The following is a 72,089-nucleotide window of genomic DNA, read 5'->3' as shown; positions in this document are numbered from 1 at the left end:
CCACCATGTCAACCTTTTGCCACCATGTCTCCCTGTCCTAACGACTCTTATCTTTCTGGAACCAAAAGCCCAAATAAATCCTTTCTTCTATAAGTTGCTTTGGTCATTGACTTAGTCAATGTTCTATTGCTGTGAGGAGACACCATGACCATGGCAACTCTTATAAAGAAAACATTTAATTGCAGTTCAGAGGTTCAGTCCATTGTCATCATTGCAAGGAGCATGGCGGTATGTAGGCACACGTGGTGCTGGAGAGGTAGCTAAGGGTTCTACATCTTGCAGGTAGCAGCAAGTGAATTGAGTGTCACACTGAGTGGAGCTTGAGCAAAAGAGACCTCAAAGCCCACTCTCACAGTGACACACTTCCTCCAATAAAGTCACACATACTCCAACAAGGTCACACCTCCCATTAGTGCCACTCCCTTTGGGGGGCATTTTCTTTCAAACCACCACAGTCATGATGTTTTATCTCAGCAATAAAAAATTAACTAGCACAATGGGTTTCAGTCTGTGGCTACTTGGCCCTGTTGCTTTGGGCCAAGGGTGACATGGCGTATCATAGAGGGAGCATGTGCAGTGGAGGATCGTTCATCCTGTGGGCTGGGAAGTATTAAGGTTTGAATCAGAAATCTTTTCCTCAAGTGTGTCTGGGCACTTGATTCCCTAGTAGCTGGCAATATTTTCAGAGGCTGTGGCGTCTTGAGGAGAACCTGGTTGGCAGAATCATGCCACTAACGGGGGAAGGGAGGCTCCCTTTGAAGATCATATTTACCTCCTATTCTGACTGTTTTCTGCTTCCTGGCCCACTACATTGGAGCATTCGTCCCCACATGTCACATTGCTCTGGACAGAGGAGCTCTGGTCTGCCTTCCCTGCTGTGAGGGACTATAACCATCTGAAACTGTGAGCCCAAACAAACCTTTCTCCCTTTAGTTGCTTTGGTCAGTGTTTTGCCACAGTGTGAAAAGTAACAAATACAGGAAGCAGTCCTAACATTTCCTTCAAGAGAAGTCTCCATCAATTATATTTCCTCCCACTAGGTCCCACCTCTCAATAGTCACACAGGCAGGGGACCAGTTCTTCAGTATGTGTGCCTTTGTGGACATTTCAAGTCAAACTATAGTGCCCAGGGAAGGGACACAGTCTCCTGCTTGGGAAGAGGGATGGTACACCAGAGATGGAAGGGGATAAGGGGCCTTAATGGGATGCATTTGGGGGTCACATAACCTCATAGGACTAGATGGCACTCAGGCTCAGGCATGATCTGAGTGGCCTTGGAGCTGTTCTGGTATGGGGTTGTCTTTGGGGGCTCACACATCAGTTTTCCTGTCCCAAGGTTTCCAATAGATTCTCACAGAAACACTGTAACAATTCCCAGAGGCTTGAGAAGTGTTGATCTAAATGAAAAAATGTGCCAATGTTATTAATACTCATTAACAGACTTAATTATGCAGTGTGTCATATACTGTCAATAACACGGCACCTGCTGCTTTAGAAAGGAACATTTTTACTGTCCCCTTCACTCCCTTAGCATTCGAGTGTGGGGTGACTGTGGTGTCTTAGCATAGAGATCCGTGACTGAGCCCCGTCCAGGCTGCTTGTCTCAGCCACACAGCCCCTCCCTGGGTCTCTGCCGCTACTGCACTGTCCTGTCAGTGGCTGTCCTGCTGGTGGGTGTTGAGAGCTATGGATACAAACTGTCCTGGTTCTGGGAGCACAGGCCTCTTAGCTGCCCTTCCTATGGGTCACTGGTTTTCACTGTGACCACACATTCAATGCTTCCAGGGAACTTGGTAAATATGCTGCCAGCTGGGTCCTGCCTGCTGAGGTTCTGGCTTCCTGAGTTTGGATGTAGTAACACTTTGACAAACTCCCTGGTCATGCCAAAGCACAGCCACAGTAAAGAAGGCTTGTGGCCTTGGACTTCCTGGGGATGGAGGGAGGATGCCTTACTGGTATATAGTAGGTGCTTAACACAAGATGAACAAAAGTGAGGCTGGCGTGCCTCCCAAGGCTCCCAGCTTCTGGGAAGGCAATGGAGTAGGGCAGCCTTTTATTTGCTGTGGCTACAATATCAACTAGGAAGAAGGGTGTTCCCTCTATTTTTTGTTGTTTGTTTTTCTCTCTCGTCTTCTAGAGGAATGCAGAAGCAGTTGCCTTAGAACCTTGAAAGGAAATACTTTACCCTCAGGAAGAAAGAGGCCTTTACCTGGATGGCTTAGCTGAGGAGTCAGGGATGGAGTGGGAAGGGGGAGGTTTCTGGTGTTGGGGGCCTGAGGGGCTCGGGTATCACCACAAAGATGAGCCCTTACTCAGTACATTTTAACAACAAGCACCATTCCAAAGCTTCATACTATTTTCTGGATTGTCCCTCCTTAGAGCTTAGTGAGGACGACCACTGTTAATTTTCAAAGGTGAGAAAACAGAGATGCTGAATAGTCAGGTGGGTGACCTCAAAGTGACAAGGACTAGGAGGAATGATTCTCAGTGTTTAGCGGAAGCAGGAAGTGGTAGGACGTGAACCTTATTCCTGAGTCCCGGCTGGCATGAGGACACCATGGAAGGGACACCATCATCTTGGTTCCCTGTGTTACATACCTGGGGCCTGGGTTCTGCTTTGTTGTGGGCCCTTCAGTACAGTCTCTGGAGAACTGAGGACACACTCTCCTTCCCTACAAATTCTAGCTGCCTCCACCTGGAACCCACCCAGCATCTGAGGGACCATCCTAGAGGACTCAGCTGGTGTGTGATCTGACATGTCTTTGACTGTAACAAATAGGGTGACATTGTGTATGAGGAAGGTTTGAGGGATATGGGATTCTGGGTGACACTGTGTGTGAGGAATGTTGAGAGGCATGGGATTTTGGTTGACGTCTTGCTTCTGGGCCCTTCTTTCTACTAAGTTCAAGGCCCCTCTGTGTGATGTTCCCCTGCCCAGCCTCCACCCATTCATCCCAGCGGCTGCATCTTTCTCACCAGCTCCCCTGGCCTGGCCCCAGCATATCTCTTGCCCCAGCCTGTCTGCATTGGGTTTGTTTGGGGAGATTAAGAAGAAGTGAAGGTGGCTTAACTCAGGCGGGCACTGGCTCGTCCTGTCTTACCCAAGCTCCTGAGTGTAGGCTTGTCTGAAGGCATTCCAGAAAGCCTGGTGAAGGGCCGTCCCCATACCACTAAAAGTCCCCTCAAACTTCTTGGCAGGTGTGTACCAGGAAGACCGCTGAATTTGATTATTTATATTGGTGTTCGGGGTTGCTTAATAGCAGCTAAGATGTGCTGAGAGTAAGGAGTGCATTAAGACAGCAGCGGGTGGCCAGGGAGCAGGGAGTGCTTTTGGGGAAAGAATGGAGCCCCCTCTTCACATTATCTTGTTTTAGTATGTGAGTGGAACCTGGGTTTCAGATGCCTCACTGAACTATACATCCCCAGCTCCTTTTGCTCTTTCCTTCTTGAGACAGGGACTTACTAAGCTGTCCAAGCAGTCCTTGAACTCACTCTATAGCCAGGCAGGCCTTGAACTTGTGAGCTTCTTGTCTCAGTCTCCCAAGTAATAGAGTAACATATTATAGGCTTGTATTGCTGAGTCTGGTTGGATCTTCCTCACCTGGTGTGCATGTGTGTGCATATATCTGTGCATATGTGCGTGCGTGTGTGTGTGTGTGTGTGTGTGTGTGTGTGTGTGTGTGTGTGTGTGTGTGTGTGCTGGTGCACATGTGAAAGCTAGAGGACAACCTTGGATATTATTCCTCAGGTGCTCTGACACCATTATTTTCTCTTCCCTCCCTCGCTTCCTCCCTCCCTTTCTCCCCTCCCCTATCTCCTCCCTGGCCCACTACCTACTGGGTAGGCTAGGCCGGCTGGCCATCAAGCCCCAGACACCTCTGCCTGTCTCTGCTTCCCCAGCACTGAGATTACAAGCCTGTGCCACCACCACACTTGGCTTTACTTACTGGGGCTGTGGGGGGTTGAACTCAGGTCCTCATGTGTGCATGACAAGCGCTTTATAAATTGAGCCATAGGCCCAGTCCCCTACTTCATCATGATTGGCAGTCAGGTCTCCATGAAGCAGGCTACAAACAGCAAACCAAATAATGCTGGCAAGCCTGTCCCGCCTGTAGAAAGTCACGGGGAAGGAATATTCATACCAACAGCATGCACTTGGTACCAAGAGTGGTTCCATTTCTCATGCCTTTCCTCATCTGCTCTCATTGCCACATTGTGCAGGTAGAAAGAAGGACCAGAGAGGGCACAATGTGTTTGAGACACAGCAGGGAGTCAGCACTGTAGGTCTTAGGCCTGCAGCCATTGGAAATATAGCCTCTTACAGTTCTGCACACAGACGATGAGAAGGCAGAACAAACTGTTTCAGCTGCTCTCAGCCTGCCTGCACCAGAGAGTCATCATCGAGCTCTGAAGACAGTACAGGGGCCTGGAGCCACCCTGGAGAGGCTGAGTAATTGAATTGTACTGCAGCCCAGGCATCAGCTGCTCTTACAGCTCCCCAGGTAGATCTCATGTGCAGCTGGGGATGGCTGGTAGGCAGCTGAGCACAAGTCCCTGGGTGACCCTGGCTGAGGTGAGTCCAGGAGACTGAGGAACTGAGGACCTATGGTGAGGAGTCTGGGGATGAAGGACTGCAAAGAGCCCAGTGTCTTGAAGCTTTCATCACAAGTGACTCTGTGTTAGGTGTTAAGGACTTTAAATACCATGTATCCCTAAATAAATCACCAAGGGAGCAGGTCAACTGTAACTGAATCTAACTGACCACTGTCACCCTGTCCCTGAGCCAGGTTTACCCAGACCTGGCAGCCAGCCCAGATATAACTTTAAAACAGGCTTAGCTCTAAAACAGTGGAAACTATAGACAACACAAACAGTACACTCCGGTCATGTTTAGGCAAACAGCTCAGTGGCATCATGTGTCTATGACCTCCCTCTGTTGTGTGACTCTCAACTCCACCCATCCTCGGCACATTCCTATCTTGTAGAACTGAAACTCCATGTCAGTGACAGCCACTGTCCCTAGGTCCTGCCACATCTCCTCATCCTACGGATGGCCAGACCATTTTCCTTGTTACACTGGGGAACTCTTAAGGTTATGTGGGGTTCCAGACCTGGACCTAGCCAATGGAGAAACGTGGCACACATTGATTCCATGCCTGGCCATCCCCACCCTTCTCTGCATTATCTAGCTTGTTCTCTCCTCCTTCCACAGCAGCCTCAAAGGTGACATGTTCAAGGTGGCTATGTCAGCAGGTGACAGAAGCTTTCATCTTTGAGTTGGAAAGAGCCAGAAAGACCTTGTGTCCCATCTGTATCAAACCAGAACATGAGAAAACAAACTGAGAGATTGGGCTTATTTGTTATAGCAATTGAGTCTGTCCTACCCAGACTAATGCAGAGAGGTGAAGGAACATACCTGCCTGCCTTAGTTATGGTTTCTATTGGTGAGAACAGATACCATGTAAACATTTAATTGGGGTGGCTCATTTGCAGTTTCAGAGATTCAGTCCATTATCATGGTGAGGAGCATGGTGGTGTGCAGGTAGATATGGCGCTGGAGATGTAGCTGAGAGTCCTACATCTTGCAGGCAACAGGAAGCTGACTCTGTGTCACACTGAGTGGAGCTTGAGCAAAGGAGACCTCAAAGCCTATGCCCTCAGTGACACACTTCCTCCAACAAGGCCATACCTATTCCAACAAGGCTATACCTCCTAGTAGTACCTCTTCCTATGAGCATCATGGGGGCCAATTACATTCAGACTAGCACACTGCCATATGGCTAATTGCCACTGGAACCACAGTTAACCCTTGAGGATAGCAAATTTGGTGGTCTTTAGCATTAGACTCTCTTGTCATCACATTGTATTGCTTTCAAACTATTCATTTACTTAACTACATAATTAAAAAAAAAACAAAACTAGACATTTCTCGCTTCTGTGAAAGTAGTGTTTTAATGTCTCCCTCCCTCTGCCTGTAGTCATCCCTAAAAGAAAACTAACACAAACTTCTGCTCAGTCTTGTCCTTTCAGTTCACAGCAATCCCAGGAGCCTCTGGTATTCCAGACAGGTAGATGTTTCTGCCACTGTCCCTTTTCTGAAATCTTGTTCGCCTTGGTGCCTTTACCCCAACATCTTCTGCAGCAAATGTCCTCACACCATGCTTGCATTATCTATTAGAGAGGGCTGCCTCCACAGTTGTCACCTAGCAAAGCTGCTGTCCCCAGACCATGCTTGAAACATGTCATTTCTTCTCAGTGGCTCATCCTCTCCTCTCTCCCAGTGAATGAGTGCCTGTGCACTTTAAAAACATTTCAACTGTCTTTTTTCTATGTTCTCTTTCAATACAGCATACATCACAACACACAGAGCAAGCAGGCCTGGGTAACCTTTGGAGAACTTTGAACATGGCTCAGGAGAAAAATGGCCCAGAGAGAACATAAATCTGAGGACTTAGGAACAGAAAAGCAAAGTTGGACAGAAAGCAGCAATAATAGGAAGAAGGAAAAATGCCAGAAAACTTTCCACAGTGCACTTCTCAGCATACAGGGCTAGGTATTTTCACTCAAGTACCGAAGTCGAGGCAGCTCATAAAACACACGACACTCAATTCAATTAGAATCTTTAAACATTTTAAAAAATTACATGTATGTGTTTCATGTGGGTGGGGGTACATGCACACCGTGGTGTATATGTGGAGGTCAGAGGACAACTTGAAGTATCCTAGGGATTCAAGCCAGGTCCTCAGGCTCAGCTGCAAGTAACTTTGCCAAGTCATCTTACTGGCCCTCAATTTGAGCCTTTAAAATAATTTTTGCATAAAAACGTCTGGTGCAGTTGTGTTTCTTTATACCAACAAAGTCCATGGCCAGATGCTGCTCCCCCTTACCCTGCCCCATCTTAATGAAGTTTCAGCGATGGTTGGCTTATTGTGGCCTCTCCATCTCCCTACTGACCCCCAAAATGTTTAAGCTGCCCCATTGATTCCCCAGATGCTGGAGATAGGAATCCATCTGGGGAGCTGCTGAAGTCTGCTCATTTGCTTTCCATCCAGCTGGTTTTCTTCACTTCTTGACTTTTCTTATCCCATTTCCTTGGTTGCTCCATTTAGAGGTAAATGGTATTGGCAAGTTACAGCAGGAAATGAAAAAGACTTCTTGTTGTTTGCGAACTCAATCCCTTTCTGGGACTACTCTGTATCAGAGGAGGCTCCTGGCAGCTTGGGCTGTCCAAAAGGGCTCTGTGAAGTCAACTTTGGCTGCTTCAGCCTCAGCAGGCAGTGGTGGGAGGTATGAGGATAGAAAGACAGAAGCTGCCCGAGTGTTCCTTGCCCTTCTCTGTCGTCAGTACTCTCAAAACTGACTGCATCCACCTTGATCCTGAATATCCTGGCTTCTTAAACTGTGGGCGTTGACTCCATATTGGATGGCATAACTGACTGGGGGGGGGTGTCCACACAAAGAATGTGAGGTGTGTCTGGCAGCACCTGAACTTCATACCCTCGCTATAGCCTTGGTTCTGAACACATAACAAATGTGCTTCCTGTCAAGAGTCATCATAATCACTGAGACATCTCTACATGGATTGCAGACTGTTGTATTTATGAATTCCAGTGTTTCAACTGTACATACAGACATCTCTACTTTTATAGAAAGCAAATGGGTCAATTATAGAAAACAAAGACTTCAATGTTTTCCTACCACCAAGTCTCAGCAGGAAGCATCAGATTAGCATGTGTTTGGATTGTATTGTGCTAAAGTGCTTGATATTAAAAATTACACACACACACACACACACACACACACACACACACACACACACACACACACACCATTCATTGAGTTTTAGTTTGGGATTAGGACAGAATTTCCAACAGTTTCTGAAATAGCTCTGAACATCCTCTGTCATTCTGTGCTATGAATTGATTGAGGTAGAATCTGCAGCACCAATAATCATGTCAACGTATCCATCAATTCTGGAAAACACAGAGGATGCCCTGCAACCCGAACATCAAGTGTTCAGCCAAGATTTAGTTCTTCATGTAAAAATAAACAGGCACATCCATCTTGTTAGTTTGCAAATTTGGCTTTCTTTGTAATAATGGCTGAACTATGTGTATGTATGTGTATATATATTAAAGAATTATGTTAAAATAAAGTTCTTGGTGATTTATTATCAGCAAATGTTTTTTATTTATCTTCCACACTTATGTATGTGTAAAAAAGTTCTCAGCTGCAAACCTAGTGTGGTGGTGCATACCTTTAATCCCAGCATTCAGGAGGCAGATCTCTGAGTTTGAGGTCAGCCAGGTCTACAACACAAGCTTCAGGATAGCCAGGGCTACACAGAGAAACCCTGTCTTGAAAAACAGCATTATCCATTAGAGAGGGCTGCCTCCACAGCTGTCACCTAGCAAAGCTGCTGTCCCCAGACCATGCTTGAAACATGTCATTTCTTCTCAGCAGCTCATCCTCTCCTCTCTCCCAGTGAATGAGTGCCTGTGCACTTTAAATACATTTCAACTGTCTTTTTTTCTATGTTCTCTTTCAATACAGCATACATCACAACAATCTGCAAAGGTTCCTGAATAGGTAGAATTTAATGAGCACGGCTACAGCCCTAACTCTTTAGTAGCACAACTCCTACTCTGTTCTCCAGTCTTTCTCTAGGAGAGTCACCAGTCCTTCCTGGCCTCTCCAGACTTCCATCACCCCAGCAATACTTCCATGTATTACATTCTGTATTAGTTGGGCTCACTACTGCTGTGATGAAATACCATGACCAGAGCAACTTGGGGAGGAAAGGGTTTATTTAGCTTACATATTCTGAATCTCAGTCCACTGAGAGAAGCCAAGGCAGGAATGCAGACAGGGCAGGAAGCTAGATGCTGGAGATGATGTAGGGGCCATAGAGGAGTGTTACTTACTGACTTGCTTCACATGGCTTGTTCAACTCACCTTCTCGTAGCACCCAGGGCCACCTGTCCAGGGATGGCACCATCCACCATGGGCTGGGCCCTCCATCATTGATCACTAAATGAGAAAATGTCTTGGATCTCATGGAAGCATTTCCTCAACTGAGGCTCCTTCCTCTTTGTGTCGAGTTGACACACAAAACCAGCCAGTCCACTACCCACCATGATTCTGTTTCATTCATATTTAATTCAGTTCAGATGACTGAAAGCCACCAAACTCTCTCCATTATAGATACAGAAAATACAGAGACACTCTTGGCAAGAAGTTGGTCATCCGGTGGAGTCAATAGTCAGGAAAACTGAAGATTAAAGTGGTTCTACATAGAAGATTGACTTGAAGGGTATGGCGGATGACCATAAGGAGAGTACCTCTCAGTAGAACCTGTGTGCAGAATGGTCAGGAGAACTTTAGGGAGCAGTGTGCAAACACAAAGGTGTCAGAGAAAGGCTTTTGGACAATAAGGATGGTCCCATAGATACAGTGTGGGGAGAAAACGAGCAGTTACTGGATTCTCCAGAAAAGGACAATAAAAGGCTGCCCTCCAGTCAATCCAGGCTGCTCAATGGATAAAGACCTCAAGAGAGGATTTTTTGCTGGAGAAATATAATAAAAATGGAAAGATGACTGAATAATTACATTGGGAGAGAATATGAATGCCAGGTTACCTCATCCCCCTGCCACAAATAACTGAAGAGTTAGTTCTTTTGTCCCCCAGACCCATAAAAGTCCAGAAGGTAAAGTTTCCTGAACTGAGGAATAGAAGGACTTTCTAAAAGCTCAGAACCAAATAGTTGTGGAAATTAAACCCCATAAGCAATATTAAAGTGGTATATTCAGGGAACTGGTCCAGAAGAATACCTTTCCACCTGTCATCAATCTTCCCTTCCCTAGGAAGGGAAGCCAGTCCATTGTGACAACCCCAGGGGACAGTGGCACCACCTGGCATTCACTGCTTCTAGCCTATCTCTGAAATGCCTCATTGGAATTTGTACAGATAACACAGGGCAGTGGGTGGCCAAACTCAAAGTATAAACTTTTCTGTGAATATTTTCAATATCCCCTTCCCCAAACAGATGCATCATGGTGGACAATGGAATTGGTTGTACACACACACACACACACACACACACACACACACACACACACACACACACACACACACACACACACACACACACACACACAGTTTACTCCGTCTCAAGGAAATGGTTCCATATATTGATGGCACTATCATTTACATAAAAGGATAACAGGAGAGGCCTAGGATTGGCCTGTGGGCTGCATGCTGTATCTGGCAATAAGGCCCTCCACATCAGGGTGAATTTTCCCAAGGCTGAAGACATGCCTTCTCGGGCTTGTCGGAGAAAGGAGGATTGATAACTTAGGGTACTGCTGTTGCTGTGAATGAAGGTAAGTAAGGGATGACAAATGTGGTGTGAAGGGGACAGGCTTCTGGTCCAACTTAGCATGCAGAGGGCTGCAAAGAGGAGCTCAAGGCCTAGGATACGGGGTGGGGAGAGAGCAGCTGGCTTATGTGTTTGGCCATTTCCCATTGTCACACTCAACTGAGGACCCAGCTCCTTAGCCCTGGTTATGCCTGGCAGAAAGTGCTGGGCACACATTTAAGGGTCTGTTCCCAAAGGGAGCTGTTGTTACTCCAAAGCTTTAAACACCCATGGTGCAGTGATGATGGGGACTGTATTAGTCAGGGTTCTCTGGAGGATCAGAACTGATAAAATGAATCTGTCTGTCTGTCAGTCTATATCTCTGTCTCTCAGTCAATCATCTAATTATATGTACTATCATCTATCTAAAGGGCATTTATTAGATGACTTATAGGCAGTGGTTCAGCTAGTCCAACAGTAGCCGTCTAGCAATGCAAGGTCCAAGAATCCAGTAGTTGTTCAGTCCACAAGGCTGGATGTTTTAGCAAATGTTTGATACATGCCAGAATCCTGAAGAAGCAGGCTCTAGTGAAGGAATGGACTTGCTAACAAGAATAAGCAGGCAGAGAGAGCAAGCTTAATTTTTTTTCATGTCCTTTACACAGGCTGCCAGCAGAAGGTGTGGCCTAGAGTAAAGATGGGTCTTCCTATTTCAAAAGATCTGGATTAAAAGTTGGTCTTCCCACTTCAAATGATTTAATTAAGAAAAAGTCCCTCACAGGCATACCCAGCAGCTTGGGATTTAGTTAATTCCAGATGTAGTCAAGTTGACATCCCAGAATAGTTAACACAAGGGTTAAAATGCCTTGTGTATGTGTATTTAGGAAAAGCTGGTGGTTAACCTCTGTGACCCTTATAATCACTAGGCTTTCTCCAAATGGCATACCAACCCTAGAGAGAAGTTTCACACCACCTCTTAGCCTCTGGGTCACAACCCTCAGCAAAGCTTCAACATGTCTCTTCCTGATGTGTGTTCCACTCTTCCACCAGAAATAGTCCTTCTTGGGCACCACTCACTAACACTTTATAGGCTTTAGAGTCAGTACTAAACTATTGCAATGAGACCAGAAGATAAATATCTTTCTCAGAAAATGATATGTGCATGGGAGGATGGACCAGGCTGTGTGGGCATGGGAGGATGGGTCAGGCTGTGTGCATGGGAGGATGGGCAGGCTGCATGGGCAGCTCTCCTCAGCTGAGAGCTACTCAGAGACTAGGTCCATACTTGAATGAGTCTCCCGCTAACATTTTTGGGAAAGAATCAGGCAGTGAGCATTTGAAGTTTTGTGAGCCATATGGGCTTCAATAAGTCTACTCAGTTGTACATCTTTATCATTAAAACATCCAGAAACTATATATAAAGAAACAGACATAGCTATGAGCCAATAAAACCTTATTCCCAAATACAGGCAATGAGCTGGATTTGACCTGGGACCATGTTTGCTGACCTCTGGAAACTGTCCAATAGAAAGATTATATGAGCCACATACATAATTTTTTAAAGTTTTTATAAAGAAGTACAATAAGCAGCTGGAGAGATGGCTTAATGGTGAAGAGAATTGGTTACTCTTCTAGAGGAACTAGTCCAGTACCCAGAATTTATGTAGGGGCTCATAACTGCCTACAACTCCAGTTCACGGGGATCCAACACTTTCTTCAGGCCTCTGAAGGCACCAGGCACATGTGTGGTACACATACATACATGCAGGCAAAACACAAATAAAATAAGAATAAATTTTTAAAAACTGATCTTAGAACATTTTAAGGTATAATATAATTACTTTTAATATGTGTTTAATTCAATATATTTAAAATCTTATCATTTTTGACATATAGTCAACATTTGAAAGTTTTGCTTTGGAGACAGATTTTCTCTGTGCATCCCTGGCTGTCCTGCAATTTTCTCTGTAGACCAGGCTGGCCTCAAACTCAGAGATTCATCTGCCTGTGCCTCCCAAGTGCTAGGATTAAAGGCATGCACCACCACTGCCCAGCAAGCATTTGCAAGTGTTAATGAAATATTTTTTTCATTTTGATTGGGGCTATTGTCTAATTTCAGAACCACAAGTGAACCAGCAAAGATCACAAGTATAGATTGTTCTTGTTTTGTTTTTCTGTTTGTTTCAGCAGAAGGTTGGGCTCATAGTTGCTTTCCTTCCCACAGTCAACTCTTCCTTCCTTTTCTTATTATTGTTAATATTGTTAATTTTAATTCTTTTCTTTTTCTTTTTCTTTTCTTTTTTTTTTTTTTCAGGTAAGGTCTCTGTATGTCACCCATACTTGAGCTCACTATGTAGTCCCATGTTCCTGCCTCGGCCTCCCAAGTGCTGGGATTATATGTGTGTGCCATCAAGCCTGGATTTTGACAATCTGTTTTTCCACATAGAGGTAGGCTGTCTTAGTTAATTTTCTATTGTTATGAAGACACCATGACCAAGACAACTTAGGGAAGAAAGAGTTTATGGGGGCTTACAGTTTCAGAGGGTGAGTCCACAGCCATCATGGTGAGGAGTGTGGTAGCAGGCAGGTAGGCATGGCACTGAAGCAGTAGCTGAGAGCTTACATCTGATCCACAAGTACCTGGTGGTGGAGAGAGTTAACTGGAAATGGCATGGGATTTTGTAACCTCAAAGCCCACCCCCAAGTGACACACCTCCTCCAACAAGGCCATATCTCCTAATCCTCCCCAAACAGCCTACCAACTGGGGACCAAGTATTCAAGCATATGAGCCTATGGGGGCCATTCTCATTCAAACACAACAGCAGAGTGTTCTTTTTGGAGCCTACACCAATGATGTTACCTTCTTGCTGGTGAGCTTCCTGTCTCCTTAGGGTAACAGCAAATGTATGCATCGTGATGTGTAAGATACTGTGCAAAAAGGCCCAGCCACAGGGAAAGACAGGCTCATTCACACATTCCCATGGGGCACTCTGTTTTGTTTTATTTTTCTCAGACAGTATCTCATGTAGCACAGGCCAGCCTTGAATCCACTATGTAGCTGAGGTTAGCTTTTAACTCCTGATCTTCAGGCTTAGGCTGTGCTCTGAAAGTACTCAGGTTTCTCTCCTCCACTTTAAGAGTTTGTACAGATGTTCTATGTCAGACGTTGTTTATCTCCTATGTAAAAAAATGATAGAGAATTTGACTCATCTTCGAAGCACATTATTTCCATTTTTTTAAGCTCAGGGCAATTACTTGTTCTATTTCTGCTCTGAATGATTTCTCCAGTTTATTCTTGGTGAGCATTAGTCAGTGTAACGATATTTCAGTCCAAACTTTTGTTTGCTCTGAACCCGTAGCTGGGGTCTAATCTTGGAGAGGCCATCTGAAGTCTTCATTTGCGTCACCATTTGCTCTTTTGTCAACTAGAATCAGGCACAGGCACCAGTGTGTGTGAGCCGTCATGTGACTCTGTGAGGGGTTTTGCACCGATGGCCAACCTCTAGCTTGGAGACGAATGTTTACTAAGAATAAACCAGGAAGCATACATTTAGATTAAGAAGAGGAAAAGCTGTTGCTGAGGTGGGCAAGAAGGGTAAAATGGAACCATGACACTTTTCCACAGAGAGGCCCCAGTCCCTTTTGTGATGTTTAGCATTGGCCCAGGGTGTGGTAGCGTTCAAAGGCTACTGTTTCTACTGATCAACTTCTGAGGATGTGGGAAGAGAATTCTTTTCTGACTGTGTTTCTCTTAAGAGCTTCTCTTCTGGAACTGCAGACAATGCTAAGAACTAAGGCATGATGGAATCCATGTGGGGGGTACAAGGGGGAAAAACAGACACAGATTGGAGAGAGCAGGAGACAGTGACAGAAAGAACCTGAAAGGCAGAGAAAGAGTTAGACACACAGAAAGACAGGGATAGAGAGAGAGACAGAGAGGCAAAGGGGAAGAGACAGACAGGAATGTATATAAAAGACACACACACACACACACACACACACACACACACACACACACACACACACACACACACACACACCTGCCTCATGTATGCATCTTGGGTCCTGGAACCCTGACTGCAAGAGAACGAAGCTGGGGTCCTGTGGGCTGTGCACACTCAGAAGGAACAGCACCTACTACTGCAATCACCCAGAACCTCAGCATGTTTATTTCAGGTGAGGGGTCAGCTAGTCTTGTTAATAGGCCTCTAGAATCAAGCAATCTCAGACTATAAGAGTCTGGGAAGAGAATGCTGCAGTTGCTCGTTTTTTAGACGCACTGGTCATGGTAGTTTGGAAACATTCTTACTGGAAGAAGGCTATGTCAACTTTCTCCTACATATGGAGGGCCAAGTTCAGTCCCCTCGAGTCTACCTTGTTTTCTTGCTATGACAACTCACCAACCCAGAGCATTGGCTCAACTTTACCGTGTTATCTTGCTGCCCCTGGCTATGACCAGTCCTGTTCTTCTCCCTCCACTGAAGGCTTCTGTAGACACCATAGGAGAACCTGTGTCTCCTCCTTTGCATATCACATAGTCTTCTGTGTCCCATGGCTAGGGGTCCTTTCTCTTTCTTCAAAGCCCGTCACTGTCACTACCTCCTCTGTTGATATTGTACCATTCCTCCATAATCTGTGCTCCTCTGGCTCCTGTTTCCAAGGCACCAGTGACCCCCTGAGTACATTGTGATCCAGAATCTGAGTGATCCAGATTCATCTCTCCATCCCAGAAGCTTTTGTTTACTCTCATATGGAAAGTGCCACAGGCCACATAAGGTCACCCATTACCAGTCCTGGGGTTTTGGGTATGGACTGTGTAAATGTGTATTGTTGACATGGGCACAGCCATGACAAGGACTAACACCTTGGATCCATGGGAAATTAACAAAGCCTTCCTCTATGTGGGTCAGGGTCTGAATTGACATAGCCTTCTTCCAGTAAGAATGTTTCCAAACTACCATGACCAGTGCGTCTAAAAAACGAGCAACTGCAGCATTCTCTTCCCAGACTCTTATAGTCTGAGATTGCTTGATTCTAGAGGCCTATTAACAAGACTAGCTGACCCCTCACCTGAAATAAACATGCTGAGGTTCTGGGTGATTGCAGTAGTAGGTGCTGTTCCTTCTGAGTGTGCACAGCCCACAGGACCCCAGCTTCGTTCTCTTGCAGTCAGGGTTCCAGGACCCAAGATGCATACATGAGGCAGGTGGTGGGAATAAACCTTGTTGATACCTTGGTTTTAGACATCTAGCTTCCAGAGCTGAGAATACATTTCTGTGATCTTAAGTGACCACATTGTGGTCATTTGTGACATGTCTAGAAAGTTGGCAGACTGGTCGGGGAACCTTTTTGTCTGGCTTGAAAACTGGTGCTGAGACAAATCCCAGAGAGAGAAAAAATTCAGAACTTAATTTGAGTGGTGAGAGTATCATGAAATAAGTATCTATTTTTATCTGAAACTTATTTAATTTCTTACCAACTTAATCACTCAGAATCCAGCCAGGAAAACAAATCACTTCAAGTTTGTTTAGAGAGAGAATTTAATGATGCAATTGGTCATACCAGTGATCAGAGGCTGAGAAGTCAAAGATCACAGAGAGATAGTTCAGAAGTTAGCAGCAGCAGAAACCCATGATAGTCCCCAGGAGAGGTGGCATTACCGGAGCTCAGGGGTCAGGGCTCCCTCCAGGAGGCTGGGCTGTGGTGGGTGTGACTTGGTGGTGTGCTGGAATTCAGGGAACTGGGCCACAACCTGACGTGAGAGGAGAATAGAAATGCCAGTTCTCTTTGTCATCCTTGTCCTCCCAGTCCCTCTTACTGGCTAACCACACATCACAGTTCCTTGACAGGGCAGTTCAAGAGACTGATACAGAGCTAAACAAAACAATAGAACAACAACAAAACAGGTAAGGGATGGACCATGGACAAAGCCACCAGGACCTGGAGCCTTCACTAAGATATACTTCAGGAAAAGCTGTTGTAGAGGCAGGAGGTGTTCTGGCCATTGCCCAGACAACTTTCCCCACTAACCTCTTTCTATTTCCAATTCTGAGGCAAACAGGCCAATATGTCCATACCCAAAACCCCAGGACTGGTAATGGGTGACCTTATGTGGCCTGTGGCACTTTCCATATGAGAGTAAACAAAAGCTTCTGGGATGGAGAGATGAATCTGGATCACTCAGATTCTGGATCACAATATACTCAGGGGGTCACTGGTGCCTTGGAAACAGGAGCCAGAGGAGCACAGATTATGGAGGAATGGTACAATATCAACAGAGGAGGTAGTGACAGTGACGGGCTTTGAAGACAGAGAAAGGACCCCTAGCCATGGGACACAGAAGACTATGTGATATGCAAAGGAGGAGACACAGGTTCTCCTATGGTGTCTACAGAAGCCTTCAGTGGAGGGAGAAGAACAGGACTGGTCATAGCCAGGGGCAGCAAGATAACACGGTAAAGTTGAGCCAATGCTCTGGGTTGGTGAGTTGTCATAGCAAGAAAACAAGGGAATGCCTCTCCTACTTCAAACATGAGGGCCCAGCATCAGCCTGACTTTGTGTCCTCTTTTTCCCTTCTCATCCATTCCTATTTCATGTTGTGGGCTAGGGTCATGTCTCAGTGTCAGATGCTTGCCTAGCACACATGAGCCCTGGGTGTTTTGTTCTTCAGCATGGAACTGGGGAAGCAGCTGTAAGTAATGATGTTGCACCAATCTTGTGTGGAAGTTTGCTTTTCACTCACAGAGCAGCATAATCATGCTGCGCTCTGATAAATGCCCTTTTTAACCTGTAGGCACTCACTTTGCTTTCGTATTGCTTTGGCATCACTGGAGTGGCATTTGTTAGTGATAAGAAATGTCTTACCGGATTACTTGAGCGTCCTCACGAAAGGCAGCCAACTTGATTCGCATAAATGAAATGGGAAGGGAAAGGGCATTTCCTGTCATAATAATTCATGTTTGTGCAAGAGTTTCTTCAACCCAATTACTGGCAGAGCCCCATGGCTCCAACATCCCATTCCTGTCTTCTTCCTTTATTCTGGAGAAAGGGAAATCAAAAGAAGAAAGTTAATCAGAGGGAGCCAAACTCAACTTCCAGGGCTAGCGGTCTAACTACAGTGACAATCATGATAGAGTAATGAACTTAACTGTGGAACTTCTGTTGGGAGAGTGGCTTTGTGTGGCCTTTATTTGGATCACATGACTTTTTCATTTGGTTCTTAAATCCTATTAGAGAAGTCTGGCTAGCCAGATTTGAGGCTGACGCAGCCAAATCTTTGCAGGTCAAATTCGTTCAGGATGGTATAATTTGAGCCAAACTCTTGAATCAAGTATTTGAAGTGCTATTTTTTTTTGTTGTTTCAACAAACAACAGTTTGGCCCACTGTCATCTGGAGAACACCTCAACTCAATGATAATTTACTCAGGGCGTGCCATAGTTTACTATTTATCTCATTCATTATGAGCTAATGAGAACTATTGCCTGGGCCCCATACTCCCAGGCCAGGTACCCACTTGCTCTGCTCCTGAGCAATGTGTTGTGGGCAAAGAGACAAAGCAGTTTCTGGGTGGGAAAAGACTGTATGGCCTGGGCTTCTTCCTTCCTCCCTCCTTTCCACTCTTCCTTCTTTTTGTCCTTCATTGGGCAGATGTCACTAAAGCTCATCATGAGTGGGTGCTGGCCTCCTGTGGGAGTCACTGGAAAAGAAAAGGCTTCCCTGTCTTAGAGGCATTGTCTTCTCTGTAGATCCTGAAGCCTAGTTTGTGCAGATATCATGGAGGCCATCTGTCTGATGTTAGGTGAGAGCCACATAGGTCTGAGTCCACATCCTGGTCTGTTACTTCCTAGCTAGATCTCATTGGCTACATCTGCTCAGATGGGGACATTAGAACACACCCGAGAGAGTTGAGCTGAAGTCCAGTGGGATGGCACAACCTAGTTAGCTCAAGGGTCAGTCCTTGATAAGAACTCAATGACTACCTAAACCCTGCACTACAGTTGCTACCATGCTTTTATCTGTCTGCTATTAGCTGTTAGCTTAATGTTTGTGTGTTGTTGCTACTTACCCACATGTTGGGTACCTCCAGGATTAGTGTCTACTAAATGATGAGGCTAAGTGTGGTTTGAAATTCTTGGAAGTACAGATGGCAGCCTACAGTCCTCTAGAACTGTGACTACCCCAAGCCTGTATGACATTTTCCCCAGGATCCTTCTAGAACCTGACCTTCCTGCTTCCTCTGCACAGAAAGCCCTTTAGCAGTTGCATGTCCTAGCTTGTCACTTTTTTATTTTTGCCTTCCTTCAGTTACTCCCTGTGCCCTGCAAGCTCTCTCTGACTGCTCTGACATCACCCTGCCGATTTCCATAGTACAGTCAGGGTTGGCTGCCCTGGCCTTCTATCTGTCCTTGTACACACCAAGTCTTGTCTTCCCCAAGGCCTTTCTGACTTCTGTCCCCTCTGTTCAGAATGACTTCTCCAACCTTCTCTGCACGTACAAAGCTTCTTAAATGCCATCCATATCCTCATATTCTCTTTGGGACACTCCTCACCATGTGTATACCAGTCAGTCTCCAAAACTAGAGTGGGGTCTCCACGAACACCAACTACCACACCCCTTCTACAGCCCCAGGGTCTGGTACAGAGCCTGGTATAAGCTAGGTGTTCAGTCAATGCCTGTTGAATGAGTGAATCTCCACCACACCACAGTGGTTTCTCCAGCTTGGAGTTTGAAGAGGCATACTTTATATTTCCACATGGTTATCCCTTCTTAATTTAAAATTGTAGTGCTTGAACTCCAACCATTGAGCAACAGCACCAGAAAACTCATTGATATTGTCCCCCTCCCTCGGGGTCAATGGGCCATGCAGGTTCACCCAGCTTTAAGGAAGGGAGCAGGAATTAGACACTCCAAAGCCTCAGCCTGGTTCAGAACAGGGTTTCTCAGGACCCTGGAAGGTTTTTAAGTTCACCCTGTGAACTGAGAAGAAAGCTAAACTGGAAGCTAGTATCTTTCTACATCAGAAAGTCATTAAAATTCTAGAGTTCATACCCGTCTGTGAAGCCACCTGAGAGCCTGTATCCACTGTATTCTATTTATGTTTCCTCTGAGATATGAGGCATAGGGGAATTAGAATGATAGAAAGAAAAACCAGAAGTCACTGCAAAGAGCAGAGCTGCCACCAGCATTCCTAAAGCAGGTCAGTATACTGTGTGACCTAAGTAAGTTGTTGAATCTCTCTGAGCCCCAACTTCCTAATCACTAAGAAGGGAATGAAAACTAGTGAGATAGTCTATGAGAATAGGCATCCCAGGTTGTGCTAGGGAAGGTTCCAGTGTCTTCAGGGCTGCTGGTCCATGTGCTAAGATACCAGTTTCCCTCTCCTAAAAGTCTGCTTTAGACTATTAGCTGCTACAACAAAATCCCTGAAACCAGGTATGTAATAAAAAACAGCAATTGATCTAGAGTGTGGTTCCTGAGGAAGTTCAAGGGCTAATGGTAGCAGCCTGTGTGGGTAAAGTATGCGTGTGCTCTCATGCAGAATAGTGGAGGAATAGAGTTCATTAGGTACTTGGTTCAATTACTGGACAACTTTAAAGTTTGTAAACTTTGGGCATATGCATCTTTTTCAGCTAGAAATGTGTTAAATAGCAAGCACAAATAAAATGTGCTGAGGAAAATTTAGTGCTGTGAGTGTAAACTGTCATTAACTGAAAAACACCACAAAAGATGATGCCTTGGTATAAAATTCAACTCTGTGTTTCAAACACTAATATGAAAAACAAAACAGTTCAATATTTTTACATTAATCAGGAGATGAAAACATAAATATCTGCATTGATGGTGTCCCCTCAAAATTCACATGTCAAAGGTCTAACGCACCTTATTGGGCTATGACTGGGAGGGAAATAGAGCCACCATTGCTGTAACTCATTAACAGGATAGTGGACCACAGGAGAGAGGATTTCTAGTTCCCTGGGTTGGGTGCAAGGAATGCCTGGCCTTGAATCGACCTGTCAGGTCAATAAAAGACATGTTTACAATCTCATATGTATGCATGGTGAAGTTTCACATACTTAAAATTATGGGATTGCAGTCTGTACATGCACAGATTGTCCAAAGTTATATAACAACTGTGGCAGTTAATCTCAATTGTCAACTTAATGGATGAGATCTGGAATGTATGGGGTAAATGACTCCTTGCAAACCCACCCCTGGCTGATGAGGGGCCTTGGAATAAAGAACCAGAATTACGGAATTGTACAGAAGAACCCAAAGAAAACTATCAACTTACTAGAAATACGTACAACTGCAAGTTCAGAGTAAGTCTAACTTAATGATTCGCAGACTTAGGTAGCTCAGGACCACTTAGAGATAAGCCTGTTAGATCTGTACAATGTCTCCTTTCTTTCCCATTCCCTCACTTCCTCCTTCTTTCCACCCCTTCCTTCTTCCTTCTTTCTTAGACCAGATTTCCAAATGACCCCAGGGATCTAGAAAGCCCATGGTTCTTCCTGGTTTTTTTACTGTGTGGCCCTTCCTCTTTGGCATTTTTTTCAAAAGCCCACCATCCCGATGCTGTTTAGGAAAACTTCCTTGGTCACATTGGGGATTGCTGGGATGAGCATGAGTCATGACCTTGTCTTTTCATTTATTTGTCCAATAAATATTGGAGGAAGTGACACACCATGGGCTGTGCTGGGTGAGGGGGGAGGAACAGCCTCAATGCCATTCGAGCATCCTCTCACTCTCCAGTATGGGTTATCCTGGGCCTTCAGGACTGAGCAGAGAGCAAGACAGCAAGGACTCTGCTTCCAAGAAGGTCATGTTTTTATGAGAAAAAAAGCATGCAAACGAATGTGCAAACAAATATGCCAAGTATGGGAACCACTTAGGAACAAAAAACTGTGCTTGGATGGACAGGAACATTTCAGAAGGCAGCAGGGACAGGATAGACCTGTTTAAAACCAGGAGAATCTTCTGACAGATGATATGAATAAGGTGAGGGGTGGCCGACGGCTCAGTGAAGGGGAGAGACAGGCCATGAGTGCAGAACGGGAATCATTCAGGGCCGCAGTCCTTGACAACTAAATGGGCACAAGCTTTGTCATCTTCAGAGTCTTCACCCACCCACCCCTGAATCCTCAAAGTCCTCTTTAGCTGGAGACTATAGTGACATGCTGGGGACGAATGACAGGAAGGAAGCTTACCACATACACGCTCTCATTCCTCCTGTCTCCTGAGAGTCCTTCACCTGTCAGGGGAGGGGTGAGTCATTTCCTAAAACTGCTGGATCACAAACTAATTATCTCAGGGGCCACAGGGTTCCTGTCACCTGGTTCTGGAAAGCGTGTCAACTGGCAGGACAGAATGTGCTGTCCTGGAGAAGCCAGAAGCCATGCCAAGCATGTACCCACCCCAGCATGGCCCACTTGACTTGGGTATAGAAATGTTTGTGCCCAGAACTGAACACACCTGTGCTCAGCACTTCCCTGAAAAGGAAGGGTAGGGCTGAGACTTATGCAGGAGAACCAGGTCTGGTCTTGTACTTACTCTCCCAACAGGCACCTTACCCTGGTGCCAGGCAGCTTGTGGCTCTACATTTCCAACTTTCTTGTGCTCAGCTCTCAGTGGCCCTGGGAGCTGTCCTATGTCACACTCCTCCTGCAGGCAGGCCCTCCAGCTCTTCTTTCTGCTATTCCTCCTCCTCCAGAATCCCAGACATGACTAACAGCTATGAGATCACTTGAGTTGGGGATCCATCATGGGGACCCAAGACTCTGAGGCTTTCAGCTGATTTACCAAAAGGCCAGCCAAGGTTCAGGCTCCTTGGCTAAGACTCACCTGGGCATGGCCTCTATGACTGGGCTTTGCCTCCTTGACCCAGTGTAGTCTCCTTCACTGGGCATGGTGTCCTCTGCAGCTTCTTTAGTAGTACCCAGGTCTAGTCTCAGTTTATCAATGTTACATGGTGAAGACAGTAGATCAAGTTTGAGCCCCTGGCCTGTGACCAGCCAGGACTGGGTGCCTACATTTTCTGCAACTGCTTGGATATGGGTCTCCATTGCCCTTCTGCCTGGAGAACACTCTGTCACTGAGCTACACCCCAGGTCTTCCTTATTGGCCATCTTTATTAACCTGTGTTATCAATTCCTATGGAATGGCTAACAGAAATGACTACAAATAGTCTGTAAGAGTGAGCATCACTGAGTCCTATAGAGTGTGCTGTTCCCATGAAGAGTCTTGGCTAATGGTTCTGTCAGTTAGAAAGGCCTAGAGTTGCAGCTGTGTTCATTGAAGTCCTCTCTATATGTCCCCCTGACTCAACCCAGATGTCTCTTGCCCTTTGTAGCAGAAGCAGAGAATGGTACTTCAGATGGCCCCTCACGAAAGGACTAGCTGTGGGTTTAGCTGACAGTCTCCAGCTGCTTGCTTCATGGGCTCCTCCTCAGCTTGCAAGCTGAGGTTCTTATTCATCCAGGAAATCAGGCTGTGACTGAGCAAGGTGCTATGAGGCCCAGACATTTCCACCTGACCCATGTGGGACTCCCCCTGCAACAGCTCTGTCTCCAGCTCTGATGGGCTGGCAGAGACTTTGTCTTCATGCCTGCCCTGCCAGAGATGGCTCCTCTGTCCAGATTACTTCTGCCTTTCCGTCTGTATCTTCTACTCCCCAATGGGCCTTTCCCTCTCACTCCAGATCAGGCTGTGCCTCCAAGCAATGTCAAATAGTACCCACTACATGCGAGCATGCCAGACGTCCAAGAGAGCCTGTAGTAAGCACAAGGGCAGATGGAACTCCTGTGCCACTACACACTGCAGCAGGTGAAGACACAGGGTATTATGCTGTGGACTGGCAAGATTGCTCAGTGGCTAAAGATGCTTGCTGCAAAGCCAGATAACCTGAATTTGATCCCTGGAACCCACATGGTAGACTCCTGCAAGAAGCTGACCTCTGACTATCTTTCTCTATATCTCTCTGCCTGTATGACTCTCTCTCTCTCTCTCTCTTTCTCTCTCTCTCTCTATCTCTCACTCTCTCTCTCTCTAAAACAAACACACACACACACACACACACACACACACACACACACACAGTGGCACAAGTATCCCCACACATATACACAATACAAAACATTTGAAACACACACACACACACACACACACACACACACACACACACACACACACACACATAAATAGAAAAAAAGAAAGAAAAAGCAAGAGGACCCCACTGATCCACCATCATTATCATTATCATCATCATCATCATCATCATCAACAACATCATCATCATTATCAATTTTTGGCCATCTGAAGGCCATCAGATGCTTTTTCCAGTGGCCTGTCCATCCAAGAAAGGACACTGAGACTCTTTCTGGGAAACCCAGCTGTAATTACATTGTTCAAAATATTGTAGTAAAATCAATCAGAGTATGCTATTCTCATGGCACATTTTTGGATTTCCCAAATGAGCCTAAAACCAAGACATTATTGATGAATCCTATTATTTCTTTCAGAGGATAAAAAATAAAAATAAATAGTGCTGTCTGGGATGGGAGCCCTTGGGAGCTGCCGAGGCCTGCACCAGAGCCCCGAGAGCCTTAGAGGGCATCTGGGAAACTTTCCAGCTGGCCCTTTTCTGGTGCAGAGCCCTCAAGACTCAAGAATGATCTCCGAGGGTGACCATGTTTCTCCTTTCTGCTTTTTTTTAACCTTCAGCAACCCTCTTGCTTCCTGGTTTTTTGTTTTGTTTTGTTTTGTTTTTTCTTCGATCCAGATCTTAGTTACATGGAGTTTATCAAGAGCATTCATTCTGCCAATTCCACAACAGTCAGCTGGGACCTCCTGGGAAATTTGGTCATGGTCATCTTGTAGTTCCCAAGTGTCTTGAGTTGTCAGGGCTTACTCTCTAAGGGACTTAAGGAATGGTCATATTTTATCTTGCTCTTGAACAAATACTAACATCAAAGATGACCTCAAAATAGTTGGGATGAGGAGGAAGGAACAGCCAGGTTTCTGCCCTCTCTGAAGTGTGGGCAGCATTAGAACATTTCTCCCTCACCTAGACACCCCTCAGCAATACTGTTGACAGAGGAGAACTCCATCTAGTGCAGTATTTGACACAGGGACACTAGTTGTCTGCTCCTAAACAGACTACTTGCCTTGTCTAAGTTACTTCCTCTGTACCAGGGTTATCATGAGCTGCTGTTGAGATAAGAGAGGTAAAAGGTGTTGTAAACTGTGAACACTCTGTGTGACCATCAGATACTGTCATTGTGCCCTTCAGGGCCATTTTTCTTCTTCAAAGTACATAGATAAGGTAAACATCTCAGCAATGCTGCATGCTTTGAACAGATACTCTCAAAACTTTCTGTGTACAGAAAGCAAGTCTCAATGTGACATGAGCTAAGATGACCTGCTGAGGACAAACATGGGATTTATAACTATCTCCTCCTTGAAGTGACTGCCAGGTATGGGTTCAATAGAAACAACCCTTTGCCCTTCCATAAATGATGGAGCATTGGCTATCCTGCCAAATTATGTCTTTAGCAGCTTCATAAATTCTGAGCTCCAAGGTCATTGAAAAACAGAGAACAAAAAGGATGAGACCCGTTTAACATGTGGAATGTACCTCTGTGCAGTGGGCAGGTCTGGTGTTGCCTGGCATAAAGGCAATGGTGGGATGAGGGGTGATCAGCACCCCTACCATCTTGCCCTCTGACTGAACTTCTTGAATCCCATTGCCTGAGAGTAGGGTGGCTGTTAACTGAAGAGTTCAAGGTGTCCATCAGACTCACTGATACATAAGGCAGTCTGAAGGCAGCAGACATCACATTATCTATGGTGGGTTTTAGAGTCCAGCATAAAGCCAGGCCCATAGGAACCACTCAGAAAGAAGCTGATGAAGCTCTTAAGTCTTCAGCTGGACACCCAGATTCCCTCTCTTGAAGTTGTAGAAATAAAGTGCTGAGGAAGAACTAAGATACCTCTGAGATCCCAGAGGACTTTTCTGACACAAGCAAATCTTATTTCCTTGGGAGATATTTAAAGCTTCTAGAGGAAAGTTATCTATGTCTAGATTTATATAACCAACACCTATACTTATTTACCCATTGTCTTAGGGTTACAATTGCTGTGATGAAACACCATGACCAAAAGCAACTTGGGGGGTAAAGAGTTTATTTGGCTTATGCTTCCGCATCACCATTTATTACTGAAGGAAGTTAGAACAGGAACTCAAGCAGGGCAGAAAGCTGGAGGCAGGAGCTGATGCAGAGGCCATGGAGGAATGCTTTTTTACTGGCTTGCTCTTTATGGCTTTCTCAGCCTGCTTTCATATAGAATCAAGACCACAAACCTGTAAATAATGCCACCCACAAAGGACTATGTTCTCCTACATCAATACTGAATTAAGAAAATTCCCTACACATTTACCTGCAGCCTGATTTTATAGAGGTAATTTCTTAACTGAAGTTCCCTACACTGAGATGACTCTAGCTTATGTCAAGTGGACAAAAAACCAGCCCGCACACCCATCATAGTATCTGTATCTGTGATCTTTTATGGATCTTAAGAAACAAGTAGAGACCAACTCACTAACTGCTTAGTTACCTTGAGCTACATGTAAGGAGTTTACTTATTCTCCTAGCAACAAGGTGCCATGTGCTTTCTGCTCTCACACCTACAGAACAGAAAGTCAAGACCTTGGAGAGAAACAGTGGAACTGGGGTTCAAATTATGAACTCTGAAGCCATCTTTCATGCTCCATGGTATGTGAGATTATAGTACTACATTCTGAAGTGCTCAGAAAAGGAAGATGTGGGAGCGGGTACCAGAAATAAATTTTGCCTATCTCTTCTGAGGAATTCTTCCTATAAGGCATAAGTGAAGTCAAGAAGTCAAGAAGTCATAGTTGGGCCTACAGCAAGCAGTGGAGAACTGGGTCCATTTTCTGACTTCAGGAGTGTCTTTCTGCCATCCTCACCATGGCTCTTGACTGAAGTCTGAGAGCTTTTTTTTTTTTTTTCTTGCCAATCAATTCTAGTCTTTTGAACACTTACCACATATTGCCTATTAAGTTCTGCTCATAGAATTCTAGGGGTTCTCTAGCCTCCTTTTCTGACTACTTCCACATTCCTCTTGCAAACCATTTGTAAAGACCATTAGCTGCACAGATTTACCACAGCTATGACCCCACTCCTGGTACCATTTTGTTTGTTTGTTTGTTTGTATTAGCTACTTTTATTGCCACTGTGACAAAATACCTGCTGGAAGCAGCTCAAGGGAGGACAAGTTTATTATATTCCATGGTTTCAGAGGGATTTCAGCTTACCAGTGTGGGAACGTGATGACTATGAAGCAAATCAGTCTATGGTGGGGGCTGGGGCAGCTGCATCTGTGGTAGGGATTGGAGTAACTGCATCTAGGCAGGATTTAGGGTATGTGGCTGGACTCCTCACATTTTGGCAGACCAGGAAAGCAGAGAAGAAGGCTGGAAGCATGACAGTTTACAGCCTTTCAAGGCCCATCCCTCGTGATCTGCTTTTGCCACCTCCTAAAGGTGCCACAGCTTTCTAAATAGTTCCACAAACTGGAGACTAAGTATTATCACAGTGGGAGCCTTTAGGGGACATTTCAGATTTGAACAATGATGTGAGGTAACCCAATAAACAGGCAGTCTTTGGGTTCATATGGGAGCCTTTAGGATGATTCCATCAGAACACGTTTTGTTGGTGGGCTGGGCCAGCTGATCAAGAGCATGTGATCACAGAATAACTCAGACGCTGTGGAATAGAAATAATTGTCATGTTTTACATTTGATTTAGCATAGACTAAAAATAAGTAAGGACCAAAGGCTACTCCAAAAATATGAGTCTTGAGAAGCTAAAAGACCAGAATGTAAAGCATGGGATTCATTTTGATTTAGGATCAGAGAATAGCTTAGAGGCCATTTGAAGGCCTGTTGTTATAAATCTAAGTTAAATCTCTACTTCACAACTCATTCTAATAAAGTAAAATTTCTTCTGAGAATGTTCACTAAGAAGAGCAGAGATATCCCATAAAGCTGTCATGGGAATCTGAGACTGAAGGCTTTTCATGCCAAATACTCTGCTTGTTTTACAAGTTGTGATCATAGATCTACTGTCTATGACCTCACAGGTGTGCTCCTATCCCATTTAACCCAACTAGACTTAGCATACTCTCCTAGAACTAGAAACATAATTAAGGAGATCTGGCTTGTAAATATAAAGTAAGTCAAACATAAAGTGACTTGTATAATCAAGTGACTTTGACTTAGAGGAGTAGTTTTAAAAAGTGCAGGATTCCAGAATAGGTGGAAGAAAACAAGTAAGTGTAAAAAATATAGCAATCCCTGGCAGAATAGAGAGGTAATGCAGGGTCAAAGCATGGGAAACTAAGGCAGAAAAGAAAAAACCGGCAAAGGCTCCCTGAGGAAACCAACAGAACAGATAAAACTCCAGCAATGCTGCTCAAGAGAAGGGAGATGGAACTGCTGAGTGTACACATTTCTTTTTTCTAAGTTAAATTAAAAAATATTATCATATATTGATTGTAGAGGTGATGGGCATCTTTATGATATTTCAGTATATGCACATCACACACTTTGCTGATGCTCACCGCCCACTATCCTATCTCACCCCTCCATCCTACCAGTCCTCATTTTCTCAAATATAGCTGCATGTATATAAATATTCCACATATAAGTAAGACGTGGTATTTGTCTTCCTGAATCAGGCTTATTGAATTTAATATGATGATCTGTTTTCTTTGGTTTTCCTGAAAACAAAGATTCTGTTTTATGTGCATGAGTGTTTTGCTTGCATGTGGATATGTATATCATATCCAAGCAGTACCTGTCAAGGCCAGAAGAAGACAACAAATCCCCCGGAACTGGAGTCACAGCTGGTTGTGAGCTGCCTTGTGAGTGCTGGAAACTGAACCTGGGTCCTCTGCAAGAGCAGCCAGTGCTGTTAACCACTGAGCCATCTTTCTAGCTCCAACTTTATTCTTCTTTAAACTGAATAAAATTCCAATATCTATGAACCCCGTGTTCTTTACCCATTCATCTGTTGATGGACATGTAGCTTGGTCCTATATACAATTTAGCAATTGTGAATGGTTCTACAATAAACATAAATGTGAAGGTTTGGTAAAAAGAACAACAAAATTTCTTTGATAAAGGGGGACATCACAAAGGACGTCACAGAACTGGGGGCAGAGCACTGGAGGGAGGGCTTAGTAAAGCAGTGATTGCTGTGCAAGCATAAGGAGTTGAATTTGATGCCAGAGAAGCACTGTAAAAATCTGGACACAATGTGCTTATTATCCCCGTGCTGGGGAAGTGGACAAGAGGGCCCCTGGGGGCTCCTGGCCAGGTAGTCCAGCTAAATTGGTGAGCTGCTGTTCAATGAAAGATGACACTGTCTCAAAATATAAGGTGGAGAATTATTTATGAAGATACCCAAGATTGACCTCCGGCTTCACCTCACCCTCACACACACATTGTGTACATGCGTGTACCAAACAAACAAATGACAAAATGGGATAACCACACAGAAAAGGAAGCTGCCCTGGCTTTTGTTTTGGGCCACTTCTGGGTTCCTCTCACTGTTCCTGCATATTGTCCTCTGCTGTTGGTGATGGCTAAAGTGAAGAGCTGGAGCCATTTGATTGCTATAGAATAAAACCCAGATTCATGCTACTTAAACAAAGCAGTTGAGCAGTTGAATGGGTTTCTGGATTTCTTATCCCTAAAATGCAAAATCTGCTGTCATGAGAGCAAGTGACTGCTGGTGTAGGTTAACAAAAAGTGATCCTTACCAGCTCAGGACCCCCAAGACCAAGTTCTCAGCACAAAGGCAATCTATTTTCCCCAGAGGGACAGAGAGCAGGAGGATAAGGGACAAAGACTGGGGATACAGAAAGAGGGAGAAGGGGAAGGGAAAGGAACAAGGAAGAGAGGAGAAAAGGGCCAAGGGAGACAGGGAAGGGGTATTTGTCCTGGAAGAGGGGGGTGGGCATGGAACACAAACCCCTGGCTTTGGATAGAGAGGAGACAGATGTGGCGCATAAGAAAATGGCAGTTTATAAAGGTACAAGGGGAATCACGTGTTAGGATGGGGTGTTTGATTTTAATTGGGTATGTTAACTAGGTGTGCCAAAGGGGGCTCTTGATTGCTGGACTTCAATACTTTGATAGCTGGAACTTGGTTGTCAGCCTCAGGAAGTGGCCAAATAAGGGATTGGACCTTGGTGGCTAGCTTTAGGAATGTAATTCAGTGTTTTTTTTTTTTTTTTTTTTTTTTTTTTTTTTTTTTTTTTTAGCAAGACAGAGGGAATGGGGAAGAAGGGCAAGGCCTGCCAGAGCATGTTTGCCATTCTCAGGCTGGCTAGAGTACCTTCACATGGTATTCTATTTCATGGGTGGTGAGGAGGAGGTGACAAAGGTCATCAAAAGCTATTGTCCATGTCCTGGGGTCCTTTGAATATGGGTAAGACAGATATTCATAGGCAGCCCTTTGAGACTTGATTGAAATCAAGGGGGCAGCTCAGAGTGAGTTCCAGCCCAGGAGGTCTACAGAGTTTCTAGACAGAAGTGGTGAAGGGAAGCTAAAAATAGCTTCTGAGTTTGATCAGCAGCCAAACACAGGAGTGGCAGATTGGGTTGATGTGGTCAAACTGGGATTGGCAAACTCCATGTGTGTGGTGGGGAAGGCTAGTCCTGGGGAGTCATCAAGGTGCAGTCCTTCAAACCAAGTGTCTCTGAGGTTTGAATAGGCAATTTCTCTCTCTAACTTCTTTTTTCAGGAGGTTTGGGAGCCAGAAGCGTTAGGTGTTGGGGCGGCTTCCTAAGGCTTGTAGTTTTGTGGGGAAGTCAGGTGGGCCTGTGGGCAGAGTTTGGTTGGCAAGTAGGAAAGGGAGCGTAACAATATGAGGAGGTCTCTGAGATACTCACAAGACTTATTATAGTCAGTTTAGGATTTGAAGATTACTTGTGATCTAAAAATACACCCCCAAATGCAGTATTCTTAGCTCCACAGTTCTCTGTAATATGCATTGTTCCTGGCTGAATTACATCTGAGAGATGTCTTCTCGATAATATACATTTGAAATGTGTCTCTTGTATGCAATGAACCAACAGTACACTGAGAACTTAGACAGAAATGAGCCTTCACTGGGGGTGTGAAGACCTCTGCCCACATCTCCTCCAAACGATTATGATCCGGTATCTAAAGACCCAGTCAGCATGTGCATTGCTTGGATGCCTCTTGGACATTTAAACCTCAATCTTCCTGACACCAAACCATTGTCACCACTCTCTCACCAAAGCCCTCTTCTTTTTCAGATGTTGTCATCTTACGAAGTAGCACCATCATCCACCACCCACAGGCTCTAGCCAGATCTTGAGAGGCAACCCTGCCGTTTCATTTGACTTCCAACCCAAGTTGAACCCAACAGTGAATTCTGCTGACCCTTCCTTTAGGATGGCTCTTGAAATACACAGCCCTCCATTCTCCCTGCCATAGGTTGAGCCTAGTTGCTACCATCACTTTCCAGGGCTGGCTTGTCAGTCAGAATCAACTATTTGGAAGTATATGACGTCATGTCAACCCTCTGAGTCAAGTCCTTCGTGGCTTCCTCTGGCGTTTAGAATGAAAGTCAACCTCCTTGCTTTGGCCTTTGCAGAGCCCTGCATGATTTGTCTGCTCCTACTTTCCAGACCTCACTCCAGCGCCACTCTCTGTGCTCTAGACATGTGTGGTTTGTATAAGCACTCAGATCTTCTCAGTCCTGGGCCTTTGTGCTTGCTGTGCTATCTGCCTGCACCACCCCTTCCTTGGCCTCTGCTTCCTCCTTGTCCCCCTATCTCTTCCTCTATCTGTAGCTGCATATTCATTTGTACATTCTTTAATTTAATGTCTGCCTCCAGCAGAGGTAGGAAGTGTGTCTCTCTTGGCATGGCTTTATCACTGACTACCACCAACTTCTAATGAGCTCCCTGTCCGTGCTGACTGGTAGTTGACTGGAGGGGCATGAATGGACACAGTTCTGAGCTTGAGGCATGTGTGTTAATGAAAGGTACAGGCCGTTAGACCTCAGAGGCAGGCACAGGAGTCACACCATTTCATACACTGCAGGACTGGCCATTCATATCAGCAGGCCTCGCTGGGACAAATGTCCATCTGAATGGGGACATTTACATTTTCACAAACTCCTACTAGTTCCTGGAAACAGATTGTCTCTCTCTGATTGTCAATTACGTTCTTTTTCTTCCAAACTGCTGAAGATCTTGGAACCAAACCAAAGTAATCTGCATTTCCATTTTTATGACTTAATTTATAAACTGTGCTTTATAATTTACAAGCACTCACTTAGTGTCTCTACCAGAGCCTAAACAAATAGCAGCTCTGCCAGCCCTACTCCTCTAGTCTTCCCCCTGCACTCTCCTGCTACAGCTGGCTCTAGAATGGTGTGGTGGTTTGAATGAGAATGCCCCCCATAGGCTTATGTATTTGAATGTTTGGTTCCCCAGTTAGTGGAACTGTTTGGGAAGAATTAGGAGGCATGGCCATGTTGGAGGAGAAGTGGCTTTGAGATTTCAAGACTCATGCCATTGCCCAGTTAGTGCCCTCTCTCTGCCTCCTACTTTCATATGAGGACATAAGCTCTTAGTGACTGCTCCAGCACCATGTTTGCCTGCTTGCTTACCTGCTGCCACGCTCCCTGCCGTGATCATGATGGTCTTGAACTCACCCTTTGAAATTGTAAGTACCCAATAAACTTTTTCTTCTATAACCTACCTTGGTCATGGTGTCTCTTCACCATAATAGAATAGGAATTCTATTACTATTACTCCTAGATACTTGGAGGCATCAATGACAGTGATAATGATGATTAGCTTTGTGCTACAGGTGAGGAAAAGAAACCATCTGCTGATAGAATGGTATGATGAAAAGTCTATCTGTAAGAGAAGGGGCCAGGCCTATACACATGCCTCTGCATTTGCTCATGCCTGGAGACATTTTAGGAACAGGAGGCAGTGCTATTGGGGGCTGGATCACTTTTTGTGCAATCCCTCCACAGACCATAGCAGCCAATGCTGGAGTGTAACCTTTCTGGCTGGTCCTTGGTGAGCTTGGGTAAGTGGAAAATGCCTCTGAGCTCAGCTTTCCCAACCAGAAAATGGAAAGATCCATTCCCCAAAGTGTGTGTGTGTGTGTGTGTGTGTGTGTGTGTGTGTGTGTGTGTAATTGATGAGTACTTCACATCACTGCTAGCTGTTGCGGTGACTTCAGTGATATCTTGGACTAGTACTGTTGAGAGTTAACTTGATAGATCTGGAATCACTTAGGAGACTGCTTTCAGGCACACCTTTGAGGGATTATTTGGATTAGATTAGCCTCTCCTTATGCCTCTGCAGGATAATCTTGATAAGGTGAACTGAAGCAGGCAGATCTGCCAAGATATAAAGTGATGCCATTTCCTAGCCTCGGGTCCTGGGCTGTGTGAAAAAAAGAGGAAGCTAGCATAAATGAGCATCCATCGTTTTCTACTTCCTAGTGTCAGATGCAACTTCTACCACCAGAACTCTCTTGACATGATGGACTACCCTTGGATGGGAGCCCAAATAAACGCTTTCTCCCTTAAGCTGTTTTTGCCAGGGTATTTTACCATAGCAATAAGAAAAGTAATTAAGATAATGTCTAACTCCTCCCACCAAGTCCCACTTTCCATTCCTGAACCCCTTGGCCCGTCTATCTATCCATGTAACCCTGGGAAAGTCCTCCCATTGGGATATCGGCCCAGATTGACTGAAGTTCCCTGCTCACAGGGACTGTCTCTCTCTCTCTCTTCTTTGTCATAGTGGACAGCTAGATATTTCCCTTGTGAGTGGGGCTAAAATGACTCCGGAATAAGTGACAGTATTGATGAGTCCCCTTTGTTGCACCAGAATGGTTTGCCTGGGTGCCTACCCTGATGGACAGGTCCCAGCTCTGAGTGGCTGTAGTGGTGGGGGTGGGGGTGGGGGGGTAAACGACGTTTTGTTCTGCTTTGGCATTTTCCTCCATTTCCCCAGCAGCACACTGCCTTACGATAACATTCAAATTCCTTGAGACAAATTCCAGAGTAAAAAAGGGGTTCCCTGGGGCCAGGCCAAGCTCCCATCTCAGGCTCCGGTCTTTCCTTTTGGCGCTGACTGTTAACACCAGACCTGACAGCTCAGGACTTCAGTTTTCTCCTGGGTAAATTCTGAAGGGTGGATACGATCTGCTGAGGGTTAGGAGATGAAAGGGTCACAGGGCTTGGCGCATCAAACTTTATCTCTCTTTACAATCTGTGTCCCTATCACTTAATCAGGGAGTGGGGCATAAGCCACTGTGCTGAGCCAGGGGAAACTTTTTGCAGGATCTTTTTTTGCAAGGCCCAGTGTGGCAGGAGATGCCCTGCTGTAGCTGTTTTGCGATTCTACTTTCCCTGGGCAATGGAAAGTGGAAGGTGGGAGGCTTCAGTGAGCTCAGGTGTAGTGGAGACTCCTGTTGGGCCGGCCAAGGCCGTCCAGCCGAGCCCCTTTGCCACATTCACTTAGGTCCTCTTCAAAATCAGTGAAGTATGCTCAAAGGTCTGGCCTCTTCGGAGCACTCAGGGCAGAGACCCCTCTCTCAAGTCAAGCTAGTACTGCACTCCCCACCCCCTTCCGGGGTGGGGGGGTGGGTATGGGTATGGGGCCTCCAGTCCTTACTGCTCCTACCTTTTCTTTTAATTTTCTTTTTCCGTTTCTTTTCCTTCCTTCCTTCCTTCCTTCCTTCCTTCCTTCCTTCCTTCCTTCCTTCCTTCCTTCCTTCCTTCCTTCTTTCTTTTCTTTTTTTTTTTTTTGCGGAGAAGGAAGCTCACGTTTTTGACCCCGCAGAAAAGAGTACAGTATTTCTGAAATTCTTTGCAGCCCGCAGATGGATTGCGGGTCCCTGCTCCTGCTAGGCTCAGCCGGGATCCCAGGGGGTCTGAGCTTTGGCCGGGCCCTCCCCCAAGGTCATCCAACTTTTCCCTCCCCCCCCTTCCTCGCGGGGCGGGCCCCCGCGTGTATTATTCATTGGTCCCGGCCCGCGGCGAGCGCGGGTGCTGATGTCAGGCCAGCGCGGGTGAGGCGGGTGCGGCGGCCGCCCAGCAGCCCGGGCGCGGGTGGGGGGGCGCCGAGTGGGGGTGGCGGCCAGCATGCTGCTCGGCTGCGGCTCGGCCTCCCACACCCGCGGCGCCCGCGTCCTCGCCAGCAACGCCGGCGGCCGATCGGGAAGCGGTACCCGCGTCTGCAGCGGTGCGCGGTCCGAGCGCTTGGCACGGGGCGGTGGCGGCAGCAGGGGTCCGGGCCCGGGCGGGGACTGGGGGACCCGGCATGGCGCTGCGGAGAGGCGGCGGTGCGCTGGGGCTGCTGCTGCTGAGCGCCGCGTGCCTCATCCCGCCGAGCGCGCAGGTGAGGCGGTTGGCGCGCTGCCCCGCCACTTGCAGCTGTACCAAGGAGTCCATCATCTGCGTGGGCTCGTCCTGGGTGCCCAGGATCGTGCCTGGCGACATCAGCTCCCTGTGAGTGGGACCCCTCCACCCCCGCCCCGCCCTGCCCTGTGCCGGCCGCCACCAGGGAGTTGCGGCTGGTTATGGGGCAGCGCCACCTGACCCTGCTCCCTAATCCCTTTCTTTGCGTTTGGGTTGGGGGCGCACAACGGGACGTGGGTGGAGTCTGTGCCGCGGGGAGGATAGGGGGACTCAGAAGCCCAGAGTGCGGGAATCTAGATAGGACCGCGTGACAGTTTCTCATTGTGGCCCGCGGCCACCTGCATCAGATCTACCTGGGGGAGCTGATGCTACTGCAGACTCAGGGCCCACAGTGGGGTAGGGTCTCTGCACCAGAGTCCACAGCCTGTATTTCGCGTCCCGGGATGATCGTTGTGGAGCCTTAAAGTTTTGAGTGTTCTGTTGTGTTGTTGGGTGGGTGGGTGTGTGACTGGAGGACAGCTGAATGTGCCCGAATTGAGCGGACTAACTAGGAATGGGTGAGGCCTCATGGCAGCCAGCCTGATATGCTGTGAGGTTGGCCCCCTCCGGACCTCTCCACACTGCAGGCTGGGAAGAGGCTAGCCTGGGCAAAGGCACACAGCCTCTGGAAGTGGAGGGGCGGCTCCACGTGGTTTCAAAGAAGGGGGACCCAGAGGATTTCCAAGTGTTTTGCAATAATGAGGTGTACAGCTGAGCCCCTAGGGTAGGAAGCCACTCTTGCCTTCAGTTCAAGAGGGCCTCTCTTTTACTACCTTAATCCACAGTGGGTTGCATTACCACCACTGGCAAAACTAATCAGCAAGGGTCCTCTGTCCACTTGCTAAGTGCTTTCAACTAGGTCTCACATAGTCACAACGTTGCTATGGAAGGGGCCTTAGGGCATCATCTTTATTGCTGCGATAATTCCTGTCAGGATAGTCCGTTGTTCCAGGGTAAGGTGCTGGGGCACCCCCTCTCCCCCCACTCCCCCACCCCCGCCCCCAGCTGTAGAGGGAGTCCTGAGGGTGAGGGAGTCCTAGGGATAATGTTGCTTGCACTTTTTCCTGTGTGTCATCATTCCCGTGCCTCTTCTCCAAGGCAAAATAGTATTATGGTCCAGGGATAGAGAGGATCTGGGGTCCTGTTTACATTTGTAAAAAGTTGAACTAGTATAGCTGTGGGAAACAGCAGGCCTGTTTGACTCTTACTGTTGGTAAATTAGATCACATGGAGGATTCTAGAATTTCTCTTGTTAAGTCCTTCGGATATGATCAAAGCTAAAGTGTTCTGCATGTTAAACTCCAATAATGTATGGAAGTCCTGCTGTGGCCAGAAAGGGTAGGAAACCCTGAGGCAGAAAGAATCAAGCTTCTTTTCCGAGTTGACCATTTATCTGGCAGATGGCATTGCATCTTCCTTCGTGGGCAAGTTCAGATGTCTCTCTGATTTTTCCCCAAGGCTTTCACAGTGCATTTAATCAGAAGTGCCCTGAGTGTCTTTCAGAGACCAGCTTCTGAGGGGAGTGTATAATCTTACCCCAGAGTTTTGTGGGCCAGCATTAACTTTGTGTCTGCACAAACAGAATCTCAGGCAAAGGTGAAGTAATTATCCATCTTCGACAGGGGCCTCCTGTAGTGAAGTGAAGGAAGCTAGGGGATTATTTTAAGCTGACAGAGTAACATTGTGCAAGGAGTCAGACTGACAGTCCAGTGTTCTGTTAGCCAGATGAGTCTCCCTATTGATCAAGTGCATTGGAAGCAGGTCTCTTCTCATCTTTTCCCTGGGAAGACAATGGCCAAACACATGAAGCTTCACCCCAGAGAGGAAAAGTATAAAGCTCAGGTGGAGGGCGAGGCCAACGGCCCACTTGGCTTGGCCTTTCCTGAAAGCAACCTGGGCCTCCCTCTGTTCCTTTCTTGCCTGTAGGAGCCTAGTCAATGGAACCTTTTTGGAAATCAAGGATCGAATGTTTTCCCATCTGCCTTCCCTGCAGCTGCTGTGAGTATGGGGCATTCTGTGCAAAATGGTGTCCCCGAAGTGTGGTCCTTGAAGGGTGATTTCTGCCTTGTTGGTGTAGATCTTCCTATAATACAACAACTACCCATGTCACCCCTGCTGGCTCTTAGCTTTAGCTTGTCCTTTGGTGTCCACATTGAACCACCATCCTACTATGGTTCCTCACCTGACTTTTCCACTGACTTCTCTCCCGGGGCTTTGTGGTAGATCTCACTCACAGATCAGGCAATTGGGAGGTGGCTGCATTGATCATAACCAGAGTTTCACCTCAATGAATAGTTCCCCCAAACTTCTCACCTCAAAAGAAACTTGTCTTTAAAAATCTTAATATTACTCTTCAAATAGGAACATGTCCAGTTTGTCTCACATGCATACATGCATGCAGGCAGGCAACATACTTGGCATTGTAGAGGTGCATGCTTTTATCTCACAGGCATGACACCTCTTTAGGAAAGATGCTTTTGTTTTCCCATCTGAGAGATGAAGAAATTGATGGCTCAGAAAAGGTAAATACCTAGCCTTGATCTGTGGACTGAGGATCTAAGCCCAAAGCCCAAAGCTGCGTTTGCCCCAGCTCCTCTTAGGGAACCATGCCCAAGTCACCTTGGTGAGTGCCTGCATAGGGCCCTGAAACCCAAGACAGCTGATGTTTGATAATGACAATAAATGCCCTAAAGTCACTCTTTAAAGCAATTCCTTAGCCTGGGGTATGTGTATGGAGGGTATGTAGCTCAGTGGTAGAGCATTTGCCTACTGTGCAGGAAACCCCAGGTCTCATCCTTAGCATCACATAAACAAAACAGAAAATCAGCAGGTAGTTGGGAGAAGGTAGTATAGACTCTCTCATATTTCTTGGACTTAGGGTGACCATAACTACAGTATAACTACAGTATAGAAAAAAGACAGAGACACAAATCACTATCCATCCTCAATAAATTGCCATTGATTGTTTTGTTCTTGACATGTTTTATATCTACTATAACAATAAACTTACCACTTAAAATCTCAGTTCATATGCCAGCAAGATGCCACCATGTCTAATGACATGAGTTTGATTCCTGTATGGTGGAAGGAAGAACTGACTCCCGTAAATTATCCTTTGGCCTTACATGTGTTGTGGCACACTTGTGCCTAAAGATATGCCATACACCTGTATAACAAATAAATTAATTAATAAGGAAAATACAACTTTAAATCTCAGATCTTTCAGAATAGAAATATAGCTTAGATATTATTTAGCTAAATAAACTTAGGTGGTTTCTATAAATATTTATAAAAAAACGTTTACCTGGCTACTCAGAAAATTACATAGTGATAATCTTCTAGAAATTTCTTAACTTTTTAAAAATGATTTATTTCTCATGAGAATGTCTAGCATGGGAGAGTGGATTTTTTCTTTTTTGGCCCCACTCTGTGACTTTATCTTTTTGGGGCTCAAATATCTCTAGAATACAGTTGGGTTAGATCCTTGTAAGACTGTGATTCCATGGTTTCTTTAGGGAATCATGAAGTATTCATTGGCTATCTAGTTGCGCCTAGCAGAAAATTGTTTTTGAATAATGGCCATCAGTTCATATTTCCCAAGATCCACATTTTCCAAGATGGGGACACAGACGTAGTATTGGAGATAGCAGAAAATTCAGCCAGCAAGGGATCCCTTCCTCGCTGACTCCATCACAGTTGTGAGGACAGTTGGGAATCTAAGGGGGTTGTCCTTAGACTGAGAAGAGCCATCATTGCCCATGGATTGGCACCTAACAAAAGAAAAAGAAATGGCTTTACCACATGACTTGACCTTTACGTCTCTACTAAAACCTTTCTTGTTTTCAGATTGCTGAATTCTAACTCATTCACAGTGATCCGTGATGATGCCTTTGCTGGTCTTTTCCATCTCGAATACCTGTAAGTGTTGCTCAAAGTCTGGTGCCTCTGGGGCATTCTGAGTTGTGTCCTCTAGAGTGGATAGGACTGCAGAAAGCCCCATTTTCATGCCAGCATTGGCCTGTGAGTTGACTTACTTCCCAGCATGCTCGGGCAGGAGGAGGAGGAGGCTGGGGACAAAGCTCAGGAGGGGAGACACTCACTCATTCATTCTCTGCTGACATTTAATTTGGCATGTAGTAAGTAAGACTGGAAATGGTGTTGGATATTTTTACCTCTATAACTAGGCATGGGTTTGCTGATGGGCCAGAAATAGAGCTGGATGGTTCTCAGGGCTACTTATTTTTAAACCAAGTTTCCCAATTTGAGGGTGAACTGCCTGGTTTGTAGCCAGCTGTCCCATATCCCATTTGCTCTATCTCCTGTGAGTTCTTCTGAGGGTCTGATTAGATTTTTCCTTTTCCTAAAAATGAAAACCCAACTGAAACCAAAACAACACGAAAAAGCAGGAGAGGAGGTTATTCTGCCTCTTCAGATGCACCATTTTCCTCTCTAGCAGCGAGGTCGGGCGTGGTTCTTATTTCAGCCTTTATCACATTCAAGTCTTCCTCTTCCCCCCTCAGTTGTCCTAGCCTTTATTTGGTGAGTCTGTAATATGCTAATCCTGCTATCGGTTGGGATTTCCTTGCTTAGCAGTCAGAGGATTTGCAAAGCCTTGTTCCTGCTGTCTTATCTGAGGTAAACAGGTAGATGTTGGAATTCTAGACACATACCAGGTAGAAGCCGCTCTCTGTTGATGTGAAGTCTCAGGGAACCATGTCTCCCCAGGAATTCTTTCTCCGAAGAACCCTCTCATAATCCGATATTTTGGCATGTATTTGATGTGGAAGGAATGTCACAGCTGCAAGAGCTGCAAGGTTGAAGCCACCTGGGTCTGCCAAAAGCCCACAAATAGCTGTGGGGTACCTGGGATTTTCTCTGATGGGGAGTTCAAGTGCCGCACAGGGCATCAGGGAAAAAGGTAGCTTATCAGGGTATGCCAAAGTCTAGTACTAAACAGACACCAGAGTTTTAAAATCAGACATCAGAGAATTCTGTCTGTGAGAACTAACTCATCAATTGTGTCACAGCTGTGGCAAAGCCTTTCCCTTGGACCATCTCATCAAAACCTGCTAGCATTTGACTTGGTTCTTTGGCCCTCAGGAACAATTACAGTGTATTCCTGTCATATCCTGAGAGTTTATAGCATGGCCAGTGTCATTACTATAGGGTCTTTGTTCAAGTCCTGTACCATTTCAGCACAAAGAAAGTCAGTCAGCCCTGCTCCCTGTACTGTCCTTTCTGCTTTCTAGCTTCGTTCAGAGCTTGAGAACATCTCTTCTTGTCACCATTTGCCTAGGTATGAGGCTGTGTAGGACAGGATGAGCTCAAGGTTGCTGGAAGCCATGCTTAATGGAACTTTCCTACAAAAACTAAAATGCAGAGATGTAAAACAATGGGCTCCCCTCTAGGGACTGTGTATTAACAAAAGTATGTGGATAGCTGGGCACAGGGCAATGTAAGAGGATACAGGGAAAATGTCTGGACGAATTCCTGTCTTGCAGAGATGGGAGAATTTCTGGCATCTGTGCAGTACATTCTTCTCCCTTCCCCAAACCCAAAATGCTATCTCCTATGTTGGCAGCTCTGAATTTGGAGACATCCATGCTGATCTGGAAGGAGTAGAGAGGCTGGCGTGCATGTGTTCTTGCTCACATGGCCAGCTCCCTCGTGGAGTGTAACGTAGCTTGCTGCTAACTTGAGAGTTTTGATACTTCATGAGTGCTTTCCAATATTACTGCCAAAACACACTATGTCATCTGTTAGTGATATTAAGGAAAGGGAATTTGGTTATATTATATTGCTTCTCTCCTTAGGTTCATTGAAGGGAACAAAATAGAAACCATTTCAAGAAATGCCTTTCGGGGCCTCCGTGACCTGACTCACCTGTAAGTCCTCTGAGATCTGTTGTATGTACTGGGGAGATGATTCAGTCTGTACGGTGCTGGTCATGCAAACGTGAGGCCCTTGGTTAGATCTCCTAAACCCATCTAAAAAAAAATAGGCATAGTGGTCCATACTTGTGACCTCAGTGCTGGGGAGACAGAGTGGAAGATCCCCTGGGCTTGCTGGCCAGCCAGCCTCTCCTAAGCACTGAGCCCCAGGTCTCAGGGAGAAACTTTGTCTCAAAAAATAAGGTGGATGGATTGTTTTTCTTTGATGTTTTCGCATCTTCATCCCAGTCGCTGGCATCCATATACCCAAAGAGTCTCGGTTATTTTGGTGAAAGTTCCACCTATGTGCCCTCCCCCCATCTCCCTCCAAACCCTGCTGCATCTCAGAAAGTCCACCAATGATGGCCCCTCCCCCAGAGATACTCAAGACCACTCCCACAGGGTATTTAAACTGTCACCCAGAAACCAGACATGTGGTTTTTCTGGTTTCCCTTTCCCGTCTCCTCTGGGGAGCTGGAAGGCCATCCAGGAATATTGTATCCATTAAACGTGGACTTTTTCTAATTTGGTTTGATTTGGTCTGATGTGGATTGCTGCATCGGTGGAGAGACTTATCAGGGTATAGAAACTTTTCAATTTTTAATTTGCCCAAGAGATTCCTATGCTGTCAGACAACAGTCACTGTGATGACCAACTGCCCATTGGTCTTCACCATCCTATGTCACCATGGGGACCCACATGACTCCATGTGAAGTGGGGATCCCTCAGTGCTGTGAGGGCCTTGTGCTCATGGAAGAAATGGGATAGAGGTGTGGTTCTTATACCCACTTGGTGCCAGGTGCCAGGCCTGGTACCCAAAGACCTTCTCCATGTTTTATGATAATCTGTGAGTTCCCATTCTGCAGAATTGGGAACTGACACTTAAGAGACTCAGTGAAGGGCATCACGTAGAGGATAAAGTGGCATAGTGACATCGGTGTCCTCCCATTAGGATGAAAGTTGCTTTTCTGTTATGTTAGGTTAATCTGTAGCTTCAACTAAGCTCTCCAGTTCCTTACTGGCTTGTCAGAGACCAAAGGGGGTGGGGGAAGGAATTGATCTGAATTGATCAGCATATCAGAATGAAACAAGCACACACACTTAGGAAAGTTAATTGAATTGGAAAAAATAATGGCTGTGTTTGTAAAAATGCAAAACCAAACATTATCATGGTAGGAGTTATTTATTAGCCAAGACTTGGACTTCATTTGCATAATAGATAATTTTTGTGTGAGGAAGATGATGGGTCCTATGTCCATCGTCACCTTGTCTATTATAAAAAAGAGAATTGAGGAAATAGGAGGGCACTGACTGTGGGTGCTGAGCAGGCATGGTGGTACCTTTGAGTATAGCCCTGACCATAGTGTAGGGACATAGTTATTTTTTAAAAAGTCTAGTCATTAAGCCACAAAGATCCGGGTGAAGGCACCTGCCACTGTGCACAATGAACCTGCCTTCTAGGGCCATCAAGCAGAAGCCCTACCTGAGCTGAGGGCTGCAGAGTAAGAAGAGGGAGCAACCGTGGGAGATTGAAACATATTTGTCAGCACTGTTCATTGAGGAGAATGTGTGTCCTGTTGACATTATTGTTCTAGGGTTTCTTGTCTTTCTGTGGATGTTCAGACTTCTCTGAGTCAACCTGTAGGCCAGAGCCCTTACTTCCCATGGACTGAGGTTTCAGGCTTGGGTTCAAAACTCCAGGTCATCACTTACTGATGTTACTTTGCTTTTCTGACCCTTAGTTTCCTCATTCTCAAGGTAATGATGATTACACTGACTGTGGATGGTTGATATATATATATATATATATATATATATATATATATAATATATATATATATTAGATAATAAGATGCTTGGCTGCAAAGACCCAACCCTATTTCCACAGTAAATGCTAAGGATATGGCTGGCATCGCCTTCTTCATCATCATCATCGTCATCATTTTCCTCCTCTTCCTCAATGACAATGCCATCTCTTCCAGTCATTAAAAAGTCTTGGCTTTCTCTATGGATTGATAAATTTTCTTGGCCATTTGAGTATTCAGACAGAGACTTCTGAAAGGATAGATACGGCTGTCTGGAGAGGAACAGCTGAGGCAGATAAGTGTGGGTCTCAAAAGTTGGGAAGGAGGGTCGTTGATATTAGGCATGGGCTACAGGCAGAACCAACATATTGTTTATAGATGGAACTGCCCTTATCTCCACTTTAAACTTCTCACACAGAAAAAGCCTGAACTCCAAAATTCACTCACTTCCTTAGGGAAGTCAGTGTCCAAAATCTTCCCATTTAAATGAAACGTTTGATGTTGGCCTTTTGTGAACTTTCCCAACACATTCATATTAAAACACAAGTTGGGTTCCAAAGCATGGAGAGATCAGTGCCAATCTGTAACTAAAATCTAGGACATTTGTTTTCCAGCAGTCTTATAGAACCCAGGGGACAGGAAGCTATTAAATAGTTTGAGAAATGAAGTAAGTGCTATGGGTTTGTAGACAAAATGAAATTGAAAGGAAGATGTTAATGTTAAGCACTTAGCATGGGTAGGGTAGATAGCTCATGAAAATAGGGCTGACTACAAGCCTAAACTGCAATCATGGAGCAATTGCTAAATATCCTTATTTGTTTATTTGCTTGCATTGGTCATTCCATATCTAATTATATTATTACCATTTCAGTGCAACAGCTTTCAGGTAGCCAAATAGTTTTAGCTGAATAATTAACTGATATTTAGCTAAAGGTTTTTTTTTTCTTTGCTTTCTAAATCAAAACAAACACCCCCCCTTTTTAAAAAAATTTCCAAAAGTTACCCCAGAGTAAGTTCAGTGTGATTATATAATCAGTTTATTTCCCAACACATCAAAAAATGTGTAAGTACCTCATTAAGAAAAGCAAGGTAAAATAGCACATGAAATGGTATTCTAATCCATATATGGTTTCCTGAGTAGGAAGGGGAATAATTAGAAAACTGTTGGCCTCCCATTCTCTGTTGGTTTTGAAGGAAGAATGTTCAGAGTAAAAAGGAGCTTCAACTTTCTACTACACCCCACTGACTGTAAAAAGAAATACTCATTTATTCAGCTATGATTCTGGGATGGGCTATAACCATGCTATGACCACCTATGACTCACTTCATACATGTTTTATAAACTACCTACATGTTTATACATCCCTTAAACATGTGGCCATTTATACTCACAAGTAGAAGAAAACCCTACAAGAAGGTATCCATTTCTTGACCAATTTACATTAGTGTATCTGGGGAAAGCACAGAATTGATGTACATTGTGTTTCTACACTCAACATCTTCTCACAAGGACACTGCGCTGTGGGCATCCATCAGCTGACTGGCAATGGGGCACTGCAGAGTCCCAAATCAGTGGTAGCTTGAGGTGGGTGTGGACTAGCGTCTCAGAAACCTCTCCAACACTAAGAAGAAAGAGGGAGATGATTTCTCAGCCTCTGTTAATGAGAAGATGAAATGACCACAATCAGCCACTTCATTGAGATCACATGCCGCTTCAGTGACATTTCATTATGTTATCCTAGTGTGTCAGAGTGGAGTGTCTTCATGTAAAAAGAGTGTTCACTGAGTCTTTTTCAGAAACACAGATGATCAAATATACTTTTATGGACTGTAAGAGAGCTTATTGGAGACTAACATCTTCCATTGTTAGTCTCCTATTGTTGCTCCATCCATCCATCCATCCATCCATCCATCCATCCATCCATCCATCCATCCATCCATTTTCCAAAATAGCATATCTATCTTTTTTATCAGCAAAGGTTTTCCAACTTTCTGAGTGTTTGTCTTGTTCAAGGGGTGCGATAAAACCATGGACAGACATCAATCTCGGTTGCTTTTGTGTCAGGAAGGTACCCAGTCAAGAAACAAACAGTAATTAAAACATAGTTTGCAAATGACCATCTTCCAATGAAGCTCAAAGAGCTATGACAAAGAGCTATTAATAAAGTGCCTATTTTCAAAACAAAAAGCTTACATTGGAATCCAGTCATCTTTGTGTAATGGAACATGTATCTTTCTCTTGGTGTTGAAGATCAAAGCTGTGATTGAGACATGTTTTGATGCAGAGCCTCAGAGCTCTCCTTGAATCATTAGAGGTATTCAAATGGACTTCAGAATGATTGGCAGGAAGGTAGTAGCCACATTAAAATGTGACTTTCTTTTTCTAGTTCTTTGGCCAACAACCACATTAAAGCACTTCCAAGGGACGTCTTTAGTGATCTCGATTCTCTGATTGAACTGTAAGTAATGCAAATTAAGTTTGTGTGTACTGGTCGAAGGCCCTAGTCAATTATCTTTCAAATCCCTTTGCTCTTGACTAAGTAGTACTCTCATACACACTGAGAAACAGCATGTGTATTGTCTTGTGTTGAATTCAGCCGTTAGATACTGTACCCTGTGTCCAATAGTAAATTAGGCTTGCTGGATGGTGGTCCCTGAGCAGTCTTCCCATCTGCTTTGCCTTCTCAAGTTTCACTAGAAGCATTGTGACTGGAGCACATTGTACTGGATGCAGTTTAATAAGACCTGGAATGTTTCAGTTTTGTTTGTGAATACTGTCTTCCTATTACATCCTGTTTTTATCTATGGGAACCTATAATGGGATGTTTGCCCATCACTTTCCACCTCCACCATTGTACTGAGACAATTTTCAGAGGGATGATGTTTCATCTTTGAGAACCCTCTGTATGCATTCAATCAAAATCAATGCATCAAGGAATACTCACTAAAGATAAAGATAAAGATAACAAGTACAGGAAATAAGATGCACAAAACACAAACATTTTAAAGAAATTCCATAATTGGATTGTTTTAGATGTATCAGGCTAGGAATAACCCCAGTGTCACATATTACTGCCAAAAACACATCAAACACGCTTGCTTCCCTGTGTGTGTTTGTGTTTTGTATTTCAGAGATTTAAGGGGTAATAAATTTGAATGTGACTGCAAAGCCAAATGGTTGTATCTGTGGCTGAAGATGACAAATTCCACTGTGTCTGATGTGCTGTGTATTGGGCCACCAGAATACCAGGAGAAGAAGCTCAATGATGTGAACAGCTTTGACTATGAGTGTACCACCACAGGTGAGCAGCTCTGGCTATGAGCGTACCTCCACAGGTGAGCAGCTCCGACTATGAGTGTACTCCCACAGGTGAGCAGCTCTGACTATGAGTGTACCGCCACAGGTGAGCAACTTTGGTTATGAGTGTACCGCCACAGGTAGGCAGAACCTCTGTCCTCAGAGATGGACAAAGAAAATAATCCGTTCTTTTCCTTGCAGATTGCCAACTGCATATGAGGGAAAGTGAATGTAGACATTTTCTATCAAAGTCGTTTTAGAGAAAGTGTAAGGTTTTTTAATAGAAATGAATCAGGGCTGGTAAGGTAGCTAATTGAGTAAAAGTGTTTGCCACCAAGTTTGGTGACCTGAGTTCAATGCCTGGGGCCTATGTAGTTGAAGGAGAGAAGTGATTGCTATCAGTTATCTTCTGACCTAGACATGTCCTCCCATCATATAAAATGTTTAAGAAATGAATCAATTTGGTTAGGAAAACATCTCAACAGTTAGAAAGGATTTTGTTAGCTGCACTGGCTCTAATTTTAATTTCTTTTTTCTTCACTTTCTTTCCCCTCCCTTTGAGACAGGACATTGCTATATAGCTCAGGCTAGTATAATTCTTGTTTATGTTGAACAGGCTGGTCTTGAATTTGAGGCAATTATTCTGCTTCAGCCTCCCAAGGGCTAGGTTATACAGGTTGGTTTTTTCTTTTTTTTTCTCCACCAAGCCTGTTTTAATTTTGATTCTTTTCAAAATCCAAGTACTCCATTGTTTCTTTCCTCTAGTTGTATATGTGTGTTTCTGAGTGCTACATATGTTCTTGTGTGTGCATGCATGGGAATGTGGATGCCAGTGGTGACACTTGAGTGCCGTTCCTCAGGATTTGCTTTTGAGGTAGTATCTCTCACGGTCTGAAACCTGCTGATTGAGCTGGACTGGATAGACAGTGAGCCCCATGGTTTGCCTGGCTCTGCCTCTTCCACACTGAATTTACACGAGCATCTCACCATGCCCATCTTTTCTTATTTTGGTTCTGGGGAAGAAAAATTAAGTCTTCATATGCAGAAAGTACTTTTCTGCCTGAGCTAGCTCCCTAGCTTACCCATCCGTCCGTCCTTCTGACCGTTTGACCATCTGTCTGTCTTTCTTTCTTTGAAATTGAAATATAGACTTAAGAATTTGGCATGAGACCAGCTTTAAATTGGCCTGCCTTTTATGGAGAGCCAGCACAGAGAAGTCAGGATATTTTTGCTGTCACTGGCCTTTTTTTTTTTTTTTTTTTTTTTTCAGTAAGATGATACTTATTATAAGTTAAATTCCAGATTTTTATATCTGTAAGTTATTTTCCATTTCAAGTAGGAAGAGATAACTAGGAAAATTATAGCCTGTGGCAAAGTAGAACATTTAAGGTGACAAGTGTTTGCTGAAGGAAAACATTCACGTTGAGGGAAAACTGTAAAGGTAGTTTGACTTTGTTTTTTCAGAGCCCACCTCGGGGTTTCCATCTCCACAATTTTGAGGTTATAGAATAAAATTAAAATGCCTACTACCTCCAGGTCCCCACAGGTAGAGGGCAGGGGGTACCTCCGTTTGAAAGGCTCAAGTAGGTTTCCACTGGTTCTGAAGCCGGATTTTCAAGGAGAGAGGATCAATCCACAGTGTGCAGCCGGCTTTCTAGATGTTTGTGGAAATAAATGGTGAGGCTAGGAGTTGCTATCTATAAAGCCTGAAGGCATGCCAAGAGGAGTGGAAATGAGAACTCAGACAAAGTTAAAGAAACACTGAGGACATAAAAGTCCCAAGAACAAGGTATCATATTTAGGCCAAATCTACTACTCGATTCTAAACAAGCCCAAACTCACCAAGTAGAAATGAATTCCAGGTGTTCATGGGCATGTGCACAAGTGTGCTTGCAACCAGAGAAACTCACAAGTTCTGCTCTTTTATGGGAAACTGGACATTACGGGAAACTGGACATTCAAGACAAGGAAGTAGCCTTGTCTTGAACCACAGAGCTGGGGTGTGTGCAGCTGTGTGATTGGCAGGTGCCCTTTACTCAGCCTGGCCGCTAAGAGGTTATTTATTGTGCTCTCAAACCAGTGCAGTGAATTAAAGGTCATGGTCAATGACATTTGTACAGAAAGGTGTCATTCAAGACTATTTGGCATTAAGTGCTATCCTACAGCTTTCTGAGGCTCCGCTTGGCCTTTCCTTCAGTTCTCTTCTGAAGAATTCTCTAAACCCCACAGTGAGATTGGCATTTCCCATCATTCTGGTCACAGTGTCCATCTCTGAGAAGATGACATAGGCTTATAGAAAGCTCACAGAACTTAGCATCATTTATACAAGAAAACAGGATTTATGACCTCAGGGCCTTCTGGGTAGTTCTAACTGTGTTCTGGGACTGAGAATTGTCATTGAAAAGGAGATGGCTTGGAACTGGAGCAGCCAGGACCTAAGTCCCAGAATCCGTGGGGGCAGTGTGAGTCCTCTAACACATTTGGGCCATCTCTTGGGTTTATTTGTTTTTGCTAACGAGGTTCCTACTCCTTCGAAAAGGCCACACAGAGCTTTCAGGTAAGCAGTGACGGACTATTTGGTCTCTGTTGTCTTAAGGTTCATGGACACACAAGGTCTGCTCCAAGATTTTTCTACATGGGGAGTGATAACACAACAAGATGACCTGTTCCCAGATACTGTTCCTGCCACATAAGTGTGTGGTCAATAAATTGTAAGGGTATTGACATTCCTGTCTTCTGTTCATATCAAGTCCTGGCCTCTGGTACTTTACCAAAGGCTAGGGAAAGTATGTGTGAGAGGGTGCCTGGAGAATGGAGAGCCAGACTTACTAGAGAGATTAAGACCAATTAGAATTCATGTAACAAGCTCAGGGTCACTTTATGGCTTCCTTACTGTGGAGGAAGCCATCTTTTTCTTCTCTCAGATCTCTCCCTGTGTGGCCTAAATGAGGAAGGCATTGTTACCATGCTGTTCCTCCACAGAGGGGAGTAATGAGCTTGCAGGCACTTCTAGGCTGCCTCAGCTCTTCAGATTAATCACAATTCTTCCACACCCTCCCCTTCAAGTCTATTTTTAACCAGGCAGAGATTCCTGTTACCCACCGATGATCCCATGTTAGGTGGATAATTCACTAAATTCCTTAGAGGGAGTGAGTTTTGCATCCTAATTGTCCTGTTAGCTTCCCTTGTTCGGGCTGATGAAAATGCAAAGAGAAATAATGCATTAATGTGCACTCTCTCTCCCCATAGGCTCAGCATCATGTATAATTTATTTTCTGCAAGATCTATAAATAGCTATGTAAAAATGTGTGGATTCCAGTGGGAGAAAGGCCGAAATTGTAGGAGACCCACTGACATCATGAACTTGATCTGATGTGAATGGAAGCGGTGGCTCTCATGGCAGAACTACCATTAATATTGTAATGCTAGTAAATTGATGTCACTTCAGTATGTGTGTCCTTTGAGGTATCTCTACAATGACCATGCCTTTAGCTTTGTGAAAGTCAGGTTCAGATGTGGGCAGGAAAAGGTATTTAAATTTGTCTAGTGCCTTTCTCCATAATGTATAGATGCCTTTCTTTGTCACTGTCCTTTAGCCCTTTCTTCCTTTTCCTTTGATGATGGGAGTGCGGCTGTCTTCTATGAAGGATTATTCGTTTATGTGATTAACAGTCTGTGTCATGCCAGATAGGAAACATTATGAAACGATGAATTTAATTTGGAAAAATAAATTAAAACAGGGCCATGGAAGCTTGATTTGTATAACACATTCTGTATTCTGGTAGAACTATTCTTTAAGCATTTTTTTCTTTTTCTTTTTGATTGAGTATATGCCTATGAATTTGTATGTACTTGGTGCCTTTGGAGGCCAGAAGAGGGTATGCTATCTCTTGGATCTGGAGTTACAGGCACTTGTGAGCCACCTGACATGGATGCTGGGAATTGGACTCGGGTCCTCTGCAAGAGCAGCACCGAGCCATCTCTCCTGCCCCTATTCTGGTAGATCTTTTATATTGCAGGATCCCTCAGGAAAGGTGGAAGCCTTTTATACTACTGTAAAGCCCACACATCTGAACGCAGAGGATTATGTTTCTGAGACTTGAAAGCACAGTTGGGAGAGAAATGGGAGCTGAAGACGTCAGGAAGTGTTTAGAACCCGTGGCCTCCATGATGAATGGGAGGCAGCCCAATGCAGAGGAATTTATCACTATCCTGAGGACTGGGATTAGACACATGTGCCACATAGCAGGCTCTCTCTCTCTCTCTCTCTCTCTCTCTCTCTCTCTCTCTCTGCTAAAAAATTCTTTCTTCTTACATTTCTACTTTCCTCATATACATACTATGCCAGCTCTGTCCCTTGGCAATTCTGTGCCATACCCAAACTTCACAAAGAGTTAGTGGTCACTTGTGGGCTCCATGTGGATGAGGGATACTCTATCCCCAGGAGATAGAAGAGGAGAATCCATGCCACTGTGCTGCACATGTTCTCACACAGAGTTCCTCACCTGCTTGCTGCTGTGTCATGACGTCCAGACCCGAGTTACAGCTTACCCAGTCCAATGTCCAGGGAGTTCATTTAAGTTCCTCCCAGAGACCCCTGCATAAAGTATCTGTTTCCATACTTAACACATGCTCTGTTTGGAAGTGTAGTACTCACTATGGCCTGAAGAGGTGCTGTTTTCCAATAGGGGTGTGTGGAACTAGGTGTAAATGATTGGTGACCACAGGATCCATATTTCCTGCAAGTTTTCGAAGAGGTACAGTAAGCCATATTAAACCAGCTTCTTCCTCAAAGGGGCTGCTCTGAGACAGCTAGAAGCGTAGCATTCTTAGAGCTTACTAGAACATGCATGCCCTGTCACAGAATAATTTGCAGGCCAGCTTCATGAATTTCCTGCAGCCTTCTTTCTGCCCTGGCTTTCTGCTCAGACAGTTGAGACCTTGTTGGTAACTTGAGACACTCTCCAGGAAGCAGTATCAAAAACTCCATGGGCCTGACAGTCCCATTTTGCAGAATCTCCAGAGCAAAACCATCCACAGGGCGGTATGGAGTTGCCTGGTCCCCACCCTCCCCATTCCTCTCCAGGTACCTACACTGATGATGCAAAGCAGAGAGAATGGCAGTTGGAATTCTCACAGGGGTTTTCATGAACTAGTATTTATTTTTCAACTCCCACTCTCAGATTTCGTCGTTCATCAGACGCTGCCATACCAGTCGGTGTCAGTAGACACATTCAACTCCAAGAACGACGTGTACGTGGCCATCGCTCAGCCCAGCATGGAGAACTGCATGGTGTTGGAGTGGGACCACATAGAAATGAACTTCCGGAGTTATGACAACATCACAGGTGTGTTGTGAAAAGAAACACCCCATTATAATCAAGGGAAGGCTTGATGCCCTACCTTGAGGAGAGGTGGGGACCACTCTCCTCAAATTCCAGTCCACACTGATGGTCACTCTAAGGTGTTCTCCCTATGATCAGATATTGGTGATAACAGAACGTCAGGTGGTAACTTCTCACTGGTGGTGATTCCTCTGGGAAAGAGGAAGTGGGGACTCCATGAGTAAGGTGAAAAAACATCTCCTTTCCATGGTAAGAAGTCACGTGGGACTCCCATGGTCCTGCATAGCTAAGGCAGTCTGTCTACCAAAGCTAAGCCACAGCTTTGTTTTTATTAAGCTGATTATTAACTAATGTGTATACACACACACACACACACACACTCACACACTCACACACATACACACACACACTGCCCCTCCTCCATTGTGTGTTCCCTTGCTGGGTCTTGATGATCACTGCTCGCACTCAGTGAAAGCATAACAATGAGAATGGACCAAACATAAATTCAGACCTTTGGCTTCTTTTGGTGCTGTTGCTGTGGGTTCCCAGGGTTTTAGTGATGCTAAAAAAATGAACTATGTGCTTGCTCTTTAAGAAAATGGATAAAATTAAAATCAAAACAATTCTTCAATCTTCTCAGCTTTCCCAGTGTAACTGACAGTGGCTGTAGAAACAGCACTCTGGAAGCCTGGTCATTGTCCTCTGAGAGACTTCCTGCCCAGGCTCCAGGAGGCATTGAATGTTTCTCTGGAGTGTACCATGGTAGAAATTCTGGGTTGGGAAGATCCTAGGAGTTTCTCAGGTACAAGTGGCTATACAGCAAATGCAGAGACATAGGTAGTCAGAAACAGTGGCATTTCACTCCTGGGGGACAGGCTACTAATGGGTCTAATCATGAGTCCAGCTGCCCGGGAGATGCCATCTCAGATGAGCTAGTTGCTGCTGCCACAGCCACCTGGTCTTCTAGTGTGGAGCTACTGTCCAGGGAACAGGGCTTGGAAGCACAGACTCAGCATAGAGCTACATGGAGAACCTTGGATGTGAGAAGAACCCAATATCCTGATAGGAGTTTGCTGCATGGTTTTGGGCTTGGGGCTTGGTGCAGGATGTGTGGGCTGGTTCTGCCTGTGCATCAGTGCAGTCGGTAGAGCTTTACAAGTGACCTGTATTCAATCAGGGACAGAACCTATCTCTATATGTGTCCTTGTCCCAGGCTGGTGAGGATAGAAAGGGGTGGCACTGCTGTCTACCTGCCCTTGCCACTCACTGCAGCTGGCAATAAAGGGGAAATTGGGATCCCACTTTTGGGTTCTTAGTCTCATTAATAAAAGGTTTTAAGAATGAACTCAAATGTAAGCTCAAAGGCAACTCTATTAGTATTAAAAGGAAAAGCACAGGGCACACAAGCACTGAATCTCAACAGCTGCCTGGAGGGGGTAAATGGAAGAGAGATGGAAAAAGCCAAGCCATTTAATCTGGTACAGTCAGACACAGGTGAACAAGCAGCCATGTGGTGGGGAGGAGAGCTTTATAGAGAGTAAGGAAGCAGGGAGAAGCCCAAAGTGTTAAGGGAAGCAGGCTGAGAAAAGAGGTAGAAAAGGAAAAGTTGGACACTTACCTGGATTGTTCAGAAAATCAGGCAGACTTATGAACCTACTCAGCTGTGGTCCAGGAATGGTAGCCTCTGTGCTAAAGGTGAGGATTCTGCGGGAGGGGAAATCTCATTAAAGGATGAATTAGTCTACCTAACTCTTTAGCCTGGCTTAAGGCAAGCCTTCCTCCCTGGAGGTGCTCCCTAGCCAAGGTAATTGGCACAGCTGGAATGGTAGGTCTCCATTTCTCCCAGACTCTGACCACTTGATTGGGGGTGTTCTCTTTTACCTCTACCACTGGTGGTGACTTTAGCTCCATCCTCCTTCATGCGTTCATTCACTGATAAAGATTACTTGGGCACTTCCTCTGAGCCAGCTGTGTTCTAGTGGGCAGGGACATCGTATTTGGTCAAGTTCGTTAATGTTCATATGCTTCTGTCATCTGTGCAGTGGGAATCTTATGGCTTCTGTTTTAGATGGGATTAGTGTAGCATTGGCAGTCTGGTAAGGAGGCAATGGGTAATCTGTGTATTGAATGGGCGGAGCCCAAGGCCAATGGTAACCTTGTTCGCTATGGATGAAATGAGGCCCATACTCTTCCATCAGAGACCCCAACTTTCTGACTTCAGGTAAGACTTTTAAGACTTGTATAGCCATAGGGAACCCCAGAACTGGTAGTGACTGCCTGAGAGTGAATCTTTCAGGCAGGGTGTGTTTGACTTTTGGTAGCTGAAGGCTAGTTTGGTGTGAAAGTCTTCTTGCTTGGGTGTGCAAGCCACTAGCCTTGAACAAGAGTAAGGGAGAGAGTGTGGATGGTTCTCTCTTCCTTAGGCTGGGCCTTCCTCATTCATCATCTTGCTTTGTCATGGAGTAACTCTAAAGTCAGCAGGAGCTGCTCAGTGTGTCTCAATCAGAGGCACCCAGTTTCTCTACTGGAGCCCTGGTCAGGTGTCCCCAGGTGAGGAGCCAAGTGGCCATGTCCACATTGATGTCTACTACCTCTTCTCTGTCTTCTCTTCGTCACCCTTCCATTTCCTTGCTTTTTGTATTTTTATTGTTTTGTGACTTCTGCATGCTCCAACCTATAATTTCTGCAGACAGGCAGACAGATGAGCGCGTGCTCGAGCGCCCACAGCCACAACCACAATTTCAGTTGCTGCTGGCACACCCACAGGCTGGTCACCTGGACAGTGGGCTAGAGGTCCTTCTCCAGGACAGACAGACTTCTAAGCCGCCCCCCCCCAGACATAGGGACCTCTATAGTGCCCCCCCCAGGGAAGGGAAGCTTGAATTAGAAATTGCTGTGTAGGGTGGGAGTTCTTGAGTATTTTGGCAGTTCATGCCCTAAAGCCTCACAAAAAGACACCCAACATTTATCCTAGCAGATTCTTACAGTTGAGAATACTGCCAGATGGTTTCAAAGCCTGTTTATTTAACAATATGTGAAAGGAAACATGTCATTTATCAATAATGAAAAACTAGAAAGAACTGCTATGCCCAACAGTAGAGGATTTGTTAAATACGATTTGGTGCATTCGTGCCATATAATATTATATAGTATTGTGGACTTTTTCCATTTTTAGCTTTATTAAACTTTATTTGTGTGAATGTTTTGTCTTTATATATGTGTACCACTTGAACTCCTGGTGACCACAAATTCCAGAAGATGACATAGGATCCTTTGGAACTGGTTACAGATGGCTGCCATGTGGGCGCTTGGAACCAAACATGGGTCCTCTGGAAAAACACCAAATGCTCTTAAACACCCAGCCTTCTCTTCAGCACCATTGTACAGTATTTTTTTTTTAAATCTAGTTGTAGAATATGACTGATAGCACAGGGTTTCAGCGAAAGAAGTAGGTTCTAGAGCTGGAGAGACTGCTCAGTGGGGAAAGTGTTGCTGCCAAGGATAAGGACCAAAGTTTGATCCTTAGAACCCACATAAAAAGGATAAAATGTGGTGCTTCCTGCTTATAATGTCACACTGAGGAGGCAGTGACAGATAGACTTGCTATGACAAATGATACCCAGGCTTGACTTCTAGTCTCTGAATGTACATGTACACAGGTGCACACACAGATACACATGCACATACATATAAAGGTATTAAAAAACCCTGTATGTAGTATAAGCCCCAACATTTTTAAAGAAGCACATTTGATATAGCTATATATAGACATTAATATGTAGATTAAGGATGAAAGGAATATATTAAGGGGTTTTTTAGTTGCATCATAAATAGATTTTATTTGTGTGTGTCTTTTGGCACTTTAGTGATAGATAATAGGTAACCTAGATTTAAAACCCAGGCACTACTTCATACAGGCTGTGTGACTTTATAAATTGCCGAACCCTTCCTATCTCATTGTAAAAATGAATGTGATGGTGAGAGTCATACCTGTCTCCAGTGGTGATTGGAAAGAGTGAGCAGAAGTGCTTAGGGCAGTGCCTGGTTACAAGGACATACATTCTAAGTTTTACCTGTTATTATCCCCAACTTCTGCTTTGGTGAACAGGCACTCAGAAAAACATGAGGGTTTGTTTTAAACAAAGGCAAGGGGTCAGGTTCCAGGAAGTCCAATGAAAGAGAAAAGTAAAGCCATGGATTCCCTTTGCCCCCAAAGCTAATCTGCATGACAGAAATTGGGTCATTATCCTTGTAATTTACAGACCAAATTCACTTTGGTCAAATTACCGAGAAAATTAAAAGACAAAACTTATAATGATCTCGAGGGAGAGACGGTAATCTTTGAGATATGAGTGGTCCTTTAGCTTGCCTGGTGGCCTTCTTCAGTGGGGGGATGGGAGTCCAGTGTAGAGAACATGCCTGTGGGAGCAGGGTTCCTTGTGTCACCTGAGCTGGGTCTCAGACCACTCTAAATTCCATAGGCATATCTGAACTATGGGCCAGCATTAAGGGGGTGGGGACGTCTCGTGATTGTCAGGACAGTTACTTCACTCGTCCTGTAATGACATCCTGTGTTCCAGCACCATACACTAAGAGTTCTGCTCTGAACATTCTTGCTCTGAACATTCTGCTCTGAACATTCTTTGACTTCTCCAGAGTCCCTGAGGACCCCACCATGGAGACACACATTGCAAAACTCACCATCTTGGCTGCTTCGTACATACTGCTGTGATGTTAGGTATGCTGGTGTTGTGTGTGACCAATCTTCACATCTCTCTCACAGTGCACTGACTAAAAGCAGCTCATCCCCTTCTGCAGCCTTTTATGTCCAGTCTTTATGTCTCTGACCCCTCCAGCCGGTAGACTGACAGCTTTGTCCTTTCAGGGACTGGTTTCATTCACTTAGCAGGATGTCCTCTAGGCCAGTCCATGTTGTAGTATGCAGCAGGCTTTCCTTCCTTTTGGAGGTTGAATACTATTTCTGGTGTTCAAGGACCACAGCTGGTTTATCTCTTCATCTGTCTGTGGGAGTGTGGATTGCATCCACCTTCCAGCTGCTGTGTGTAATGATACTTTCAATATGGCTATCTTGGTATTTTTGGTGCTGCTATTTAACAGGAAGGCTTATAAACAACAGAAATTTCATTTTCAAGTTCTGGAGTCTGAGATATCTGGTGCAACATCACCCATCACCCTGCATGGCTGTGTGTGTGTGTGTGTGTGTGTGTGTGTGTGTGTGTGTGTGTGTGTGTGTGTGTGTGTGTTATGTGTTTCTCTGTGTGTATGGTGTGTGTGTGGTATGTGGGGGATGTGTGTGGTATGTTTGTGGTGTGTGTGGTATGTTTGTGGTGTGTGTGGTGTGTGTGTATGGTGTGTGTGGTGTGTATGTATGGTGTGTGTGTGTGTGTGGTGTGGTGTGTGTTTGTGTATGGTGTGTGTGTGATGTGCTATGTGTTTGTGTGTGTGTTATGTGTTTGTGTATGGTGTGTGTATGTGTGGTGTGTGTAGTGTGGTATGTGTTTATGTGTATGTTGTCTGTGTGTGTGTGTGTGTGTGTGTGTGTGTGTGTGTGTGTGTGTAGGCATGTGTACCATATCACATCTGTGGGAGTCAGAAGACAACCTTGGCTATCAGTTCTTACCTTCCATCTTGTCTAAGATGGATTCTCTTGTATTGTTTGTCTACACCAGGCTAGCTTCTCCTGTCTCCTTCTCTTCTATCAAGTAGACTTCTCCTGTCTTCACCCCCCATCTTGCTATAGGGACACAGAGATTCCAGGACCTGGGGACTTGACTTCAGGTCTTTGTATTCACACCCAAATTTCCCTAGTCCCTCAGGGTCCAATCACACCCCACCCCAGTCTCCTCAAGGTGGAAGGACAGAAGGAGATCCCTAGGGTTTCCTTTGTAAGTGTAATTCTAGTCATGAGTGACCTGGTCACTTCCCCAAGTTACTTCATGGTCACATCCCTCAAGGTTGTTAGAGATGGAGAAACCATATTCCCAAATGGCCTCCAGCGCTGGCCTTGGCAGCAGTCTCAATTCCTGTGCTACTGAGGGAGAAGAACTCACACTGGGGCACAGCACAAGTGAGCAGTCTGTTGATTTTTAACAGGAGGATAAGTGAAAGTTAAGTATCCCCTCTAGAATGGAGGACAGACCCAGGCAAGCCATGGCAACCAGCTACCTCCACATCTGCACTTTCAATCCTTGACCTACTGCTTCTCAGTCATCCACCCCTGGGATGACTTGGAGTGATCCCTTTTCTAGAATAGCTGAATATTTTCTTGGAATCATTTTTACCCATAACTCAATCTGTTGTCATTAAATGTCTTTGGTGCAAGAATACATATAAAGATGTAACTACCAATACAGTCGACAAGTCTAATAGGAGAAAGGGCAATGGCTTATGCTCCCTGTCTTAGGATTCTATTGCTGTGACCAAAGCAATTTGGGGAGGAAAGGGTTTATTCAGCTTATGCTTCATCATCAAAGAAATTCAGAGCAGGAGCTGATGCAGAGGCTGTGGAGGAGAGCTGCTTACTGGCTTACTCAGCCTGCTTTCTCATACAAACCAGGACCACCAGCCCAAGGATGGTGCCACCCACAATGGCCTGGACCCTCCCACATCAATCACTAATTAAGAAAATGCCCTACAGGCTTGAGTACAGCCTGATGTTATGGAGGCATTTTCTTAATTGAGGCTCCCCCCTCTCTGATGACTCTAGCATATGCCAAGTTGACCTAAAACCAGCCAGTCCCCAAGGAGGGCCTTTGTGGGATCTGGCCAAGGCTGGCTTTGTTGGTTTTCTTAGAGCCCTAGCTTTCCTCTTACATAGTCTGTTTGGCCATCTCAGACCCCACCTGCAAGCCCTCTTTATCTCCCACAATGTTCCCGATGACTGTCCTTGCTGGTTTTTGTCAACTTGACACAAACCTAAACATATCTTGGAAGAAGGGGGAATCTTCTTTTTTTTTTTTTCCAGTTTTTCGAGACAGGGTTTCTCTGTGTAGCTTTGGAGCCTATCCTGGCACTCGCTCTGGAGACCAGGCTGGCCTCAAACTCACAGAAATATGCCTGCCTCTGCCTCCAGAGTGCTGGGATTAAAGGCGTGCGCCACCAACACCGGGCTAGAAAGGGGAATCTTTAATTGGAAAATGCATCCATAAGATTGTCCTGTAGGCATGTCTATACATCTATCTGTACAGCATTTTCCTGACTGATGGTTGATGTGGGAGGGTTCAACTCACTATGGGTGGTGCCACCTCTAGGTAGTTAGTGGTCCTGGATGTTATAAGACAGCAGGCTGAGTAAATCATGTAGATCAAGCCAGGAAGTTGCCCTCCTCCATGGTTTCTGCTCCAATTCTTACCTTCAGGGTCCTACTCTGTTTAAGTTCCTGCCCTAACTTCTCTCAGTGATGGATTAGGATGTGGAACTGTATGCTGGAATAAAGCTTTTCCTGACAAGTTTCTATTACTCATGATGTCTTTATCACAGCAATAGAAACTGTAACTAAGACACCAACCTCACTCTTTCAACCCTAACCTTTGTTTGAAACCTAACAAGGTCAGGTTTCTAGGTATGACTTTGAGGAATACGTGAACATTTGATCTCTCAATTTGTTATCCATGTTTCTGCTCCAGCCTCTGCTTTGAGTTCTTTTTGGTTTGTATCAAGAAGTAAAATTGTCATCTGGCTAGTCTAGGTTTTAAGTTTCCAAGGCACCATAGTCCCTGGCCCAGGGTCTGGGAGGAGGTTTAGCACTCACTTCAGCCACACTAATGTCTTCTTTTTCTCTTGACCACAGGCCAGTCCATTGTGGGCTGCAAGGCCATCCTCATCGATGACCAGGTCTTTGTGGTGGTGGCCCAGCTCTTCGGTGGCTCTCACATTTACAAATACGACGAGAGCTGGACCAAGTTTGTCAAATTCCAAGACATAGAAGTGTCTCGAATTTCTAAGCCCAATGACATCGAGCTGTTTGAGATTGACGACGAGACCTTCTTCATCATTGCTGACAGCTCAAAAGCAGGCCTGTCCACAGTTTACAAGTGGAACAGCAAAGGGTTCTACTCATACCAGTCTCTGCATGAGTGGTTCAGGGACACGGATGCAGAGTTTGTTGACATTGATGGGAAGTCACATCTCATCCTGTCTAGCCGCTCCCAGGTCCCCATCATCCTGCAGTGGAACAAAAGCTCGAAGAAGTTTGTCCCCCACGGTGACATCCCCAACATGGAGGATGTGCTGGCTGTGAAGAGCTTCCGAATGCAGAACACCCTCTACCTTTCGCTCACCCGTTTCATCGGGGACTCTCGGGTCATGCGGTGGAACAGTAAGCAGTTTGTGGAGGTCCAGGCTCTCCCATCCCGGGGAGCCATGACCTTGCAGCCCTTCTCCTTCAAAGATAATCACTACCTGGCCCTGGGGAGTGACTATACATTCTCACAGATATACCAGTGGGATAAAGAGAAACAGCAGTTTAAGAAATTTAAAGAAATCTATGTGCAGGCGCCTCGGTCTTTCACAGCTGTCTCCACCGACAGGAGAGATTTCTTTTTTGCATCCAGTTTCAAAGGGAAGACAAAGATTTTTGAACATATCATTGTTGATTTAAGTTTGTGAAAGGTGTGATGGGGGGATTTCAAAGATGTGTAGTGTTAGCTCTCACAAGAGAGAGAGGACCAAGAAGAAATAAAATTAAAAAAAAAAAAAACGTAAAATAAGCCAGGCTCAGAGCTATGAAATTAAAATTCCATAATGCACTGGGGAAATAGTTAGACATTTTCAAACTTTTAGGATCACATTTTAACCAGGGATTGCAATTTTCTTTTTTCCTTTTTTTCTTTCTCTTTCTTTTCCTTTCTTTCTTTCTTTCTTTCTTTCTTTCTTTCTTTCTTTCTTTCTTTCTTTCTTTTTTTTTGGCTGATTGCATGACAGGCCCATGCTGCTATTTAAATATGGCATCCTAAAGCCTGTAATCTCTGAGAAAAGAGTACAGCATCTTACCATCTAGCAAGCAACATGCTGTTACTTTATTTTCAATAAGGAAGAAGAACACAAAGCAAGATGGGCCAACCCTTTCAGTGAAATTAAACATAAGCCAAAAGCCCCCACCCAGCTAAACCCACAGACCTCCTCATCCCATCTTAGCTGTCTTTTAGCTAAGAACTGTTAAAGCCAAAGTGAGCTGGAAATATTTGCTGGTCATTCATTTGAACGTCTCAGAACACTCTGTCTGCAGTGCTATTTTGAACCATCCTAGTTTCCTGAAAGTTGTGGCCACTCCTTCCAGAATCTTCCTTGGAGCAGAACCTTGACTCTGCCCTCCTTTGGATTGATCCCTCTCATGAGTGTGTTCACAGGTTAATATTTGACATATTCTAGTGACACATGTCTAGGCCAGCATGGCCTGTGGGACCAGCAGCAAGATAAAGGGGTTTCCCTTTTTTTTTTTTTTTGTTGTTGTTCAAAGGTGACCCTCGGTAGCTGGAGCAATCATGTGTGTCTGATGTGCTCTGTTGCTCACTTGCATCTCTGAACCCATCCTTTTAGTTGGTGGGTAACTGGCAGACAGGCCAAAGGCTGAATGGTGCTTTTCATCTATCCTTTAGAGGGATGGAACAGGTGTTTCCATCTAATGCGCATGGGGTAGGGTATTTGAAGTGAGATTTTACAGAGTCAGAGGGGACTTCACTCAGATCTTGATGTGCTTTGAGACTCAGAGGGGCCCTTTGATTGATGCATGTCTCTGCCCTCTGGACAACTTAATATTTCAAGTAATTGATTGAATAGAAACCTGCCTACCTGCCCACCTGCCTCCCTTGCTCCCCGAACAGTGCTTTGTCGAGTTGCAACTATTCTAGTGGCTGGCTTGTGCAACCCTGCTGAAGTTTCTGCACATACAAGAGTCAGAATCACAGCTTGGATGCTGTCAACAGGGGCACACTTCCCTCTTCCAGCACACTAGGAAAAGAAAGCATGGCCATGTGCTAGTGGTGGGGTATCTGGTAGAGCATCAGGAGAGACCAGCTGGAGCCCGATAGACTTAATCTCATAGACCATGTCTGTGCTTGGGATCAGGTGGCCTATTTCAAAATAGGCCTCCAGTGGGGACAGCAGGGAAGCTCTTGGGGTCTGGTTTTGTAGATAGTTCCATGGTGGATATTCTGTCTAAGTAGCCGGTTCTCTTTGAGACTATAAAGCAGATGCTTTTTGGGGGCACACTTTGCAGAGTAGCCCACTGTATCTCTTCAAGCCACCCTGCAGTGTGGTATGGAGTTTTAACAGTCATCACCACACTGTATATAGGCAGAGGGTTTGTCAGAAATGTGAGTGTCTGTTCTTTTCTGTAAGCAGCGGGGACTGATCGATACACCACACTGTAGAGCTATGCATTGATGATAATCAGCACTCCTGGCTGATGTTTCCAGCCTAGGGGACCAAGGACTTTAATGAACCCTGTCATTCACATTCTGTAGTGTGGTTGCTTGGAACTTTGGTGCTAAATGCCAAGCAAACAGAAAGAGCTGTCTGTTTTGGTTTTCTAAGCATAAATTACTCTTTCTTTGCATTCTTTTGTTTTCTTGGTTCATTTGAATTGACCACGACTTCCCAGCTCTCCATATTGGAGGCTGGAAGTATGGTGTTTTTGCTGTTCCTTCCCCTGGAGAACAGGCAAGCTGTGCCCTATCCCCACCCCCATGCATGGGTCCCCCAGAGAGGCTGGTAACACTCTTGTTTTTGCTGCTCATAGAGGAACCTACAGGGGCATCTCTCAGAGTGCCACCTACACAGAGCCTCATGCCAGCTGTTCTGTGCCCCCCCATAAGAGTGTAGTTGGGACTTGACGTAGCCAAAGCTTAGAGTTTGGAAAGTCCAGATACACAGGGTCTGATCTTGGGATGGTAGCTTTGTTATACCCAGATGAACCATTTGAGTAGCAAAAGAGGTCCTGAATAGGTGGTGGGGCTGGGGTCTGAGAGGACTGGCAATCTTCTCTGCTGCAGTCAAGTTTCCTTTTTCTTTTAAAGTTAGTTTACACAAGACTGGAGTCTGCAATCTTCTGTGTCCTGTGCTGTGCAGGTAGATGTTTGTTCTGGCCAACACAGCGAAGGAGCAGAGATGTTCTTGGCATAAGGTGGGGGAGCTTTGCTTCATTAATCTTACTGCTCTCTCCCAAGAATCCCTGAAGTTTTAAGCAATCTCTGCAAAAGGCTTTATTCCAGTAATGATGTAAAATAACAAAACTCACCCATACAACCATGACAAAGGCCCAAGGCAGAGAAATGCATAGGACTGCCCAGCTGAGGAGGATTGCTCACTTCTTCCCTCCCTCCCTCTCCCTCTCTCCCTCCTCCTCCCCCCTCTTCTTTCTTCTTTCCCTCTTATCACCCATACACTGTCATCTACTCAGCTTGTCCTTTGTCATCTGTGGGTTCTCAGGCTGACCCCTCCAATCAGTAGTCATGTGGCTTTTAGGCCCTAACCTGAAATTGAGGGTTAGTTCTCAGACTCTAAGATTAGTCATAGATCTCTATAAAGACTAAAAATAACCCCTAGGGTTGACAAGCACTTTGTTCTTGGGCTGTTGATAAAATCAGCATCATGGAAGCTTTATGTCCCCATTCTGTACATCTGTGTTCCTCTCATGTGTCATATGTAGCTCTTTGGTTTACGAAGGGCAGGTGTTATTCTAATTTCAGAGAGAAGGAAATAGATACAGAGCCGAAGGATGGCCTGCCTGCCTGTGATTATGCAGTGTTAAGCAGCAACTTTCCCTTGGACAGCAGGTGTTGCACTCTCTCTCTAATGCTCTGCTGTGCCCACCCAAAGGCAGACACTGTTGCCATGACAGTCAAGACAGTAACTCTTTTGGATTAAGTAGAAGTACACCCAGGATAAAGAGCCAGGAGGAAAGTCATACCTGACAGACACCATTCAATCATCAGTGCCATCAAACAATCAACGAACACACCAGAACTCTGTGACATGTCCAACCATGCTTGAAAAGGCCTTCCAGAAACATTGGCTAGCTTCGATTGTCTAGAGGATTTCTAGCAGCCATTGCTGTATCTCCTCCCACATAGCCATGGGAGGAATGCTGAGGCTGGACACATCTGGTTCTTGTCACGATGTCCACTACATAAGATGAGTTCTGTGAGAGAGAAATTAGAAACCCAAATGCAGGAGTGATGATGAATTTCTCTGGGGCACTCTCCAGCCTTCGGGGAGCTGACAGAGAGTGACAGTGTTGTGTTCTTTCTGCGGGGTGAAGCTGTATGTTTTTAGGAAAGAAATCAGTGTGAGATGCTGGAAGTTGAGCTGCTAGGAGTGCTCATGATGGAAATTTCTCAGGCTGGGGGAGCTCCATGGGAGCCAGATGAATGTTTGTGGGAGAGGCTCCTGTTTGCATGCCACCTAAAGGAAACCTCTAGCCAGCTTCCCAGCTTCTGTGGAAGAATCCGTTCTTGTGGGAAGCTTTGAAAGGGAGTTATCTCATTAGGCAGCACTAGAGCAGAATCAGCAGTCTAGCAGCAGGTGCAATAAACAAGGTGGTTCAGGGCTGGGGCACCATGGAAAAATGGGGAGAAATGCAGGACAGATGGCCATGGAGCCAATGTGCTGGGGAGAGTGGGAATAAGCTGGAAAGCAAAGAAAGGAGTAATCATAATTCCTGTTGCCTTAGCAGAGGGTGGAATGACCAGGCAAATCAACAGCATGCCAATAATTGACCAGCATCCATTGTGATGCTGATTCAAATAACAATGAAATCACCAGGCCACTGGGCTCTCAGCTGAGGCACTCTGCCCTTTACCCTGTCTCATCGCTTGTGCCAGCAGCCACCTCTTTCTAGTGGGAAACTATGCATTCCCTATCCAACCCCTTGACTATCAGGAATGTATGAGAACTGTGATAAACTAGGCCAACATGCCATTTGGTACTGTTTTTATGTATTTTAAATGTACAACTTAGGTGAAACCATACTTTATATGTATAAGGAACTAAGTTTTACAGTAGGCAGACAATGATGGATGTGTTTTAAAGCTGTGTATATACTTAGCTCTTTTTGGAAAATAGATTCAACACATGATATGCCTCTCAATTCTATATATTCTGTAATCCTGTGAATAAAAAGTAGCAAACACCTAACACAGCTTTGATCTCTGATCTGCTTCAAATTGGATGTGTCCACTTGAGTCACAGCTGATGGGTGCTGCAGAGAGCTGAGGTGGTTGGGGAGGATGGAAATATCTTTGTGACTTCCCTACTGTTTAAATGGAAGATGGGTACCATGGGGTGGGGGGCTTTGTTTTATTCCCCCCTTGGAAACTAAGAATTCATTTAAGAACCACTAAAAATTACCGAAGAACTTTCCAGTATATATCTACCTGATATGTGGACTCAGAAACCTGGTGGATGGGCTAGGAGTTCTAGGAATCTTTGAGGAACTTGTAGTAATAGAATGTGTTGTTGTTTTGCTCAGCTGCGGGCAATGAAACATAACCCATAAAACTCAACAGATCCCATGTAGAGTTTATTGGGGAACAAAGGGAGGGGTAGGTGTTGGTCAATGGGGAACAGAGATGGAAGGGGTAGAAGGGACAAAGAAAGGGATAAGGGATAAAGGGTAAGCAGTTGGGAGGTGCTCGCTTAAAAGGGAAAGCTTGCACATGCATACAGAGTTCTTACACAGCCACTTAATGCATGACGTAGCAATGCAACACAGGGCCCTTTGAGCTGTCTGCCTGAATGCTGGTGTGCACGTACCCTGCCACTTGTCAAGGGATGGGGTCAGCATAATGCCAGGATACCAACAGAAGGGAAGATATCTAAATCTTGCTGAATTCCCTGAGGGAGGGACCTCGGTCCTCTGCATGGCTAAAACCTAACCAGCACATAGTAGGTCTACAGCACATGCTTACCACATGTACCTTTACCTAAGACCCATTGTTTTAGTTGGACAAGGGAAGGGTCAAGATCCTAATTCACATAATGCTGGCACTACCCACTGTGTGCAGAGCACTCTGATGTGCTATGGGCTCCTTATGAATTGCTCAGGTGTAGGTCTGTCATAGAGGGCTGTGTGACTAGTTGAGCAATAAAAGCAACCATTAGGGTCATAATTAGACAGCTAATGGCACGACACTGGCTTTCTACTTTTACATATGTATTCCATTCCCTGGGGCAGGACCCCAGTATGGCATAGCTGGCACCTTTGCGCAAGGTCTTCGAAGACTGTGCATGGATCTCCTGGAAGGCCAACTTGTTCACACTGTAGAATTTATTTTCTTGTTGACTGTGATGGGGGAGTTCCCCCTCTCCTTGCTGGCCATTGTTTGGAGGCCTCTTTTAGCATCTAGAGCCCACACTCAGGTCTTTCCCTTCTCCATTGGTCCTTCAACCCTACTGCTGCTGGCTTCTTCAGGTCATCTGGAGCCCCAGAAGAGAAAACCCACCACTTTGGCCTGGGTCTCTTGCTTTGAGCCATATATAGAGAGAATTAGTTCTTAGGGGAAAGGCCGCTGTGGGCCACAGGAAATACCAGTAGACACAGAAGAAGGACTCGCCCTTTGCAGTCTGATTTTGCTCTTAAATCATTGCTTCATGTTTGTGAAGTGACAGAAAGAAGTAAAAATCTCCAAGCCTGCAATCCTGAAAGTCGTTAAGGCAGTGTCCTCCCGTCCCCCCCCCACCCCCCGACATCCTGGTGTGGATGGTCTTGGTTATCAAGCACTCTCGAGGTTCTGCAACAGATACAGGCAAGGGCGCTTCATTTCTCAGTTTCTCAGAACACTAATTGAAGTCAACATGTCTGGGAAGACTTGGAGCCTCCAGTAATGTGTCACCTTCGCCGATCACCTGGCTTATATCTGCCTCCCAGACAGGAAACCCCTTTACTAACCAGGTTCTAATTGGTGCAGATGACTTTGTTTTTAAACGACAAATTGGTAGCAGAAGTACTACTGAAGGCCTCCGATGAACACAACCTCCTGGCCTCTGCTGCAGGCAGTCTCCTTAAGTGTGAACTTCTGGTTCTTCCTGGAGTCAGACAGCAAACCAGACAGGGAGGCTGCTCAGGGTGAGAAGCTTCCTCAGGCGGTGGCCTAGTAACTGCTGCCTTCTATAGATGCTCCAGAACTTCCTGAACAGACCTCTGGGTGTCCAGTCCAGGAGGCTTCCAACAGACATGAGGGAAAGGACAGCTGGGTTTCCCTCAGAGCAGAAGGAGAAAGTTTAGCTACTGCAGGAAGAATGTCATTGTCCCTACCCTTCAAGATAGCACAGAGCTCAGAGCCCTGTCTCCAGCTCCAGGCTGGGTGAGAGGTAGCCACTCCAGCCAACCCAGTTTGCTCAGAAAGGGTACTGTAGCCCTCTGGCTCCAGTGAAAACAGAGCGGGGTTGGGGGGCGGGGCGGGGGGCTTCAGGTAAAGTGGTGCTCTGGATGCTTGTCCTGGCCAAGGCTCCCTCATTTGTTTCCTACCCATCTTCTATGAATTCTGCACACGTGGCTGTTCCATAAGATTGGCATTTAAATGTCAACTTTACTTCCTTTTCCAGTCCCCTTGGATCCTAAGTCACTTGAAAGTCCAAATTTTCTTGTTCATCGGATTCTTACCAATGAATTCTGAGTTCCTACTGTGTGGCCAGTGCTATGCCTGTGTTGAGAATACAAAAATCTTAGAAACACAAATAAAGGCACTGTGGCACATGCCTTTAATTCCATCCACAAGAGGCAGAGGAGGGCAGATCTCTGCGTTTGAGGCCAGACTGGTCTACACAGAGAGACCTAGTTCAGCTGATGCAGAGGGGGGCAATGATGATGACTAAATATAGTGTAATTCTTAATGAAACAGTCCACAAAACTCACAGCTAGGGCAAGCTGTTTTGATCTTTTTCCTCATGTCTCCAACAGAGGAGGAAGGCCTCTCATCCCCAAGCCTACTGCTCTCTCATGTTTCTGTCCTCTTCAAACTCTCCACATATCAACACTGTTCATCCCCAATGCTTTCTCCTTTCTCCACATCCATTTCCCTCAGCAGATGAAAATGGGGAGGGGAGTGCCCTAAGCCAGCTAACACTCGTGTATTTGATTTCTGCTGTTGTCAGTTCAGCCAACCGTTAAATTCTGTTGCCTTTGCTTCCCTCCTCTATGCCATTCTACTTAACATTTTCCCAGATTTCTCCATGCCCCTTCCATCAAGGGGCAGGGCCTGAATTTTCACCCTAGGGTGTGGGCTGTGTGTGGAGACTTGCTTCTAGGGTAAAAATGTAACAGAATGGTTAAAGGTTTCTAAGAATAGGCATTTTTGTTTGTTTGTTTGATTTTGAGACAAGGTCTCATGATGCAGCACTGACTGGCCTGGAACTTTTTCTGTGTAGATCAGGCTGGACTAGAACCACTGATCCACTTGCCTCTACCTCTCAAGAGAACAGGTCTTAAAATGCACTGGGTGTCTTTTCATCTCCTGGGTCACTCTCTCTGAGGAAGACCTGCTATGTGAGCCACTCCAGTAGTCTGTTGAGCCTATGAGAGAAACAGGCTTCATATCAACAGCTAGTACAGTTCTGGCAGCTCCAGCCAAGCTTCAGATGAACACAGATCTGGTTGCCATCTTGAATGTCACCTCCCCATGTCATGAAGCCATTGCATGATTCTTAGCTACAGAAATGATATGAGATTTCAGTGCTTTGTTTGTTTGTTTGTTTGAGATGGTTTCTGTGTGTAGCCCTAGCTGTCCTGGAACTCACTTTGTAGACCAGGCTAGCCTCCAACTCACAGAGATCCACCTGCCTCCCAAGTGCTGGGATTAAAGGCGTGTGCCACCACACCTGGTGAGTGCTTATTGTTTTAAACTGTTGAGTTTGGGGAAAGCTTGGTACGAATCAAAGGGTAATGTATTCCCTTTTTATTGTCTTATAGGATGAAGTCACTGTTAGATAGACTCATTACTTTGAGGAGGCTTAGGAACTAACACATACATGCCCCACCACTGAGAGATGCATTTTCCATAAATAACTTAAACTCAGGCTGGCATATGCCACCTCTGTTTTCTCTCTCTTTATCAGATAAGTCCAGTCATCTCTATTGGATGTTGTAAGCACCTGATTTAATGATGTTTGTCTGTCTCTTGGCTACTGCTATGTTGCATGATTAAACTCACTCTTTTGAAACCGAAGGTATGCTACCATACAGCATTCTCTGGACCTTATAGAACAATGTCCCTGTCAGTTCCTGCAGTTTGAGATTACCCTGTCCCAAGCCATATCCTCATCTGAGTGCCGCATCCCTCAAAAAGCAGGGAAATTCCTGAACACCCCTCCCCCCTTTTTTTGCAATAAGGGCTGTACTGTGAGGTTTGTAATGCTCATTCCAGTGCAGACATGCTGATGGGTTAAAAGAGGGTGCAGGTCTGGGAAATTCTTATTTTCTACAGGAGAACCAGAGAGGCCAGACTGAGGCAAGCATCTCCATGCCCAGTTTCCTGCTCCTAAGTCACTCAGCTCACAGTGTAGAAACTGGAGACAGCAATGCCCCAAGGAGGCTGCCAGGGGCCTCATGGCAGGACTCCCACCACAGGGAAGGGATTCCCATGAAGTAGGAGAAAAACCTTTTCCACAAGGTCAGTTGTCAGTCATGTCCCCTTCTGAGGACAACACAACACTCTGGTGTCCCTGAGAAGCTTGGGAGCCTGGCTTCCCATCTCCTGATTCCATTTGCAAGCTCTGCCCAGCGACCAGAGAATCTATTTTTACCCTGTTGGAAAAGATCTTTTTTCTCTGAAGCAGGTTAGGGAAGGAGAATTGTTTGGTAAGGAAGGACGCGTCTGCAGTACAGGTAACAAGGACCTCGATGGGATCCAGGGAACCGAAGAGGTGGGCACCAATCTCCTCACCACCCCTCCCTTCTCACCAATTTGCTCCTCTCAGATTTTCACATTGCAACATCCCAATGACAGTGAACTACAGTGTCATCCAGGGTCCTGAGAGAAGCTGGTCAGTGCTCATGCAGGAAGTCAGGTGTTTCTGGTGATCTGTATGTCCGGCTAAGTGGAGTACCTGCTCTAAGTTACTAAGGACACAGCTCCCACACCACCCCCCCCCATCTGCAGGTACAATGGCACCTACTGCTGAATGGCTTTCCCTCCCTCTGTTGACTGCCAGCCATTTGCATCTTCTGTCACAATAAATAACCCCGATATGTAGGTTCTAGCCCAGGCTCCTTCTAGCCCAGGAGTTCCAGACAATGATTTATAGTCATGACAGCTCAGAGGAAAGGAAAAGTGGGCAGTTGGGAATGGAAAGAAAGTGAGAGCAAGTTCCAGCAAAGCTGTTGCAGCTGGAGTGGTGCTGGTGGAGGGACTGGGGCAGAAGAAACTGCTGGTTGCAGAGTTGGGCCTGGTAGGCTCTTACTGTTCCTCCGGCATGCCTCTGGCCATGTGGGTACAGAGAGGGGTGGGCCCTTGTAGGTGCTGGGCACCAAACAGAGTGGACATGACCTTCACTCACTAGTTCTCAGGAGTCTTCTGGGAGGTAGGCACTTCCCATCTGCCCATTTACAGATGAGGAAGTAGCGGTACAGAGAGGTTGAGGGCTTCACTAAGGTTACACAGTGAAAGGGTGGCAAAACTAGGGCAATGTAGTCTGGAGTGGATAGGGAATTTATTCAGCTCTGTACCAAGAGCACAACACAACCAATTTACCCCTAGAACAGAGGCGCCAGATACAATGTGGATTGCTCAGTAAAATTTAAATTTCAGACAAACAACAGCTCACTAATGTGGAGCTCATTAGTAAGGCTGGACTGGCTGGCCACCGAGCCTCAGGGATTATTCTGTCTCCGCTTTCCAGCATCGCCATGCCCCACTTTTTACCTGGGTGCTGGGAATTAAGGCTGGGAGAGAGGGTGTGCTTACAAGGCACTCCATCAGCCGAGCCATCTTCCTACCACCCTGAAATATAAACTAAGTTTTTCCGTGTCTCTTCTTTCTTTTTCTCTCTCCCTCACTCATCTGAATCTTGTGTCTCTCCCCCAGGGCCCACACTTTCAACCCCCGCCATGCATTCTTCAACAAGCCATGAGGGCATCCTGGCAGAGCAATGCTGGCCTTGGTTTAGCTTATGTGTGTGGACAGTGGATACTTTTTGTGAAGTTTCACAGGAGCAACTTCAGTATGATTGAGGAAGTTGAGACTCAGATAGTTTGTGACACATCCCCTGGGTGATATGGAAAATGGTCCTACCTGACCTTGATGTGGCAGTTGCCTAGTGATAGGCAGGAGTGATGCTATCTGAGGCCAGTCATTTCTCCTGTCCACTGCACTCACTCTCTTGCCCCTCTAGCTAGTCATTCCCTCTGATGCCAGGACATGGAGAGACCAAGCCTGATCAGAGGTCATATGGGTTTGGGATCTTTTTGAGCCCTTGACTGGTCTGGGGTGGAAGCCAAGATCCATAGATGTGCCTTTCCCCAAGCCTGCTTGTGCCTAGTCCTTGCTATCCAAGATAAAATGCATGATACCCACTGGAATTCCTCTGCAGCCTCTCCCACCCCTATGCTGAAGAAGAAGGACCACGAAGGCTCGTGGCCTTGCCATTTCCTGAGGAGTCCCAGGAGGCTAGGGCTCCTCCAGGTGGAGTAGACCAGCCTGTGCCACACCTCCATCTTACCTTGGAACTTGTTTCTTTACCGATAGGACTCTACAGTGAGAGGTCTACTCTGGGGATTGCTCCACAATGTACTTTCATAAATTCTTATATTTGTGGAGAGGAATTCCTGTCTCAACCCCTCCAATCTCTGCAAATGTTTGCTGCCCCATGTGTCACATACTATGCTAAGTGGTATCCTTTGGTGCCTAACAGAGGACAAACAGTTCCCGTGTGTGTGTGTGTGTGTGTGTGTGTGTGTGTGTGTGTGTGTGTGTGTGTGTGTGTGGTGTGTAGCTCTTTGTAAAATGGCACTCAGAGAGGAAGTGTTTCTAGAGTGTTTTAGTCACATCCTAAATGTGACTGCCTAGTCATTTGTGATTTTTTTGAGTAAAAGCTGAGCAAAATCACAAACCTTCTCAGCAGAAAAAGAAAAAGAAAAAGCATTTAAAAATCTGTCCCAAATCTGCCTGCTTCTTTCCACCCAGTTGCTGCTGTCTTTCCTGTGTTTCCACTCTGGCTGCTGTGGGGTCCCAGCTGCCTGCCTGACTCCACCCTCCAGGTCTGTTCTCCAGTCAGGCTGGAGGGTTCCTGTGAAAAGGCAAGTCCAGGTAGCTCAGGGCAGAGCTACACCACTTCCTATTAGTCACGGATGCTAAATTCCTACAACGGCCTTTGCACGTGAACTCCTATGTCACGTTTTCGTATCTTATTCTGGAACCATCACTCTGCAAACTTGCTGTCTCTATCTTCTATTACAACCTCCATACACCCAGCCACCATCTCAGTGGCCTCAGCCTTGCTGCTGTTGAAATATTCCTCAGGATTCTGAGAGTAAGCCTGGTCCCTGAGGTACAGTGGGAGCAGAGCTACCCTGCCTAAATGGTCTTCTCTAGACTGTCAAAGGGGAGTGACACTTTTGCCTTAGCTGAGGGGTGATGTTTCAGATGGTCTCTACCACAATCAGAGGTTGGCAAACCACTCCTCTTGAAGCAAATTTGGCTTTCTGTCTGCCTGCTTTTGCAAATAAAGTTTTATTGGTACATAAGGCTTACTCAATTATTATTGTCTGCTGCTATTTTCCTGTCTTGGTGGAGGAGTGGAGCAACTGCAGTGAGGCCCTGTGAATGTCAACTTCAATATTTACTCC

At 45.4% G+C, this 72,089-nt stretch overlaps 1 protein-coding gene across 1 annotated transcript; it reads left to right on the top strand.

The window, feature by feature from the left end:
* The first annotated feature begins 34,774 nt into the window (after window positions 1-34,774).
* On the top strand, window positions 34,775-59,917 carry Lgi2 (leucine rich repeat LGI family member 2). The gene is made up of 8 exons (XM_027386962.2): window positions 34,775-34,962; window positions 36,838-36,909; window positions 38,758-38,829; window positions 40,725-40,796; window positions 45,034-45,105; window positions 45,779-45,948; window positions 51,128-51,292; window positions 59,100-59,917. Exons 1-8 carry the CDS (start codon window positions 34,775-34,777, stop codon window positions 59,915-59,917), a joined length of 1,629 nt encoding a protein of 542 aa, XP_027242763.1.
* Window positions 59,918-72,089: the final 12,172 nt, after the last annotated feature.

Source organism: Cricetulus griseus (genome assembly GCF_003668045.3).
Source record: "Cricetulus griseus strain 17A/GY chromosome 1 unlocalized genomic scaffold, alternate assembly CriGri-PICRH-1.0 chr1_1, whole genome shotgun sequence".
NCBI lineage: Eukaryota > Metazoa > Chordata > Mammalia > Rodentia > Cricetidae > Cricetulus > Cricetulus griseus.
The sequence above is the reverse complement of the archived record's forward strand: the minus strand, read 5'-3'. Positions and strand labels throughout refer to the sequence as shown.

Bases quoted from the DNA above. Each gene is read 5' to 3' on its own strand.
- Lgi2 (XM_027386962.2), top strand. From the start codon at position 34,775: ATGGCGCTGCGGAGAGGCGGCGGTGCGCTGGGGCTGCTGCTGCTGAGC. The intron at 34,963-36,837 runs GTGAGTGGGACC...TCTTGCCTGTAG, and splicing joins CCTGGCGACATCAGCTCCCT to GAGCCTAGTCAATGGAACCT. The intron at 45,106-45,778 runs GTAAGTAATGCA...TTTGTATTTCAG, and splicing joins CTCGATTCTCTGATTGAACT to AGATTTAAGGGGTAATAAAT.